Genomic DNA, 72,089 nt, shown 5'->3' on the forward strand with positions numbered 1-72,089 from the left:
AAATTTAAATTTTTTTCTGATTTTTCACATAAATCCAAAAATTATCTTTTTAAAAGGATTTTTGAATTTCTTTTAAAAAATTATTTTATAGTTGTGTAATCACATTTAACAAAAAAAAAATTGGATGAAACAAAATCTAGAGTGTAAAAATTAAATATCATATTCTTCTCAAATATCATCAAGCTAATTTCGTTCAAAAAATGGTTGAATGGCTTGGCAAATCCATTGAGAACATTTTTTAGAGGCAAGGCTAATGTTAATTAGGCGTTGTTCAATTTTTCGAATTTCTTGGTTCAATTAGCTATTTAATTATAATCCCTTCATTTTTTGAAATTACTTTATTTTTTACATGTTCTCATGCATTCATGCATGTTGTATACATATTTTCTTTAATTAGTATAATGCATGTTTATTTGTTATGTTATTTATTTCTCGAGTTTTAATTTTAATAAAATGTTTACGAGTTTCTCCTCACTCATTATTCACTTACATTTTACATAACATGTGCTCTATACTCGGACTCTTTCTATTTAAGTAAGAGTATAAAATAATACACCTTTGTGAGTAACCCTCGAAATGCTTTCGAAATACGTACGTTTTATGTTTTTTGTGAAACCCTTTGTGTAGACATAAAAAAATGTATCCCCTTAAATTATCTTTACTAGCATTAGTAAACATTCGTGAGGATAATTCAAGTACTCTTCTAGAAATTAAATTACATATAATCAACTATTTGATCCTACCCTACTAGAGCCATGCGGAAGCTATTAGTGGTAACCAAAATAAGTGCATAGGAGAAATGATCTTAACCTTTATCTGTTTACTTCATACTTAATTGGCTATTTTTATATCTTTATTATGAATCACTAGCTACTAACTTGGGTTTTTTTTCCTTTCTCTTTTGTGCATGCATAATTTAGGCTTTTTTACCTATATAATTTATAAAAATTAATAAATATTTGAAATAGTATTTCACCACCATTAATTACTGAAATGGTATATTGAATGTGGTGGAAGGTGGTAAAGAGGCGGCATCGCTACTCTTTTCTGACACATGTCAGTAATCAGTTAAAAAAATTAATTTTTTATTGAAAGAGGCTAGTTGGTAGGCGGCATTGAATAGAACCCACTGACCCGAGTACAACCTGAATACAACCCATACAGAACTCGAATACAACCCATAAAGAAACAAAACCCAAGAAAGCTGGTGAAGCCTACTTAACAGGTGGCACTAGCAGTGATGAAGCCTACCTGAGAGGTAGTACCACCGGTGTCTGCAATCTGCTGCTACTACGGTGTGATGGGACGAGACCCTTAAGGGTCTCGTGAAATTGGATTGTTAGGGACTTTATAACAATGGTCCCCCAATGTGAAAAAAAAAAGAGAAAGTAAAAAAAAATTATAGAAGAGAACTAGAAGGTAGAAAAGAAAGAAAAAGATACTAGCAGAATAGAGGAGAGAAGAGAAGAGAAGGAGAAGGAAAAAAAGAATAGGAGAGAAGATAGAAGAGAAAGAAAGGAGAAAGAAAAATACATTTGGGGTCGGTTAAGTTTGGGGTTTGAACAAAAAGAGGGATTTGTAGGTTTTATTTAGGGTTGGAAAAAATGATTAAGGAGTTTTATTTAGGGTTATAATCAAAAAGAGGGTTTAAAAAATTAAAAAAGGATTTTGTTTAGAAAATATCAAAAGATGTAATTTTTAGTATTTATAAATTATTTTTTGTTTAGTTTTTTAATTTATAGGTTATTAATGTTTTTTGTTATTTTTTATTTATTTTAGAAATGTTTTTGATTAATTGATATTCTGATTAATTGTATTTATTTATTGTTGTAAGGTATTATTTTTGTAACAAAGGAAGGTTGTTTTGAAAGAAAATGTGCAAGTATGTTTCTATTTTATTTTATGATTTGTATGGTTTTTTTAATGTTTTTTATTATATTCAAATAATAACATTAGTCCCACTAGGTATATTATGATGAGATAGTTTTTGTTGTTTTAACATAAATTTTTTTTATGTAGGTAAAAGATGGGACCATTGGGTTGGAATTTATGAATTTTTTTTTGTTATTTATTTACTTAAGTAGTATAAATAAGTTTATTATATACTAAAATAGTATGGCAAAAAAATGTGATATGTACCAAACTGTTTAGTATTTTTGTAATTATATTATTAGTGTACTATATTTATTGTATAATATTAATGGTTATGATAATTATTGAAAATGGACCCTTTTAGAAATTAATTAACGAAATGTGTTATTTTGAACAAATTGTTAGGGTGGCCCATTTTTGTATTTTAATATTGCTTCTCTTATTATTGAGATAAAAAGGCGCAAATAGAAATTATTTACCTACCGAAATGTGTTTTTTGCAATAAACTAATTGAACTCATTTTTCTTTTTAAATTGCAGATATCTAAATGAGTTTTTTGATTAACGACGATAATCACATATAAAAAAAGGTTAATTTGATGGTAATAAAATTGCTATTTGTTACTCACGGGTACCTTATAAAAATTTCCACGTCATTTACGGAATTAAATTAGGTTTTATTAACTATTTCGACAATTTAATATTGTCAAGGCCCATACCGCGCATTGAGGGGTCGTGTGAATGGTGTAGGCTTTCTGCTGGGTGAACGCCTTATGCCATACTTGGAGTCAGTAGGATTCAGATAAGTGACATTGATCCAAACATTTGATTTGCGGTATGACTTAATATCTTCTTTGGTCGAGTGGTGGCGCCCGGAGATCCACACATTTCATTTGTTGTGTTGGGAGTATGTTGCACTGCAACATCACATTAGAGGATGTTACACTGCAACTCGGGCTCCCAATCAACAAGAGTGTGGTTACGGGCATAAGTAAGATCTTTGAGCCAACTGCCCTTTGTTATAACTTACTAAGAGTTTCACCCGGTGATGCTGAGTCAAAATTTACTGGTTTGAGGTTTTCATAGTTAAAGGCCAATTTCAAGCAATTATCGAGTACTGCCACTGAGCGAGAGGTGATGTACGCCGCTCGAGCGTACATTATGCACATTATAGGAGGTGTACTTATGTCGGATTCAAACAATAACAAGGTCCACTTGATGTACTTGCCCCTGTTAACTGATTTGCATAGCGTCTATTCGTATAGTTGGGGTTCAGTAGTTCTAGCTATGTTGTATTGTAATCTTTGTCGAATGACAAAGCCTTCTGCCGTGGACATAGACAGCTGCTTCATATTGCTGCTGTCTTGGGCGCTTTACCGGATGCCTTTCTTGGCATCAGTTAGTCACCAAGCATATGTATTTTCTCTCATGAATATGTGATAAAATTTAAGCATTATAACAATTATTTGACATTTTTTTTAAAATTTATTCTAACAAGTTTTCTTATTTCATAGATGGAGTACCAATTCGGGTATCGAGAGGTCATACACAATTCCGATATACCATCAGATGATTGAGACATACGCCAGGGACGGGGTAAGTTATTTGTGACATGCAATTACTTTATTTATCTTATTAGACTTATGTTACCATAACCATGTTAATAATTGTGTAGTTCATCTGAATGCCCTATTCCTTCCGAGACATTGCGACTGTTATTCACGCATCTGCTCACATCTACTCACACCTGTGGTGATTAATGCACTTATTATCAATTTCCAAATAGTGGAGTGGTATCACAGGGATTGAGTAATGTGTGTAACGACCAAAAATTTACGGTTATTGGAAAATTACATTTCTAGGTCTTCATTTTCGTAAAACGGATTCTTAAATATTTAAAAATATTTACGAAGTTAGTTGTGTGGTTTATTAGGTTTTGGTTAGGTGAATTAGCTTGAATTAAGGGTAATTAGATGTAAGAATTAAATTGAATAAAGGGTGAAAGTTTAGTTATAGATTAAAAGAAAAGTGAAGGGACTAAATTAGTAAATAAACCATATGAAACACTTGTATAGTAAAAAGTAAATACAAGTGTATGGTAATTGTAAAATATATGTGTAATAAATATCTACATACATTTGTAATACATATATGTATTTGCTTATTATTTAAGTAATAATAATAATTATTATTATTATATAATATAATAATATAATAACATAAAATAAAACAAATAAAAGAATGAAAAAGAAATAATAAACATAATAGAAGAAAATGAAATAGGGAGAAAGAAAGGGGAAAGAAAAAGAAAAAGAAAAATTAGGGTTTTTGAGGTTCAAAGCTTAATTGGTAAGTCAATTTAGTCCCTTTTCTTGAAATTTTAATGTTTGTAGAATCCTAGAACAAAATACTACTTGATTTACGTTGAAATTTTAAAAGTTAGTGAATTTTTAGATGTTACTCATGTTGAGTAATTTGAAGTAGTAGGGTTTAAATTGATAGAATTTTAAGTTAGAAGTGGAAAGGGATTAAATTGTGAAATAAATTATAGGTTTTGAAGTAATAGGGACTAAATTGAGAGAATTTTAAAATTAGGGATTTATGGTGAAATTAGAGAGTTAAATTCTAATAGCCTGATTTAGACCCTATTTGGAACGGTAGTTTCAGGACCATGAATCCGAGTCAGAAAAATACTTTAATATTATTTTCTGTGTTTATAATGTTTGAATTTATATGTGTGAAATTTTCGTGTTTTAATTTTATTGTTTGAGTGCCCGATCTATTAAAAGGGCTTAATCGCGAAAAATAGAAAATTTATGGTTTAATTTGTAAGGGCCAAATTGTTGGTCTTTATTGCATGAGATATTTAAGTTGCAATATTACCATATGAATTAGTGATGGACGGTTGTGACCTTAATATATAAGTTTTAGTTATTAATTAATAAAGGTTAAAAATGTAAAATGTAAAATGTAAAATAATATATATGTTATAATAAAACATAAAATAAAGACATGCATTCATCTTTTCCACCATGACCGAATGTTAAAGAAAAGAGAAAGAAATAAGGTTTCCAAAGTTTCGGCCAAGGTTTTACTTGATTAAGGTATGTAACTAGTTCGGTTTTTGATAATTTTTACGTTTTTGAGATCGTTGCTATGAAATGTACAAAGCCCATGCTTGAATTTTTTATTTTGATGAATATTTTGAGTTATGCCATTGATGAATATTTTGGGTTATGCCATTGATGAATAATTGAGTTTTGTGATGTTAGATGAAGAATTATGAAAAATATGTTTTGGATTAATATGTTTTGTATTGAAATTTTTGATGATTTTGAGTAATTAGGGCTAAATTGCAACAACAATAAATTGTGGGACTAAAATGCAAAATAAATGAAATGTATGGACTTGTATGAGCATGGGTAACATTCGGCCTAAGCATGATGTGTGAAAATTTTGCATTTTTTGTGTTTTGTGCAAATTTGGACTAAATTGTAAAAAGTGTAAAATGTCAGGGGGCAAAATGGTAATTTTCCCATTTATGTGTTTTTGGACTAAATTGAATGAAATTAGTTTGAATGAGTTTAATTTGAATATGTTTAGATCAAGAACCAAAGAAATCGAATTTGGATCGGGGAAAAACCAAAGTTGTTGAATAGTCATCTCGTTCTGATTATCGTTGTTCGAGGTAAGTTTACAAGCAAATAGATGTTGTCAATTTTAAATAAATACAAGTTTTATATGCTGAAATGAACTATGGAAAAGTATATATGTGGTAGCAAAATATGAATATACTTGGAAGCTATGTTTACGAATTCGATTCGACCGAGTTACGACGTCCGAAAGCCTCTTACGAACCTTAGGAATAGTTAGGATACATATGTCATGACATAGGATTCCGAAATGTGTATTCGTGTAAGACCACGTCTGGGACGTAGGCATCGTTATGTGATTACATGTAAGACCCTGTCTGGGACAGTGGCATCGATATGTGATTACATGTAAGACCACATCTGGGACGTTGGCATCGTATGATATGTGCGACGGTCCGAGTATCCTATTTAATTCCGAATGGTTCAACGGAAATGATAAGTTATGATCGAATGTGTAATTGAGCTAAAATGATCAGGTATATGATAGCTAAATTGCCTATTTGAAAATAAGGTAAGTTGACTATTTGATATGTGATACTAATTATATATGATGTAACTGAAAATATATATGCATATGAAAAGTATATTCGGCCAAATGTTATGTATAAGTGATATCATATTTGTGATCTATGTGCAAACATATATGAATGATTATAGTCGGCCTTATGACTACAAATTATAAATATACATGAGATGATTCATGAGATACAATCTTGATTATGTATATTTGATTTAGTATAGGTTGTTTCGGCCTAATGATATATGTATGAAATAGTAAAAGTGTGAAATACATGTTTATACTAAAGGTTAATTGTGCATTCGATTATGTGATGATTAAATGCAAATGATATTTTAATGAAATACGAAATTATGTATAAGACATGTATAAATTAGTAATTTATTTTCTTATGACTTACTAAGCTATGATAGCTTACTGTGTGTGTTTGCTCTATGTTTTATAGATTATGGAAGCTAGTTACGGGCTCGGGAATCATCAGAGAAGTCTATCACACTATCGACTGTTTCGGTACTTTTATAAGTTTGAACTTGAACCTATGGCATGTATAGGCTAGTTTATATATTTGATTTTAGGGTATGAAAATATGAGCCATGCGAAAATGGCTTATTATTTTGTTAAGCTTGGATTTTATGCTTTGATCAAATGATGGTTATGTTTGGTTTTGGTGTTTCAGCTATGGCTTATGTTTATAAGTATATATATGTGTGTGTGAATGTTGTTTGATAAGCTTTGTTAAGGTTTTGTTATGTGAGTTGGTATTAAGGTAAATTCGATTATGGAATATAGAGGAAGTGAAGTTGATATGATTTATTAATATTTGAAGTTTAGTATGTTTGATTATGGATAAGTTTATTTTGGTAAAAATGTTAAAGATATACGTGTTGATGAATGTATTCGGCTAATGATCGATAAATTAAATACATATACATATGGCATATTTGTTTTTGGTTTGACATTGGTTAGTTTAATGTTTGATTTTTGTTATGTGCATAAAGTGTTAATGGAAAATTATAGAAGTAAAATGGCTACTTTGATTTAGTTACTTATTAGTAAATAATGACTATATATTAGGTATGTTTTTGTTAGCTAAATGGATAGTCATTAAGTGACAAGTTGACATTTGTATTCGGTTATGTAATGGTAAATTTAATTTAAGATTGAATGGTGGAATTGGTATAACTTTAGTGGTTACTTTTGATAGCCGAATAGGTGAGAAATGAATTGGTTGTGTACTTGTAATTTTGTCATGATGCTAGCATATAAATTTTGGTTTGATTTGGTAATTATGCTTAGAAATGGTTCATAGATTGGTTGAATATATGATGATTAGACATGTTATTTAGCTTGCAAATTAGGTATGATATGACTTGACATTTGTGTTCAAAATGGTCCATATTGATATGGTAATATGCACATGAATTTGCAATGTAAAAGAAGTATATTTGGCCATGTTGTAATGCTAGCTACTATCTTTTATGCTAATGAATGTTATGCCATGTGATATGGGGTGATATGGTATAATATGTGAATGTACATAGATATGTAAAATGGTATGTTTAGTATTTAGTCAAAAAAGTGAATTTGCACTAGTGGATGTCATATTGTAAGCTCGATTTATAAATTGAAATATGATTAATTATGGCTTAAGTATTTGAATGTTATAGAATTTATGACCATATAGTTCGAACTTTGTAATTATGAAACATATATAAATTTTGGTTTTGATGTATAATAGCTTGGTTCAAATACTTGAATAGGTTGACGATATTGATGTAATAGAATTATAAAGCATGATTAATTTTAATTGGTTAAATGGTTTGCATGTGCACATTTGATTTATATGAATTAGTAAATGGTTGCTATTCGAGTTTGAGAATTATTGGAAAGAAGTTGTTATATCTTTGTACATGTAATGTATTATATGAACGTACTGAGCTGTGTTTTGTCCAATAATGCCTTGTAACCCTAATCCAGCAATAGATTCTGGTTAGGGGTGTTACATAAATTTAGTTTTAAGTGTTAATGAATGAAAATAAAGAATAAATTGTGAAGAAAATAAAGTTAGTTTTGGTTAGGGATTAAATTGGAATTTAGGAAAAAGTTGTGTATAAATTGAAATATTCAATGTTAAATTGCGTTGTATTGATGATTTTTAAATTGTTTTAATTTCGTAGCTAACGTTGAGCTGGAGACATCATCTAAGGAAGGAAAAGACAAGATTAACGAGAAGTAGTTCGAAAATTACGGTTTGTATTTCTATAATCCAAAGCTAGTTATTAATTGTTATATTTATTATTTAATATGTATGGTAAGTGGAATTGAGGTGAGTATTGATATTGTAGTATCGAATTGAATTGAATTGAATTATGAATATATGTGATTATTTGAATTGAAATGTGTATTGATTGGAAACTGAAAAATGATTTGGAAACCTTATTAGCTGTATCGGGCTGAGTCGGATATAGTTGGCAAGCCATAGGATTGGAAGTGTTCAGGGATACTTCGACCATGAGTCGATGAGACACTAGGTGTCAAACTATTTCTTTGGACAAATTCGATGAGGTACTGGGTACCAACTTACTTCGGCATGACCGATGAGACACTGGGTGTCAACTTTTTGCTTCGAATTATCCGATGAGGCACTGGGTGCCATACTGGTGTGTTTTGGTTGGATCTGTGTATCCGCCAAAGTTAGATTCATGTTAATAGGGGTAAATAAATAAAATGGCAATAAGATTGGAATTGAATGATATTGATTGTGATTTGAAATTTGACATTGAATTGAATTGTACAAATGAAATGTATGAACCAAGGGTTCATGAAAAGAATATTGTTATTGCCAAATAATATGTGAAATCAAAGTGTGAAAGCTGTTGATGAGAATTGAAGGTAAAATGGATGAATTGAATTATTAATTAGTTAATATTTATATATGATTTAAAGTATATGATATTTAATGTTATTTATTTAAAGTATTCAGATTATAGAAATACCACTGATTGTATACTCAGCGTACGGTTTGTTTCCGTGCGCAGGTTAGGTTAAAGTCAAATCAGTAAATCAGCATCCAAAGCCGATCTCGAACTCATTGTGGTGAAGTACATTTCTTTTGGTAATGGCATGTACCTAGGTTGTTATATGTATGTCATTTTGAGAAATGGTTGTATAAAATGTTAAAGAATAGTATTAACCCTTTATATACTTAAATATAGATTATGTGTTATGTTAAGGTTATAAAATGACATATTTTGCTTAAAGTATGAATGAAGTTACTATATGAAAATTTTGATATTCAGTATTAAATTTGGTTGGGTTTAAATGAAGTTAAATTAATTGAGTTAGTGAATATTTGAGAAATACCTATGTTGATATGTTGGTTAGGTTATTAGTTTGATTATTTGGTATGATTTGGAAGTATTTGAATGTGTTTTGAATTGGTTTAATGATTGGTTTTTATGTTGCTTGAGGTTCAAGGTTTGCAAGGTTGGTAAACTTGATGTATAAGGCTCATTCTGAGTTTACACGGCTTGGCACACGGGCGTGTGACCAGACCGTGTGAGATACACGGCTTATACATGGGCATGTGATTAGGCCGTGTGTCCCTTGTATCTTTTAAATTTAAAACACAATGCTCAGATATTACCACACTGGCAGAGACATAGGTGTATGTCTCAGCCGTGTGAAGCGCACGGCCTAGCACACGGGCGTGTGGTTTGGCCTTGTGAGGTAAGTCAGGGAGTTACATGGGTTAGGACACGACCTGAAGCATGGGTATGTCATATGGTCACATGGGTGTGTCCTTTGACCACTCAGGTGTGTGAGCCCTGTATTTAAGCACAGGCTAAACAACATGCGCATAGGGATAGCGAAGTATTTGGATCCTCCTGCAATCGCACTATTTGGTTCAGAGATCAACTCCGTAGGACCTAGGTGAGATACTGGGTCGATGACTCATGGATTGATAACTTGAAACATTTCAAACTGTTGTGAATATATTTCTACATTCATTAACCTCGCCCTCTGACGGTTCGCATTTATTGCATTCTTGACATATTCGACAAAAAACGTGTCCCACCTCTATCTGGTTGACTTGTTTCAGCCCCATTCTTGGCATCAAGGTAGCAAGCCTGTAGAACGTAGTTGAGAACACAGATGAAATTAGAAGATGTCGTGTTTTCCTCAACACAGAGTTAACTGCATCTGGCAGGTTGGTGGTTATATGACCATATCAAAACCCGTCATTGAAACTTTGAGCCCATTTCCATGGCTCCATGGTACCTAACCATTGTCAGAAAGGAGTGTTCATTTCACCTTACATGTCACCCTCAAGTCTGGTCATCCTTTTCCGGAAAAGGTGTGGCTCTAGCTCGTACGCTGTGTATGTATAAAGAAAATTCAAGTTACAATCTCGATTTAGTGATTGCTAGTATTTATAACATTAAAATATATATTGAAACTAAAATTTACCCATTTTTACAACTTGTCTCTGCCAGTCTACATTATTGTACTCTAGTTGGAAGTTAGCCGCGATGTGTCGGATGCAGTAAACGGATCTCCATGGAACACCGAAACACCTAATGGCAATAATTATTCCCTTCCTTCTATCGGATATGATGTAAATATTATCATCCATAACAACATACCTTCGTAGGTTCGGGAGGAAGAATTACCATGATTCTATGTTCTCCTTGTCCACAATGACAAACACTATCGGGAACATATTCTTGTTCACGTATTGAGCAACCGAAATAAGTAAGATCTGTGTATATTCCTCGTATAGCCAGGTTTCATCTACCTATACAAGCAGCTTGCAGTGGGGAAATTCCTGCATGCATGGATAAAACATCTAGAACATCCGGTGGAAAATTCTTCTTCACGATTTTAGTTGGCCATCCGAGTCGTAATAAGACTGTGTCTCTAACTCAATGACAGTACCCAGCACATACTCCCGCATAACGACCGATCGTGTGGTTTCATGTATTTAGGGGATTTAGTTCATAACTAAATAAGAAAACATCTCAGAAAAATAAAGAATACAAAACATAAAGAAAACCCAAAACTCTTAAAGGGGAATTGAGGAGAGATCTTCAGTCTTGATGATGAATCCGGCTTCTGAGGTGAATCAATCGGCTTCCTTGGAGTAATTCCTTACTCCCTATTCTATGTGTCCTCTTTTCTCCTCTTCTAGGGTGTACTTATAGGCTTTGGAATACCTAGAAGCCCTCAAAATTATCCTTTTTCGAATTGGACTTAACTTGGGCTCTGCAGGGACACGCCCGTGGAGCACGCCCGTGTTCGATTACTTCAAGCCATGTTCGAGCCTGCCAAATTGACACGGCCGTGTGGTCTGCCCGTGTGAGGAGGTCCAGGCCGTGTTGATTTTGTACTTTGGCCCATTTTCTCCTTTTTTGGCCCATTTCTCGTTCCTTTCGCTCTCCTATGCTCTCGTAGTATAAAACATGAAATTAAAGCATTAGGAGCATCAAATTCACCAATTCTAATGAGAAATCATCCATAAAATGCATTTAAACATGGGGTAAAAATATGTATAATTTACAGTTTATCAAATACCCCCACACTTAATCATTTGCTTGTCCTCAAGCAAAATCCTCAACTCATAATCAAAATAAATTCTCTTCAACTTATAATTCTTATTGATAATATCTCAAAATAATCCATAGGTAATCATACATTGAGAATTCAACTAAAAGAATATAAAAGTTTCAAACATTCCAAGATGAGTATTTAATCATGCAAACATAGATGTCTCTCCGCATCTAAGTAATTACCTTTGATTCAGAATATCACAGAGTTTCACATCCTCACTAAAGATTCACTCAAATCACTCGAGGTGTTTAAGGACAATAAATGAAGCACTCAATAGCCAATAATGAAAAGTCATTACCATAAGCTTGCATGAAAATCAAATCTCCACCACTATAATTTAAGATTATCCATCAATCAAAAGGTCTTTAAAGGGTTGTAGTACGGCTTGGTTAGGGGGTGTAGTCACAAGCTGAAAGAAAGGGTTAGAATCGAGATTGAATTGAAGGATTGCCTAACTAGAAAAAGAGTTAATCTTCACTTGCGTACAACAGAGCGTCTTCTCAGAATATGGAATTATTGATATGTATACATTTTTTAATTTTTTTTAATTTTTTTAAGAACAAGTTAAATACATAGGCTAACTTATTACAAAAAGACATAGCTAAGCAATTTCTTCAACTCAAATCTTAACAAAAAATAGGGATCAAATTAATTTGAGGGATTTCAACAATAATGTGTTAAAAGTTAATATTAAGGGTAATACAAGAAATGACTTGTTAGGCTCAAGGAGGTTTACTAGGGGTTAATCGTGGAGGTAGGCTTTTTATGGCATGAGTGGGTTAATCCTAAGTGCCTTAATCATTTTGATATACCAAATCAAATGGTGTGGTCTTGACATGCATAATCAAGCAAATTCTAGAATAACAGTTCAATACTGACGCACTTAAAGCAATAATAAATGTAAGCATGAAAGAATTAATAGATGCTCAAAAGGCTCAAAAATCTCACAAAAAATTATGGGTTTTTGATGTTTAGACTCGTGAATTCCAATTCAAAGTAATACCTAGACTTGGGGAAACAACCTACACTTTTAAATTCTTAAAAATCAACTTATCATGCTTGATTCTCAAATGTCTTAAAGTTTAAACAATCAATGCATAAATCCCTATGTTTTAATTCAAGATATATCAATCAAAATCATAAATTAATTAAAATTTATCCTAAATATGATATGAGAGTTTTTCAAGAGAACAAGGTAATCATTCAGGGATTTTTCTGATAATGAAATGAATGCCCCCCACACTTAAGATGTACATTGCCCTCAATGTACAAATATAGGTATTATAGAATATAAAAAATAAGATAGGGAGAGAAGTGAAACTTCCTGTATGATGAATTCCTCTAACTGAAGTTTTGGAGAGTAATTGGTTCGAGAGTGGAGGAGGATACTCCGACGGTCGTAAAGGTTCATTAGTCCATAAATCCTGTGCCAAAAGAATATTATATCTAGTGGTAGCTATGGTCGTGGTCGACCAGGACATGGCAGTCGTGGAGAACCTTTCCCAGTGGAGTGTTAGTTCCTATGTGGCAATGATGAGCTTAAGAGCTCTTAATTAACTGTGATAAAATCAGGAACTTTTTAGGGGATATTAGGAGGAATAATTACTCGTAAAGAAATAACCAAATTTGATAATTAAAAATAAAATTCTAAAATCTAATAAAAATAAAAAGTAGTTTTAATAATAAAAAAATAAAATAAAATAATAAAATAATAAATAAGTATTCTTAAACATCTTCATCGCTGGATGGTTCACGAGGTGGGACTGGCGATGAGATGTGGAGGTGCTGACAAATCTGCTGTAGAGTAGCATCAATGTTGTCAAATCATTGAAAACACTGTTGCTCAAACTGGGTGAGGCGCTCAGAGATGTCAGCATATGAAGCCGCCACATGAACTGGACGAGAGGGTAGTGGTGGCTGAGTTATTGGGTCTTCGTGCTGTGAAGGGACATCATCAGGAATGTCCTCGTAGGCCTCCTCTTCTGTAGATTGGGTGAGACGATACTGGGGAGGGTGGGTTCCACGGTGCCTCTCGTTCATCCTCATGCTAAGCATGCTCGAGATGCCTTATGGAGACATCTGGTCGATGAGGGTGAGTAATGATTATTGGGCCACGGTGTTGAGGAGTCCGTAGTGTAGGGCCAGTCGAGACACGTAGGGGCCAATGGAGATGACCCCCTTTCGATGCTGCTCCGTCTGGTGCTGAATCGCAAGGGCGATGAAATAGGCAAGGTCGATGACGTGCCCTTGCGACAGGCACCATAAGAAGTAGACGTCATGGGTGTTGATGATGTCAGTGCTCTCTCGCCTCCCTGTAATCGTGTGAGCTAAACTAGTATGTAAATACCTCAGGGATGGTGGGAGAACTGATGCCTTGGAGCGGCTAGGATTGTAGGAGGCCGTGCTAAGGGCCAACGTGTGCCAGCATTTCAAGGGAGAGAAATGTATGTGGCGACTGAGAGCATGTAGTTCATTCTTCTCGTTGAACTCTTCCGTATATAAGCCTAGTGCAGCACCAAACTCTGGGATGCTTAGCTGGCGGACTAACCCACCAAAGTGAAACTGGACCGTACCGGGATCTCGTACCTTGTCATTACGGTCTGAAGATGGAACGTTGAGTAGAGTTCCATTGTGAGCTCGAGGTATGTCGGCTCGATAATCCCGAAGAACAGCTCCCAAGGGTCGATGGTTAGGAGAGCCAGAATCGCGTCAGCCATCTGAACTTGTTCTATGGCAGCCCAGTCGATGCAACGACTCGCAATTAAAGGTCGAGCCCGAAGTATTTGAAAAAGCTCTTCTTGGGGCCTCGGGGGAACTGTAGGAGAGGGTGATGAATTTCTGCGGTTGGACCCGCGGAAGATGATGCTCCCTTCCTCTTCTTCGAGGCTGGTACGACGATTTTCTTTCCTCTTGAAGATGACATTGTGTACCTACAAGTGGAAACATCAATTTGTCTTTTTGATGAGTGGACAATTTATAATATATAAAAGGAATGCGACTAAATTCGAAAATGAAAATGCATAAATATATTCAGCCACGATTACTAAATTAAAACAATAAGTTCAATGACCCATTTCGATGTGGCATGAGCATGGTAATATAAATAAAAATGGCAAGGAATGGAATGCAAAATACAATATGAATGAAAAAAGATGTCAACACAATATGGATGATTATTTCAACTATCCTAGCTATGAATATTTACTTCTAACTAATTACATGAAGTGTAGGAATCTTGTAATGAGTAAGATTTTAAACATGAGAAAGATGATAACTTGTTTGATAAATGAAATTTATGTGATTATCAATATGGAAATAACATGAAAAACATAGATTAATATGATAAATAGCATTATAAATCAGTGAAATAAAAGAAAAAGGAGTAAACAAACGCTAAGGAAAGAGAGTGGGCGTCGAGAATGGAGTTGTAGGCCTCACACGGATGTGGCAAGGGGGCCGTGTGGAGTTGCATCGGCTAAGGTTAGGGTTTTTGAATGGGGAAGAAAGTGAATAGTGCAGGGTATTTATAGATTTTGGGGCACACGCCCATGTTCCCCAATTTTAGCCCGTGTGATTCGTTAATTTCAAATTTGGGCGCATCTAACATTTAGTACACGCCCATGTTGCACAGTCGTGTCTAGCTTCGTTCGCTTCTCCTACGCCCGTGTTAATTTGACAGGTTCGACCACGGGTGTTAGACACGGGCGTGTCGCACGCCCGTGCTGTTTTAACAGGTTCGCCCATGGTTCTTCCATACGGGCATGTGGTACAACCGTGTTGTTTTGGCAGGCTTGACCACGGCCATATCGCACGGCCGTGGCGTTTAATCGTAGCCCATGTTGGGAAAATCTTTTGCCCTGTTTTCACACGGCCTTAAGCACGCCCGTGTGATTGGCCGTGTCTCTGTGGAAACACCTGTATCCAAGATTTCTATTAGTAAGTTAGGAGTTAAATACCAAAATTTAAAGAAATTAATATTGTTAGTGCTCTAGTTGCCTCTCTAGAAGCGCTTATTTACAGTCTAAGCTCGACTTACCTCTCCGTTGTATGATCATGGTGGTTTGAGGAGTTTATACTCCTCATTCCTGCTGTCAATCTCATCAAAATAAGGTTTTAATCGGGTGTTGTTAACCTTAAAAGTGCCGAACTTGGGATGACTCACCTCCACTGTATCGAATGGAAAAATACTGAGTACCGTAAGAGGGATTTCCTCATTCGGTGTGGTAGTGACAATGTGGGGATCTGCAGCATCTAATAAAACCTTACCACCAACCTTAAGTTAATTTTGAGAGGCATCGAGCTTGTTTTAGCATGGTTTCGGTTTGTCGAGTGTTCTTGGTTTGTCCGTCCGCCATTCATCGAGTTCCTCGATTTGTAGTCTTAGATCTTCATGAACAGGTCATTTACTTGAGAATGACTCGTGTACTTCCTTCAGACTTATCTTCTGCAAAGTGGTTTGTATCATGTGGTTAGTTTTAGTAGAATGATTTAAATGATCACCTTCAATTCCTGATGTGTTGCCAGAGTTGCGAGCTTGAAGGGTGATTGTTTCGTCTCCCACTCAGAGTGTAACATCCTGATTTTGGGCTTAGTCGGAACAGTGGTTTCAGGACCACAAATTCGACGAGGAAAATTTTATTTTTATTATATTTTTATGGTCTACGATTTCACGGAATGATTTTTTGAAAATTTCGTTCAAAAATTTCGACGTTTGGACACTCAATTTGGTCAAAAGGACTAAATTGTAAAAAGTGAAAAAGTTGAGTTTTACATGTTAGAAGTGTTTAATTGTTATGAGTTTTTAAATCAAAGGTCCTTAAATGGTAATTAGACCATTTTGAAGTTTGTGGACAAAAATTGGACATGGATGGAATTTTTTGAAAGTTTAGTAGTAAGGGCATTTTGGTCATTTGTATATTAAATGAAATAAAATGAGAAAAATAACACAAAATGGTCATCTTCTCCATATGGAGGCTGAAATTAGCATGGGGGAGCCATGGCTAGGGTTTTCAAGCTTTCCAAGCTCAATAGTAAGTCCGTTCTAGCCCCGTTTTTCAATTTCTTTACATTTTTGGAATCCCGGTAACTTAATTAAGCTTATGCTAGCAATAATTCAACCTAGGGATCGTATTTGGAAAAATACAAATAGGTGAAATTTGTGTATTTTGGTGTTTTATGATAGAATATGAGGTTTTAAATTATGTTAGACAACTTGTGCTACTCGGTTTTAAGTGAAAACGAGTAAAAGGGCTTAATCGGTAAAAATACCTAATAGTCATAAGTGCATGTTAGAGTGAGAATTTGATGTTGTCATAGAAGGGAAAAATGATCAGCAGGTCATAAAACATAAGAATAATGGATGAAGTTTAATTCCCGAGCCTAGGGGCAAAAGTGTAATTATGCAAAAGTTTAGGGGAAAAATGGTAATTTTGCCAAAGTTCGTATTAAAGGCTGTTTTGATGAATGTATGTATTAAATAAATTAATTTGGTATTATAGATCAAGAGAAATGAGATTCAAGTCGTGATCAAGGGAAAAACAAAGTTTACAAGGAATAAGCCCGATTGCTAATATTTTGTATCGAGGTAAGTTCGTATGATAATAATAATGCAATGTTATGTTTGAATTATATTTCTTACTATTATTGTATATATTGTATGATTTAATATATTGGAAAAGTTGATGGAATGGTGTTTATGATGTGGAAATATGACATGAAAGAATGTTACATGAAGTGCAAGAAAATGATGATACATGACAAGTGATATATGAAATATGTGATTTATGTTATGTAAATTCTTAAAAGCTGATTTTCTATTTGAGTTGTGTCTTATTATACTATGAATGGACAATTGGTACTATGGATAGTGAGATCGACACTTCGAGTAAGTTCGTATATAAATAATCTATCTATTCTTTTATGTTAATATATTTTGATATCATATGAAATGTGGCTGCCTATCAAATGATTATATGATGTAAATTATGAATTTAAATTGATTACGGACAATTTAGTAAAATGTTGAAAAGTGAGGAATTTCCCGGTTGAACCTTCGGAATAGAAACGATACCAATGAGCTATTGTGAGGTCACGTGTGTAGTACTAAATGCAGGCTACTACGTGTACCAGATAATTGGTCGCATGTGTAGTACTAAGTGCAGGCTACTATGCGTACCTGATAACTTCGATCACGTGTGTAGTACTAAGTGTAGGCTACTACGTGTATCAGATGGTTAGGTCACGTGTGTAGTACTAAGTGCAGGCTACTACGTGTACCGGATAATTGGTCGCATGTGTAGTACTAAGTGCAGGCTACTATGCGTACCAGATAGCTTCGCCTACAAGTGTGGAAATGAGAAAATGTGCAGGCAATTGTGTATCTGTTATTATTCCGATGAGTTCAACGGGAAATCAATTAAGTGAAAATAAATGTGAAAGTGATTATGTGATGAACAAGTGCAAGTATATGTTTATTTGAATTTATGAGCAATATGCTCGATATTTGAGCGAACCTCGGTAAAATGGAAGGGATTAAGTGAAATTGTGCAAAAGTGAACTTTAGTAGTAAAACAGTGCTGGACAGCAACAGTGAATGAATTTGAAAATTTACCAAAAATTGTGCAAGTTGAATTAAATTTCAAATAAAATATTTAATTAAATTTTATTGAGTCTATTTTCACATAAAAGAAACAGGGGAAGCAAAATAATTCTATATTATGTGATATTTGAATTCTTGTGAGACAGTGTCTGAATGAATTCGAGATCCCCTATTCTAACTTGGAAAAATTGTTAAAAATTATAGAAAAATAATTTGGGGGTATAATTTATATTCCTAGAATCTTGGATGAGTCTAATTTTAATAAAAACAAACTAAAACATCATCCAAGTTTTGTACTATGAGATAAATAAATTTTAGTGAAGAAAGGTCAAAGCTGTTAAACAGCAAAACAGGGGAGATTTCGAATAATAAACTGTACTTATTTGCTGGACTAAAAATTCTGAAAATTTTATGGTGGAAATATATGAGTCTAGTTTTTGATAAAATTTATGGATCTTAATTTGGAGTTCCGTAACTCTAAATATAAATGATTTAGTGACTATTACTCAAGAAAATAGCTTAACCAGAACATGTGTAAATGTACAAATGAGTTAGTTTTATTGTGGGAAGCATGTTAGTAAATTGCTTATTATTATTTCATGTGAGCTTACTAAGCATAAAGCTTACCCCCCTCCTTTCCATTTCTTTTAGTGTTTTCAGGTTAGCTCAGGGTTGGAGACCGTCGGAGGCAGCATCACACTTTCAAGCCAACACCTTGACAGTATAAACACATATGCTAGATTTATCAAGTGAGTGGCATGTATAGGGACCTAATTTTATAACATGTGTTATTATTATTTGGCCAAATATATTGGTCTTTACTGAGCTAATGATTTTGACTTATAAATCTAGCTATTTATGTTATGTTTGATATTGGTGATGTGCATATGCTTGGTTGTCATGCATGGTTGGTAATAAGTTGTTTAAGTTGTTTAATTGATGAATTAAGTTTAGTAACACTTCGTGCTTGACTCCGGCAATGGTCTCGGGTACGGGGGCGTTACACAGAGTGTAAGTTCACTTGTGCCAGTATCAATGATGGTTTTAGCAGTTGCTAAAAAGGGCCTTCCTAGAATTAAGGGAGTGTTTCTATCCTCTTCTATGTCTAGAACAATAAAATCAACAGGAAATATAAATTTATCGATTTTAACTAGCACATCTTCAATAATACCTCTAGGGAATCTTATAGTTTTATCTGCTAGTTGAATGCTCATCCTAGTCTGTTTGGGTTTCCCGAGACCTAGTTGCTTAAACATTTTGTAAGGCATGACGTTGATACTAGCCCCTAGATCAGCTAATGCATGATTAACATCTAAACTACCAATTAAGTAAGGAATAGTAAAGCTCCCTGGGTCTTTTAGTTTGTTGGGTAGTTTATTTTGGAGAAACGCCGAGCAAACTGCGTTCAGCTCCACATGTGACGCCTCGTCCAACTTCCGCTTATTTGCTAAAAGCTCCTTTAAAAATTTCATTGCATTTGGTATCTGTGATAAAGCTTCAATAAACGGTAAGTTAATATGTAATTTTTTAAGAGTTTAAGGAATTTACCAAATTGTTCATTTGAGCGGTCTTTCCTTGTAGCGTTGGGGTATGGCACACGAGGTTTATATTCGATAGTCACTGGTTTGTTTGTATTTTGATCTACCTCACCTTGACCCTTATTTACCACAGTTTCTTGCCTCGGTTCTGGTTCAGGCTCAACAACTCCTTCGTCATCTTGAATATTAATTGCGTTGAGTTGTTCCCTTGGGTTAGGTTCAGTATTACTTGGCAAACTACTTTGTGGTCATTCGGAGATCAGTTTAGAGAGTTGGCCTATCTGGGTTTCGAGCCCTTGGATCGACCCTTGTTGATTTTTAAGTGTTGTCTCAATGTTCTGAAAACGAGTTTTCGGCACCGAAATAAACTTTGAGAGCATCTCTTCAAGGTTTGACTTCTTTTCTTATTGGTAGGGTGGTTGTTGGTAGCCTGGAGTATGTTGTGGTCTTTGATTTCCTTGACCGCCCCACGAGAAATTTGGGTGGTTCCTCCAACCTGCATTATAAGTGTTACTATATGGATTGTTTTGAGGTCGAGGATTATTACCCATGTAATTTAATTGCTCGTTATCCATGTTGTGGCCATAAGGTTGGTATTCCGAATAGTTTGTTCCACCTCCACTTGCTTCGCACTGCATTACTGGGAGAACCTTTGAAGAATTAAGAAAACCATCAATCTTTTTATTTAAAAGTTCTACCTGATTAGAGAGCATGGTGACCGAATCGACATTATAAACGCCGGCTGTTTTCGTTGGCTTTGTCCTTATGACTTGACACTGATAGTTATTTAGTGACATCTCCTCTACAAACTCATAGATATCTTCCGGTGTTTTATTTTTGATGGTTCCGCCCGCCGCTACGTCAACCATTTGTCGAGTCGGAGGATTCAGACCATTGTGAAATGTTTGTACTTGGAGCCAAAGTGGTAACCCATGGTGGGGGCATCTTCTCAAAAGGTCATTGTATCCCTCCCATGCATCGTAGAGTGTTTCTAAATCCATCTGCACAAAAGAAGAGATATCATTACGTAATTTAGCCGTTTTAGCCGTCGAAAAATATTTTAGTAAAAATTTTTCGGTCATTTGTTCCCAAGTAGTAATTGACCCTCGTGGTAACGAGTTCAACCACTATTTAGCTTTGTTCCTCAATGAAAAGGGAAACAACCAAAGACGAATGGAATCATCAGAAACGCCATTGATTTTAAATGTATCGCATAGTTCTAAAAAGTTGGCTAAATGAGCGTTGGGATCCTCATCCTGCAAACCATCAAACTGAACAAATTGTTGTATCATTTGAATAGTGTTAGGTTTTAATTCAAAAGTATTTGCAGCTACAGCAGGTCTAACTATGCTCGATTCAGTTTCTGTTAAAGAGGGTTTAGCATAATCATACATAGTGCATGGAGTAGGATTGTGATTAACCGCAATTGCAGGAGGTAGCTGATTGCCTTGCTTTTCAGCCATCTCTTCGATTGGGGGTTGAGTATCGTCTTCTTACTCATTCTCCGTGTATCTTAAGCTTCGCCTTATTTTTCTTTAGTTTCTACGTACTGCGCAATCGATTTCTTCGTCAAAAAGTAATGGTCCCGACAGGTTTCTTCTAGTCATAAACTATGAAAACCTGCCAAGAGAAGGAAAAAGTAAGTTAATAAATAATAATTAAATTAAATTAAATTTCAAGAAAAATAAATGGCTAAAGTAATAAAAATTAAGCGTTCCTAATATCTTAGTTCCCCGGCAACAGCGCCAAAAACTTACTCGCATGGTTTCATGATAGGTTTTAAATATTTATAATTACTCGTTCTTAAACTAACTATTATCGCGATGTAGGCAAGTGTACCTATCGAATAGTAGTATAGTTTTAGCAAGACCGGATTGTCGAACCCAAAGGAACTAAAAGTACTAGTAATGACTGTCTTTTTATTATCTAGCCTAAGAATAAAGAGGTTTTTCTTTTAACTAACTAATTATCTAAACTAAGAACGCACAGAGAAAAGAATTGAGGAATTGCTTTTGGGAAAAATCGATTGACTTAAGACAATACCTAAGGAAAAATCCACCTAGACTTTACTTGTTATTCTGGCTCTGAATCAGACGATTTATTCATTCAACTTGTTCCGTAGAGATCCCTAAGTTATGTTATTATCCCTATTCAAGACTAATAACGTCTAATCCCTAGATTGAATAACCGAGACTTTTCTCTAATTAACACTCTAGGGTTGCATTAACTCGATCTATGAATCCCCTTATTAGGTTTCACCCTAATCCGGAAAAATCTTGTCACCCTATGTCTAGGCGTGCAATCAACTCCGCTTAATTATGATAAATGTACTCTTAGACAGGGTCTATTCCTCCTCTGAATAAGAGCTTATCTTGAATCAGTATCCTGGGATATCAAAACAAGAATTAAGAACACATAATTAAGAACAAGTTAAATATTTGTCATACAATTCAGAAAATAATAACAAGATTCGTCCTAGGTTTCATTCCCCTTAGGTATTTAGGGGCTTTAGTTCATAACTAAATAAGAAAACATCTTAGAAAAATAAAGAATACAAAACATAAAGAAAACCCAAAACTCCTGAAGGGGAATTGAGGAGAGATCTTCAGTCTTGATGATGAATCTGGCTTTTGAGATGAATCAATCAGCTTCCTTGGAGTAATTCCTTACTCCCTATTCTGTGTCTCCTCTTTTTTCCTCTTCTAGGGTGTATTTATAGGCTTTGGAATGCCTAGAAGCCCTCAAAATTAGCCTTTTCCGAATTGGACTCAACTTGGGCTCGACAGGGACACACCCGTGTTCGATTACTTCAGGCCGTGTTTGAGCTTGCCAAATTGACAAGGCCACGTGGCCTGCTCGTGTGAGGAGGTCCAGGCCGTGTTGATTTCGTACTTTAACCCATTTTCCCCGTTTTTGGCCCGTTTCTCATTCCTTTCTCTCTCCTATTCTCTCTTAAGTATAAAACATGAAATTAAAGCATTAGGAGCATCAAATTCACCAATTCTAATGAGAAATCATCTATAAAATGCATTTAAACATGGGGTAAAAATATGTATAATTTACGGTTTATCAACGACTATCCAGCCCTGTAGCTCATTGTACAACACATCCCAATCTCCGTACAACTGCTCTATTGCCATCTGTTTAGCTATCCATGCTTTCTGGTATGATACTCGAGACTAGAATTGTGCTTGCATTTCAGCAATCACTACCAAAACTTAAATGGTCGGCATGTCCTTCACCATTAACATGATGCATGTAGAGATAGTTTTAAAGTTAAGTTTTTGGTGATCTTACGTGTTGAAGTACATATGTGAGGCCTAAGAAATTTTTGTATCTCCCACATTTGTGACTTCTAGATAAATATGGCTCGTACCCGCCAATTGTAACCTTCTGTTGACCTCCAACACTCCCCAATATAAAATGTCAATTTAGACACGGCGACTTTGTAGTCTACTAACAAATTCATGACATACCGCTTAATGAAAAATACGCACTCTTTTTTGGTTGCAAATTTTTTTCCCATGAACAACTCATCAGGTTCAGAATCTACGGCCAGCCGGTGAGCTGGTAGTATATCTGAGTACTTTGAAAACTCGACTGCATACACCATATCAGGGTCTATGAGTGACATGTGTGCCCCAGGATCATTGCAAATCGCAATGCACCAAGTCAGGTTCCCAGCTGAAGACGCGTTATCATTTCCATCATCATTCATGCCTTCGTCATTGATATCATCCAAAACCTCGTCCAGATTGGGATCACTATAGACCTTATGATTAGAAGGATAACTATTATCATATCCATCATCACCATTCGCACCAGTCTCAAACACGACTGGATGTATCTGTAAATGGGAGCCCAAGTTCTGGTTCTTAGAAGCAGGTGCAGCATTAAGGTCGATGTCGATCCTACGTACAGTTGATTGACTATCAACATACGATATCGAAACCACGGCACACAGATCTTGAACTTCATGTTCTTCACCTAATGGAGTGGGATCTTCAACTGACTCCAAATCAGCTAACTCAGAAAATAACTGAATCGGTGCATTTTGGTGGCTCTGATTCCCACAATAAAGAGTAAAAATTGTCTCCACGACTTCATTGTCTACATGTTCCATCTCGATAAATTTGATGGATCTGTTGAAACTATAAACTTAGAGAAAAGTTTCGAGATCCTTCTCCCACAACGTCTAATAATTTTTGCACTAATCATTCCCTTCATACCATCAATCGAGACATTTCTATCAAATCTCATTGTTAATTAATGGCGACATTTAAATATACATCCAACTATTGTCAAAATTACTCCATCGAAATAAAAGCATAGGAAAAATTTATTATTCATATTCAATACTAAATATATTTAAAAAGAAATAAAAATTCTCAATACAATTTCAAGAAAAAATATTACTGTAAAAAAAGTGAATTTCATATCTACTAACCTTGTTAATTCTTTTTTGCTTGTTTACTATTCTTCTACAGAAAAGTTTTTTTCTATTCTCAAATTTTCAAAAAAAAAATTGCACAAAACACTGGTTAAATATTGGTATGGCTTGATTGGTGTCATCTTTAAGAAGGGCTTCATGCTATTGGTGCCGCCTATGAGATGGGCACCACTGATACCGCCTATAAGATGGGCACCACTAAACGTATTTGACTTAGACCCATATTTAACCTATATAAAAACCCATTTTGGTGTCACAATTTAATAAACCTTCACCCAATATAATTTTTTTTTGTTTAATGGTGGTTGACGTGTGTCAGAAAAGAGGGGCGGTGCCATCTCTTTGACATCATCCACCACTCCTACCATACCATTTTCATAATTAATTGATCTAGTATACCATTTTAGATATTTATTATTATTTTATATTATATATGTAAAAAAGCCCATAATTTACATGTTATGTACTGGGAAAGTGTTGATTTGCAACTGGTTGCCAACATAAGAAGCTTTCATTATCGATAAGTAAACTATTATTTAGATAAAGGTGAGCCCTATGGCAATGAGTGATAAGAATGTTAAAAAAAATTAGGAGGTTGTTTAATTGGGCCTACCGTTCTCTATGAACTTCAACATTTAATGTAATTAATGATAGTGTTAAATATAAAATTAGTACTCAAACTTGTTCGCTTCTCCCATGTTTAATGTAATTAATGATAGTGTTAAATATAAAATTAGTACTCAAATTTGTTCGTTTCTCCCATGTAACACCACATACCCGGCCTAGACATTTAGACCAAATCTAGAGGCTACATCAAAACGTTTAGGAAAAACCAACCTTAAAGTAATTTAAAGTTCATCATTTAGAAACACCAACCTAATCAAACCAACATGGAGTTTACAAACTGAAATGCAAAATAAAACATATATTAATCCAAATATAAACAAACAGTAGAATATCTAATAAGAGAGAGGACTGAGCTCCTGACACGCCGAGCCTCCTAATTCTGTGTGTTATCTATAATGCAGTCAACAAATAAAATGAGTTTATAACCCGATGAGTAACTAATATGTAGGTAAGATATCGATACAGATTTAACAGTAATTGTCCAAATTCATATACAAAATCAGAAACAGATAATACTCATTAATGTTGTAATAGTTCAGGTAAGATGTAGAACAGCTCAGATACAGATTCAGGATAGATCAGATACAAATGCATAACATATCAAAATTAGATGCAGTTTCCTACCCCCATCTGCTACACGCCATCTTTGACCATCCCAGCACACCATATAGGGTATTAACTACCCATCCAGCTCTACACACCAATTAGTGTCGGTATGACACATTTCAAAGTAATTACAGAATACTTGCTAGATCAGAATACAATAAATTGCCAGAATCAGATACAAAGTTGTGGCTTAGTCATTCAGTTTGGAAAATTATTAAACTGCTGGCACTTTCTTCTTAATACCATTCCCACCCAAGGCAGATGCAGATTACAGATATCAAATATAAAGAATGTACATACAGTTATTCAATTACATTCCACAATCAGTTAAAAATTATTACACCAATTATATGTACCAATAATTGATTATTCAGCCTTAGAATATCAAATATCAAGTTATACAGTCTAATTCAGATCTCAAACACATTAAACAAAATACTTAATCATAGATACAGAGACTTAATTATTGACAGAAATTAGCAAACAATAGTTTAAAAATTCGAGGCGTTACATCCCAAATTGATACTTATGTTTTTTTGTCCTAGATTGTACCCAAACTTCTTTTTCATCCACTATATTAATACCTGAGACTAACGATGTTAATTTTTGCTGATGTGGTAGCACTAACCAATCGCACGCCACCATGTGGCATCCTTTTATACCTCATTTTTCTTTTTCTTTTTTTCCTTTTCTTTTTATTTTCTTTTTTATTTTCTCTCTTTTTTTTCCTTTTTCTTTTCTTTTCTTATTTTTCATTTTTTCAGGTCTTCTTTTTCATCATTCTTCTTTTTGCTTCATCATCTTTCTTCTTCCTTTTTTCCTCCAAAACCCCCAAAATTTTCCCTCACTTTCTCACCATCCAATCACCACCAAAATATCATTTTTGCCTTTGTGTGCTCTATTTATATCCCCTAAATTAAATTCAATCATTCCAAAATTTTCACAAACTTTCGATGATTAACAAATACGAATAGAAAAATCAAAAGTGTGCAAAAAAGCTTACTTATCCAATGTTTCAATGTATTTCGAATTTGTAACACCCCAAAACCCGGCCTAGAAGTTTAGACCAAATCTAAGAGGTCACATTGACTACTGAAGTGATCGGAAAGCCATTCACAAACGACTTGTCAAAATCTCATTCAAACGCAGCTCCATTTAATATTTTAGGATTTAAAATAGAAAACTTCAAAATACATTAAAATGTTCCAAAATATAAATCCCAAAATCAAAAATTCATTCCAAGATAAAACTCAACTTATAGAATTTTCAAATTTTAATTTATACCACAATCCCTTTTTTGTAAGCATAGTCTAAACCAAATCGAAATTAAAAAGAGAAGACCAATTATTCTGTTTAAAACACTTCCGAGACCTCTGGCATGCCAAGTTCAGCTTCAAAAAACTAGAGTACCTAAAAATGGGAAAACTAAGGGGTGAGCTACATGAGCTCAATGTGAGTTCGAAACATAACAAATGACAAAGTTACAAAATAGAATTTCAATTAGTAGTTCAATAGCGAAACGTGCTTTTAAGGCTATTACAAATCCAGAATGTAAACACAGAACCAACGTCCCAACCATACGTATCAAACAAAGCACATCATATCATTGTGAACATATCTTTCCAACAAATAGATGTACGTACTAATGCAAAACAAATTAAAAGCAAACCCACCCCACCAACCGAACAGCACTCTGATCCCTATTCACACCATGAATGAGCCAATGGTAGCTCAACCAACCATGCACACCACATAGGACCTTGAAAGGCCCGTCCAGCCCTACACACCATATGTGGAACTAAGCCACGTAATTGACAATATGCAACCGAGCTGACATATGTATCATACTTTGCGCTAAACCGCTGTACAGATGTAATGCAATTGAACTGTAAAATTAGATCAGACTTATTTATCTTCGCAACCAATCCCAAAAACTTTATGCAAATGCATGTATGCAGAAAAACTTACAAAAATAGCGTACAGACAGTCAAACAGAATTAGAGATCCATACATCCAATCAACTAGGTTCAGAATCAGATATCATAATACACAATTATTAGGCAACATCACATTAACGAATCATTAAACTAGTGTAACAATTACATAGAAAACATATGTTCGAGCCAAAACAGAGTCTCAACTACCTTTACTAAGGCTTAGCCAAGGGTCGGAACACACAGGAAGACAATTAAGTCACAGTCCAACTCAGAACCAAAATTTGAAAAATAGGGCCACATGGTCATGTGCTCCAGCCGTGTGGAAGTGCCTAGTCCGTATGGGGTCAACACGCCCATGTGAAGGAGGCACACACTCATGTGACCTAGGAACATGGTCGCGTGGATAGCCCGTGTAACTCTTTGTCCATTTGTGCTAAAATGAGGTGCAGGACAAACATGGTCATGTGGAAGACTCACACACCCATGTGCCCACAGGACATGACTGTGTGTCTAGAACATACGTCCGTGTGAAAATCGACTAAAATCTCTAAATTCCCAAATATCGGCCACATGACTATGTGGCACAAAATTCATTCCAAAAGCCATAATTCCCAACTTCACACGCTCGCGTAAACCACCTATGTAGGGCACAAGCCCGTGTGGCCACCTGTGTGGTCACGAAACCACACCCAAACTGGCTATAGATCAGGCTTTTGTTGTCGAAACGATTCCCAACCCTCAATAACCCAAAAAAACACCATAATCTACCGATTTTCATGTAATTTTGACAACCAAACAACACTTCAATTAACTAATTTTAGAAACACACATATATTTCCGAATTTCACAATAACAAACCAACAATTCGTTATCAAAATTATAGGGCTCCTGAACATACACCAAATTACTGACTTCTACAGTAATTCTACCAACAATTCATTAATGAAATTGAAAAGTTTTGAAACCCACACCTAAATCGCAATCAAAATGCCCAAAAATCAATCGATACACGTCGACAACCACCCTACGAACTCGAAGCTTTTGTCGACAAAAATTTTAAATGAACTAGCAATAACCAAATAAATATTGAACAGCGCCAAAACACCAACCTGACGACAAGGAAACTCAAGCTTTACAAAACCAAAAACAAAAACAAATTTTCCCCAGCATAGAAAAGAAAAAGAAAAGAAAACAATGGTGAGGGAAGAGAGGGAAGAGATAGACGTGGGAGAGGGGAGAACGTGGAAAAACTAATTTTGGGTTATTTTCTCTCCCAATTCAATAAAAAAAGTAATATGTATTTTAATCACAAAATAAAAACTAAAATAAAATACAATACAATAATTCCTCAAAACACACACCTGAGGACTTGAACCCAGGACCCAAAGGTTCACTAACACACAACCAACTATCAGACCAACAGGTCCATTCTAACACTAAAACGTGGAAACTAACTAATTAACCAGAAATGTAACATATTTTAATTCCATGCTTGACAATTTTTTGGATGATTTATGATGAGAATTAGTGAATTTGATGCTCCTAATCCCTTAAATTCATGTTTTTAAACTTAGGAGAGCATTTGGGAGAAAAATGAGTGAAAAAGGGGCCAAAATTAGAGTTTTCAGGATCCACACGGGCTGGGCACACGCCCATGTGATCCACACGGGCAGGCCACACGCCCATGTGCCAGCCCATGTTGATATCGCTCCTTGTTTTCGAAACACGCGGAAAAAGCCAATTTTTAGGGTTTCTGAGCATTCTAAAGTCTATATAAACACACTAGAAGAAGACCTAAAGGGGACACGCAGAGTAGAACACAGGAGTTACTCGAAGAATGCCAACCGATTCAGCTCAAAAGCAAGATCTCCTTCAAGACTGAAGATCTCCCTCTAATTTCTCTTGAAGTTTTTGGGTTTCTTTATGTTTTTTTTTTTGTTTTCCTATTTTTGAAATGTTGTTCTATTACATTATGAACTAAACTCCCTAAATACCTAGGGAGGATGAAACCTACAATGGATCTTATTATTTAATTATTTGAATTACACGATAAATACTTATTCTTGTTCTTAATTATGTGTTCTTAATCCTTTTTTTAATATTTTTAAGATATTAATCCAAGTTTGATGTGCTTATTCAGCGGAGCAAAAGTCCCTGTTTAAGAGTAGATCTAGCATAATTATACGGAGTTGCATGCAATCCTAGAAATAGGACGACATAAATCTACAGGATTAGAGTCAAATCTAATAAGAAAATCCATAGATCGAGTTAATGCGATGATAAGGTTTTAATCAGAAAGAGATTTCAATTAATCAACCTAGAGTCAGTTGTTTTTAGTCTCAAAAGAGATATTAACATAATTTAGGGATTTCTACAAATCAATAAAAGTGAATAAATTGTTTGATTCAGAGTTAGAATAATAAGTGAAGTCTAGGTGGATTCTTCATTGGGTATTGTCTTTATCATTGGTTTTTTCGATTATTTTCTTCACTCGCTGTCACATTCATTAGTTAATTAGTTTAGTTAAATCTAGATTAAAACATATCCCTTTTATTCTAGGCTAAATAATACAAAAATAGTTAATACTAATACTTTTAGTCCTTATGGATACGATATTCTGGACTTATCATAGCTATACTACCATTCGATAGGTGCGCTTGCCTTTGTTGTGATCGTAATCTAGTTTAGTGAACCATAAAATGATCATCACTAATCCAATTGTTTGATCTAGATACTGCCCACAACTACAAATCTCAAAACTTTTAACCTCAAAATCTAGGGTGTTACATGCTTTCTAATGTCGAAAAAGATTTTCATTGAATACCAGTTATCATCAACCTAATAAGTATTTCTCAACTTCATCCCAATTTCCATTATGTACCTCATCCTCAAAATATTTCATATTAAAGAAAAACCCAGATTCATGTTCAAGCCTATTTAAATTTAAAATAATAATCATATTTTATATTTTATCTATTAACAATAAAATACTAATTAAAATCAAATCCATTTAAGTTTCAAAAAAATTTGTGAACAGTCTCTTTAAACTTTTCCTCATCTAGAAACTGTAAGATCAAAAGGACAAGCTCTCTACTAAGAGACGACATCTTATCCACCGTATCCACTTCCAACTTCAATTCCTAATGATGAAATAAAAATCTCCAAATAAAAACACTAGATTTTCAATAATATTCCCAGAAATTTAAAAAAAATCAGCTCAAAATACCTTAAAATCCAAATAAAAAACCCCCAAAAGATTGTTCAACTATCTTCAAATAAGGAAGAAAAACAAAGGTAAATTAGAGGATTTTTTTTTTGGATCAAAGTGGGGGAAAACAAACTTTATACCATAAAAATAAAGCAAAATACCAAAAAAAACCATACATATCGTAAAGTAAGAGATTCCTAAACACAAAAACAGGAAATATTTTTTAGAAGATAATGTCGTCATTTACAAAAAATAGAAAACCAAAGAGATAAAATAAAAGAAATCGAGAGAAGAAATATGAGAAAGACTAAATTTTCATTCCAAATTTTCCATACTGTTTTACTCAGCCATTGGGAAAAAATAGAAAACAGTAAACATATGTCGTTTTATTTACTACTTAGAGGATGACTTATATCAGAAGCTTATTATCTAAGATCGATTTTCATACAATAGAAAAAAGGGAATTTTAGTGGTGATTGGATGGTCAGAAAGTGAGGGAAATTTTTTGTGGTTTTTGGAGGAAACAAGAAAGAAGAAAGGTGAAGAAGTAGACCTAGAAAAAGAAAAATAAAAAAAGAGAAAAGAAATAGAAGAGGAGGGAAAATAAAAAGAAAAAGAAAAAAAAGATATAATGAGACACTACATTGCAGCGTGTGATTGGCCAGCGCTGCCATGTAGCAAAAAATTAACATCGTTAGTCTCAGGAACCAATATAGTGGATAAAAACAAGTTTGGGTACCAATCTGAAAGAAGTGGACATGTTCGGATACTAATTTTATATTTAACCCTTAGTGATAAGAATATTTCACGACTCTACACGACTTCAATCCTGTGAATTGAATCTCAGATTTGATTTAGAGAACATTTTATTCCAAGGAGAAGTTTTGTGGTACCAAAATTCAAGAAGTGAATGGCTAACTAGTGGAGATCGAAGCATGAAGTTCTTTCATAGCCGTACTCTTACTTGTAGAAAGCAAAATAGGATTGAAGCTCTTCAACTTACCGATATTGGGTGGTGTTTTGATGGTGAGTTTCTTTAACGACATGGAATTGATTTTTATAAACAACTCTACTTAGTGAAGCCTCAACCTGTTGGTTGCTTTCCTTGCAAAGGCTGATTTCCAATCTTCTTAGAGAATGAAAAGGTAAATCTAATTGCTTCATTCTCAATGGAAGAGGTTCGAAAGGCGATGTTTAGTATGTCACCCTTGAAGGCACCAGTTATTGATGGATTTCATACAAAATTTCATCAATCTCAATGGGATTTGGTGGGTAACAGTGTCTATCATTTTGTTTGACGTGATATGGAGGGGGCATGCTAGATCCTAGTACAAACAAGAAGCTTCTAGTTTTAACTTCAAAGACCATAGGTGTAGAGTCCCTTAACCAATTTCATCTTATTAGTCTTTGTACCATACTTTACAAGATCATCACTAAGAATTTGGTGAATCGTCTTTGTCCTCTCATTAAAAAAATTAAGACGAAAAAATCAAGCTAGTTTTATAGCAGGTCGTAGTATCTCGAACAATATTATCATTGCCCAAGAGGCAATGAACACAATTAAGACAACGAAGAGTAAAAAGTATTGAATGGATATAAAAATTGATCTTGAGAAGGCATTTAATAAAGCTTGTTGGGACTTTGTAATGCCCCAAATTTTTTATTTTCGGGTTTTTGCAATTTTTAGGCTTGAGAAGTGTCTGAATTGGTGGTTAATGTTATTTCTGGCTTAAATATGTGTTGGGTTAAGTAATTTTAAGCTCTAGGGTATGTCTGGGAGGTCCTAAGTTCAAGCTATAATTTGTGCTAAATTTGGGTTTTACTGGAATAAAGCCTGACTTGAGATCAGTGGGATTTTAAGGAGTTATTAGTAAAGACTTAAGAGAATGGGTCTACTGGTCTAGTGGTTAAGTGGCAAGGGATTATGCTTAGGGTCAGGGGTTCGATTCCCAGTAGTAGCGATGGGATTATTTTTTCTACAAGTTTCAGTAAGCAATAGGCTTTAGTAAATTCTGAGTTGTGGGCTTAAGGGAAAACCTAGGGTTTTCTTCTTTTCCTATTTTTTGTCAACAGTTGTTTTCTCTGCTGTTTTTCTCTTTCTTTTCCCAATTTCCCTTGTGCCGAAAATTCTCTACTTTCTTTCCTTTCTCCTTCGTTTTGCTTTTCTTTTTCGATAAGCCTAGGCGTGTTCAAGCGGTTCTGTCGATTCGGTAAGTAGCGTTTAAATTAAGTTAAGTTTTTTCTGTTAGAGATTGTTAAAAGTGACTTTAGTTACTATTTAAGGATTAATCAAGGCTTGGTAGATCAGTAATTGAGTTCTTAGCAAACGAGGAAATATCGTTCTTCATCGAAGGTACGTAAATCTCGCATTTCGAGATTTGTTCATTCTTAGGTAAAACAATTTAAGTTATTGATTTAGGCTCGATTTTGTCAATCTTAGGCTTTGGAGTGCTCGTAGCTGGATTAGCAGCAAAAGCGAATCAGTTGTGCACTCCGATTGCACAAAAAATGAGTTTCGGTGAAAGCCGAAAAACCAGTCTATCGATGCCACACGGGTGTGTGGTTTGCCTGTGTGGTAGCTTGCATCACGAGACACAGGCGTGTGATAGACGAGCCAGGCGTACGCTCGCCACACGGGCGTGACGGACATGGACGTGTGAGGTTGGCAAGGCCGTATGAGAGGCACGAGCTCGACCATTTGGGTCGTGTAGGCCGTACGGTCTTATAGGTCACACGAGTGAACCACACGGGCATGTGGATCTTGGGCCAGGCCTTGTGATCCACATGGTCAAGGCTAATTTGGGTTATGTAGGCCACACGAGTGTATAGGCCCACACGGGCAGGGCACACGGGCGTGTGAGGCCAATTTTCCTAAAATGTTCTGTAAGGTTGCACAGGTCACCTAAGTCGACTGTGACCTGCTTGTAGGGTCGGTAAGCGTTATTTAGACCCCATACTATGAATGATTACTGTGTTGCATGTAAAGCATGTTACAATAAGCATGTATATCTACCTGATTTCATATATTTGTTCTGCTATGATATGATCTGATTTCTTCTTACAAGCATGCCACGATATTTATGATGCATCGTATTGGTTGGGTTGTTGTAAAAAGAAGAAGTCTCAGAGGCGAATAGCCTATTATCGGGCAGCTATGCTGCATATATTTGTTATGTATTATTTTATAGTACCACTTGGTGTGTAGGGTTGGATGGGTCGATTTTATCCCCATACTTGGTATGTAGGGCTGGGAAGGTCGATTTTATCCCCACATGGTGTGCTGGGTTGGATGGAGATGGTGTGCAGGGTTTGTGGGCATGATTTTTGTTCTCTGATACCTGATCTGATCTGCATGCGATATCTGTATGGCTAAGGCCGAATATCTGTATTCTGTTATCTGTTTGTATGCCTGCTGTTTAGGGGGGAATGTACACACTGAGTTTGTGAAAACTCACCCCTTTTATTTATTTTTTGTCGGGAAATCCTCAGCAGTAGATGGATCGGTGCGATGGATGGCTCGATGTGACCACTGTTGGACACTTTATGGATTTTGAGTAACATTTATTTTATCTACTTTATTCTAAATATTAAATTTTTGGATTGTCATTATGTCTTTGGAATTGAACTATTTTTTTAAGATATTTTGGGATTTTAAACTGTTAAATTATCGTTATATGAATTAATGATGTTTTAGCTTCCGCGTAAAGGAACTGTTTTTAAATAATTAATGGAATAAAGATTTCACGATTTAAATAAAGGTAATAATTTGAATGATTTTGCCTTACTAAGCTTTTATTAAAGCACTCTCATGTGACACTGCCAGATTCGGCCATAACGTCTGGGCCGGGTTTGGGGTGTTATATTTAGTGGTATCAGAGTCAGCTTGCAAAAACTCAGCTTTGGTTTTGGGCGATGAAAAGGAATGGTTTTGGAAATCAGTGATAAAAATAATTGAAAATTACTTTTGATAAATAAGTGGTTCACCGAGTCTCCATCGCCGATCCTGTAAGTTCTCTGAAACTCTGATGTATATTGTCTGGAACATGCCTAAATTGAGTTTTATCTGTCTGAGATGCTATGCATGTATACTGAGACTACTGTAGGTAGTATTTTACTGAGACACCTTAGGTAGTGTAAACTGAAACCATAGTGAGACTTTCTATTCACGATAATTGACTCTGAAACTCTGATACTATTTTGCATAAAATATCTGCTAATAATTATCAAAATTGTAAACTAATATGCATAAAACTTCTAAATACAGATCAATTTGATAATTATGATGAGCACACGTAGTACTCGTAGAAGGGGTACTAGAGGCCGAGGTAGAGGCCTTAGAGGGATTCAAGCTGAGTCCTTCGCATCTGATACGATCCATAATTTGGACACTAGCGAGACATTGGTGTTACCTATTACTGAGACTGGTGTTGAGTCTCAGGACCGTGCAGCTAGGGACAACGCATTGTCCCAGGCCATGCTGCGACTCCTGGAGAGAGTTGCTGGGCTAATGTTGGAGCTGGAGGCCGTGGGTCAGTTATAAAACGACTCTGGTCCAATGGGGCTGAGGTATTTAGGGGTATCGCTGCGGTTGCTCCTAATATGGCTGAATACTGGATGGAAGCCACGGAGCGTATTATGGATGATCTAGATTTTACTGCCGAGCAGAAGCTCAATGGGGCTATTTCGTTGCTTCGCAATGAAGCGTATCAATGGTGGCTGACTGTTAGGGATGACACTCAGCCTGAAAATCTGACGTGGGATTTGTTTAAGATGACCTTCCAGAGCAAGTATCTGGGGGCCAGTTATATCGACGCTAGGAGGCGTGAGTTCCTAAATCTTACTTAGGGAGATCATTCAGTGGCCGAGTATGAGGCTGACTTTCTGAGGCTGAGCCGTTATGCACGAGGCATGGTGGCGATTGAGTATGAGCGTTGTGTTCATTTTGAGGACGGCCTTAGGGATAACTTAAGGGTCTTGATAGCTCCGCAGAGGGAGTGTGAGTTTGCCGTGTTGGTCGAGAAGGCCAAGATTACGGAGGAGGTCAAGCGCTTTGAGTGCCAAAACCTTGAGAAAGGAATGTTAAGAGGGATTCTGAGTCTGCTGGTATTGGGATGAGGCCTAGGAAAAAAGCCAGATCTGATGGGCCCATGAGAGTTGGGCCTATTATTGTACCTGGTGGGGTGGCGATTTGTCAGCTTTGCAATAGACACTATCCGGGCGAGTGTTGGAGGTCTATTGGAGCTTGTTTGAGGTGTAAGTTGACTGAGCATCAAGTTAAGGATTGTCCACTGAGGGGTAACTAGATGCAAGCTCTGGCTACTGAGATTGCACAGCTGTCGAGGGTAGTTTAGCAGCCACTTAGGGGCTGAGGCCAGGCTAGGGATGGTAACGGTATAGGTCGACGACAGAGAGCATCAGACCAAGATGCTGGGCTGACGGAGGCAAAGCAGCCTGTACTTGTCTATGTTGTATGTCATCGTGAAGATAGAGATGCTCCGAATGTTATCACAGGTATGTTCTTAATTCTTAACGTACCTTATGTTGCACTGTTAGACATAGGCTCTACACATTCCTACGTAAACTGTTTGAGACTTTGGGAATACGGTATGAGAGCACTTCTAGTGAGATTTCTGTGGTGAGTTCGTTGGGATAGTCTGTTAGGGTTAGTAAACTATTCAGAGACGTTCAGTTGGAAGTCCAAGACACGATATTTCTGGCTGATCTGATGAAACTTCCGTTTAGGGAGTTTGATTTAATTATGGGTATGGACTGGCTGGTGAAGCCTCGTGTAAGTCTGGATTATGGTAAAAGGAGGGTGCTTCTAAGGATCGGGGAGGATAATGAGATAGTTGTGATTGGAGAACGACGAAATTATCTAAGTAATGTGATATCTGCGATGGTAGCAGAGAAGCTGATGAGGAAAGGATGTGAGGCATTTTTGGCCTACATCAGTGTTTCGGATTCTAGGGACTCTTCGGTTAAAGACATCCAAACGGTGAGAGACTTCTAGATGTTTTCCTAGAGGAATTACCAGGATTGCCTCTGAGCCGTGAGGTAGAATTTGGGATTGAGTTGATTCTTGGGACAGCTCCGGTGTCTATCGCTCCTTATCGAATGGCACCGAAGGAGCTGCCAGAACTGAAGGCTCAAATTCAGGAGCTGTTGGATCGTGGGTTTATTCATCCCAGTGTGTCTCCGTAGGGAGCACCTGTTCTGTACGTAAAGAAGAAGGATGGTACAATAAGGATATGTATCGACTACCGTCAATTGAACAAGTTGATGATTAAGAATAAGTACCCACTTTCGAAGATTGACGACTTATTCGATCAGTTCAGAAGGGCTTCAGTGTTTTCTAAGATTGATCGCGGTCAGGTTACCAATAGTTAAGAGTAAATGAGGCCAATGTGCATAAGACAGCATTTAGGACTCGTTATAGACATTACAAGTTCCTAGTTATGCCTTTTGGGTTGACTAATGCACCAGCGGTGTTATGGATCTGATGAACCGTGTGTTCCAGCCCTACTTGGATCAGTTTGTGGTAGTGTTCATCGATGACATCTTGGTATACTCTAGGACTGAGGATGAGCACGATATGCATCTGCGAGTAGTTCTACAGATTCTTCATGAGAAACAGCTATATGCGAAGTTCAGTAAGTGTGAATTCTAGCTTCGAGAAGTGACATTTCTAGGACATGTAGTTTCTGCAAAGGGGATTAGATTGGATCCTCGTAAGGTTGAGGCTGTGTTGGATTGGAAATAGCCTAAGAGTGTGTTAGAGGTTTGTAATTTTCTGGGATTGACAGGATATTACCAATGTTTCGTAGAAGGGTTTTAGTTGATCGCAGTGCCGTTGACTAAGTTACTGCGTAAGGGAGTTCCCTTTGTTTGGAAAGACGCACAGTAGAAGAGCTTTGAGAAGCTCAAGACAGTCTTGACTCAGGCTCCAGTTCTGATACAACCTGAGTCTGGCAAGGATTTCGTGGTTTATAGTGATACTTCACATGTGGGTTTGGGTTGCGTCTTGATGCAAGATGGTAAATTGGTTGCATATACATCTCGTCAGCTCAAGACTCACGAGGCTAATTATCCAACGCACGATTTGGAGTTGGCAATGGTAGTTTTTGCTCTTAAGATTTGGAGGCATTATCTATATCTTGAGAAGTGTATCATCTACACCGATCACAAGAGCCTCAAGTATCTCCTCACTCAGAAGGAGTTAAATCTTAGGCAGCATCATTGGGTTGAGCTGCTTAAGGATTATGACTGTGTGATTGAGTATCATCCAAGAAAAGCTAATGTGGTGGCTGATGCGTTAAGTCGTAGGGTTATGACCGATTTGAGGGCGTTGCTCGCTAGATTGAGTCTTTATGATGATGGAAGTCTTCCGGCCGAGTTACAAGTTAGGCCGACGTGGTTGGATCAGATTAAGGATAAGCAGTTGGGAGATAAGTCTCTTGAGTTACGATTTCGTCATGTTGAAGCTGGTACAACTACGAATTTTGGGATTGATGGTGGTGGGATATTGCGTTTTCGAGATTGGATCTGTGTACCTAATAATGGGGATCTGAGGTTGTCGATTCTGAGGGAGGCGCATAGTAGTCCTTACGCTATGCATCCTGGTGGGAACAAAATGTATAAGGATCTTTGAGAGTTGTATTGGTGGCTAGGATTGAAACGTGAGGTGACTGACTTTGTTGCTCATTGTTTGACTTGTCAGCAGGTTAAGGCTTAGCAACAATTACCTTTGGGTTTGTTGCAGCTAGTAAAGATACTGATGTGGAAATGAGAGCGGGTGACGATAGACTTCGTTAGTGGGTTGCCTCTAACACCCACTTAGAAGGATTCTGTTTAGGTCACCGTGGATCGATTGACCAAGTCTACACACTTCATTCTGATTAGGACTGACTTTTCCTTGCAAAAGTTGGCTAAGCTCTATATTTTCGAGATAGTGAGATTGCATGGGATTCCTGTTTCGATCATCTCAGATAGGGATCCGTGTTTTACATCTTGGTTTTGGTAGAAGCTTCATGAGGCTTTGGGTTCATAAGTTATCTTCAGTACTGCTCTTCATCCTCAGACAGATGGTCAGTCAGAGAGGGTGATTCAGATATTGGAGGATATGTTGAGGGGTTGTGTCATGGATTTTTGAGGTAGTTGGGAGGAGTACTTGCCGTTGGTAGAGTTCGCTTACAATAACAACTATCAGTCTAGTATCCAGATGGCACCTTATGAGGCACTTTATGGTCGTAAGTGTCGCACTCCCTTATGCTAGACTAAGTTAGGTGAGCGACGTGTTCTGGGTCCAGAGTTAGTATCAGTGACTGAGGATAAGGTACACATGATTCGTGATCAATTGAAAGCGGTTACTGTTAGACAGAAATACTATGTAGATTTGAAAAGGAAGGACATCGAGTATTCTGTGGAGACATGGTTTTTCTTAAGGTCTCGCTATGGAAGAAGGTTCTGAGGTTCGGTCATAAGGGCAAGCTGAGTTCTCGATTTATTGGGTCGTATTGGATTCTGAAGCGAGTGGGGCCAGTCACATATCAGTTGGAGCTACCTCCAAAGTTGGATCGTATACATGACGTGTTCGACGTCTCGATGTTGAGACAGTATCACTCTGATCCTACTCACATTGTTCCTGTGGAGGAGATAGAGGTTAGACTAGATCTGACATTCGAGGAGGAGCCGGTTCAGATTTTGGATCGCGACGTTAAGGTACTGCATAGGAAGTCCATTCCCTTAGTGAAGGTGTTGTGGCGGAATCACATCACTGAGGAGGCTACTTGGAAGCCAGAGGATCCGATGCGTCAATAATATCCTCACCTTTTCTAATCAGGTAAACTTCGAGGACGAATTTTCCTTAAGGGGCTAGATTTGTAACGACTCAAATTTTTTATTTTTGGCTTTTTTTGATTTTTGGGCTTGAGAAGTGTCTGAATTGGTGGTTAATGTTATTTCTTGCTTAAATATGTGTTGGGTTAGGTAATTTTGAGCTCTAGGGTGTGTCTGGGAGGTCCTAAGTTCAAGTTGTAATTTGGGATAAATTTGGATTTTATTGGAATAAAGCCTGACTAGAGATCAGTGGGCTTTTAAAGAGTTGTTGGTAAAGACTTAAGAGAATGGGCATACTGGTCTAGTGGTTAAGTGGCAAGGGATTATTCTTAGGGTTAGGGGTTCGATTCCCTGTAGTAGCGATGGGATTATTTTTGCTGCCAGTTCCAGTAAGCGATGGGATTTGTAAATTCTGAGTTGTGGGCTTAAGGGAAAACCTAGGGTTTTCTTCTTTTCCTCTTTTCTGTCAACAGTTGCTTTCTCTGCCATTTTTCTTTTTTTTCCCAATTTCCCTTGTGCCAAAAATTCTTTGCTTCCTTTCCCTTCTCCTTCGCTTTGTTTTTCTTTTTCGATAAGCTTAGGCATGTTCAAGCGGTTCTGTCAATTCGGTAAGCAGCGCTTAAATTAAGTTAAGTGTTTTCTGTTAGATATTGTTAAGAGTGACTTTGGTTGCTATTTAGGGATTAATCAAGACTCGATAGATCAATAATTGAGTTCTTAGCAAATGAGGAAATACCATTCTTCGTCGAAGGTAAGTAGATCTCGCGTTTCAAGATTTGTTCATTCTTAGGGAAAACTATTTAAGTGATTGATTTGGGCTCGGTTTTGTCAATCTTAGGCTTTGGAGTGCTCGTGGCTGGATTAGCAGTGAAAATGAATCAGGTATGTACTCCGATTGCATAGAAAATGAGTTTCGGTAAAAGCTGAAAAACCAGTCGGTCGATGCCACATGGGCGTGTAGTCTGCCCGTGTAGTAGACTGCGTCACGAGACACGGGCGTGTGACAGAGTAGCCAGGCCGTGCACGTGCCACACGGGCACGACAGATACGGGCGTGTGAGGCTGGCGAGGCCATGTGCGAGGCACGGGCTCGACCATTAGGGCCGTGTAGGCCACACAGGCGTATGGGTCACACGGGTGAACCACACGGGCTTGTGGATCTTGGGCCAGGCCGTGTGATCATCACGGGCAAGGCTAATTTGGGCTATGTGGGCCACACGGGAGTGTGTAGGGCTGGATGGGTCGATTTTATCCCTACATGGTATGTTGGGTTGGACGGAGATGGTATGCAGGGTTGGTGGGCATGATTTCTGTTCTCTGATACCTGATCTGATCTGCATATGATATCTGTATGGCTAAGGCCGAATATCTGTATTCTGTTATCTGTTTGTATGCCTTCTGTTTAAAGGGAATATACACACTGAGTTTGTGAAAACTTACCCCTTTTATTTATTTTATGTCAAGAAATCCTCAGCAGTAGATGGATCGGTGCGACTGAGGGTCCGATGTGACCATTGTTGGACACTTTACGGATTTTGAGTAACATTTACTTTATCTATTTTATTCTAAATATTAAATTTTGGGATTATCATTATGTCTTTGGACTTGAACTATTTTTTTTAAAGATATTTTGGGATTTTAAACTGTTAAATTATCGTTATATGAATTAATGATGTTTTAGCTTCCGCGTAAAGGAACTGCTTTCAAATAATTAATGGAATAAAGATTTCACGATTTAAATAAAGGTAATAATCTGAAGGATTTTTAACTTACTAGGCTTTTATTAAAGCATTCTCATGTGACGCCGCCATATTCGGCCATAACGTCTGGGCCGGGTTTGGGGTGTTACAGACTTTTTGAAAGATACACTTATGGATGTAAGCTTTTCTAATACTATTATCAAGGTGATTATGCATTGTGTCAATTTGACGACCGTGCAAATTTTATAGAAGGGAACAATCACAGAACCCTTTTTTTTCTATCAACAAGGGTGAGAAAAGGAGATCCTTTATCTCTTTATCTATTTGTCTTAGGAATGGAGCATTTGGGGCACTTAATAGTTCGGGCGGTTGACAAAAATGACTGAGAACCACTTTTGCTTTCTTAACGAGGTCTGGGTGTTTCACACATTTTCTTTGTAAATGATTTGATCATGTTTTCTAAAGCCGATAGTTAAAGTATTGAGCAGATTAATGTTATTTTGAGTACTTTTTGCTCTTATTCTGGACACAAAGTAAATAGACAAAAAAAAACTCAAATTTTCTTTTCATCCAACACTCTTGAAGCAATGGCTGTAAATATGAGTGATAGATTCAGCTTCTCAATGGTGGATGATTTGGAAAAGTATCTAAGAATGCTTGTGTTCCACAAACAGGTTTCTACTAATACATTCCAATTTGTGGTTGATAAAGTCTGTGCCAAGCTTAATGGACAGGAGGCTCGAAGACTTTCGATGGCAAGAAGAATTACTCTTGCCAAATCGGTGCTTCTTGCTATACCAAATTATTTTATTAATATTATTCATATTCCCATTTCAGTGTACAAAGAAATTGAAAAAATTACACGTGATTTTATATGGGGATCAAGTGTGTCAAAAAGAAATCTTACTTTAGTTAACTGGAGGGATTGGTGCTTTCAAAGTCTAAATGACCAGAATAAGATTTTCCTTCTAAAATTGAGTTACAATATTGTTGCTAATACAAATACTCTTTGGGTTCAAGTTCTGAGGTTATTCCAACATCCATAGAATTTAGTAATTACTCATGTATTTAGCGATCCGCCATGAGTGTTTGGCATGAAGTTATTAATGGTGTCATATAGTCTATTGGTTGCGGACGACTAGCAAATTTCTAGAATGATCATTGGGTAAAAGATATCGGTCCTCTTTTAATGCATCATATAGGCAGAGTATACATAGATGAAACTTTCTGGGTTTGTTAATTGGTCATAGCTGGTGGAACTTGGAATTGGCATCAACTTGGATTGCTTCTTCCTTAACACATCCTAGCTTGTATTGAATCAATTTTGTAGCCTACACAAGCTGCAAGTCCTAATTAGCTTGTATAGAGATGGTCATCTTTTGGTCGTTTCTCTTCTTCTAAAATTTATAGATAACTAGTTGAGAGAAGAGATCCACTACTACAAAGTGATAACTCGATGATTTTGAAAGTTAATACTCCCCAATGAGTAAGGGTCTTCTTATGGTTGCTTCGACATACTCGAATGCTTACTAATGGGGAAAGAGTGAAACGTGGAATGGCTAATGATGCTCATTCTATGCAATATGGTAAACCTATGGAAACAACAATTCGCATTGTGTGAGACTACCAATTTGCTATCATGTTTTGGAAGACTACTGTACCTAGAAATGTTTGGACTTCTTTCTTTAATTGCTTACTGGAAACTTGGTTGAAATGGAACATCATGAATAAGGGAGGCATCATGGAAGTTGATGGCGAATAACCAACTTTCTTTTCAATCTTGTGTTCGCAACTTTGGAAGGGATGAAGTGAATTCATTTTCCAATAGTCAAGTAGTAATAGTAGCAATCTAATTTCAAAATGCATGATCTGGACAAGAATTATAATTAATTATAAATGTATGGATCGACTTATGTACAACACAATCACTCTTGATAATTGGTATCCACCTGAGGAATGATGGGTAAAGTTTAATACAGATGGCGTACTATTGTTATAGTACTCTAATGTTTCTATTGTTGGCGTTCTTCGAGATTCAAGAGGCTTACTATTTGGGTTTGCTATGAAGGTTGGTGTATCTAACATTTTTCAGATTAAAGCACGAGCTATATATGAAGGACTCACTCTAGCTTGGAAAAAAAGGTTTTGCAAGGTTGTGATCAAAAGCGACAAAGCATTGTTGATTGATATAATTGGGAATGGTTATGTGGCTAATAATAACCTTTTTGAAGTTCATTTAATATATGATTTATACAAGCAAGCCTAGCACACTTAAGTTTCGGCATGTCACGCGAGAGCATAATAGACTAGCAAATTGCAAGGTCAAAGTTGTTCCTAGTGATCTTAACAGGTTATCAACTTTTGAAGACCTACCTGATCGTGTTTGATCTTTGTTTGAAAAATATGCTCATTGAGCAATGGTTAATATAGGCTCCCATCAGCCTTATTGTAGTTAGTGCTTTGAACTTATTTCTTTTCTACCAAAAAAAAATTCAATGTATAAATTATTGAGTTATAGATAATTTTTTATTGGATGAGAAAACATTTTTTATTTATTTTAATGTTATAAATGAATTTTTTTGCTCATTAATGTCATAAGTGGTTTAATAATTTTCCTATTTGGTAGAATTATATTTAAAATAATTTATAATATGTTGTTTTAAATAATATCATTAATAAAATAATTATAATTATTCCTTTAGTTTTTAGTTTTTAGTTTAAGCATTATACTAAGAATCTTTTATCATATATATTTATAATCTATAATATGTAAAAAATCACGAGTTTAGAAAAAAACTGAGTTGACGAGAATATCATTTATTTTTAATTATATTATTAAATTGACATTAGAATAATAATTTATTAATATTATTATGTAATAATATTAAAAGTGATATTAATTAAATATTAATTAATATAATAGTATATTAATATGAAATTAATTAATTTGGGCATATCTTTTAAAAGTTCTACTTAAAAAATAACACAATATATTATTAATTAATAAATTTATAAATTTATAAAATAATTAAATATATTTGGATAAATTTAAAAATAATAAAAATTCAAAATTTTAAAGTAAACAAATATAATATATATATGATTTTATCTTAAATATGATCATAGTTAATAATGTTAAAATTGTTATGAATATCTTATTAAGTAGATGTCCATCATGATAAAGATAAAGTTTTGATATACTTTAAATTCTAGTAGTTATTAGAATTAGATCTCTACTTCTTTTATACTTCTTATGCCTATAAATAGAAACTCTGATGAAGCATTGTAATCATTCATTTTTATCAATAAAATATATTCTCTATTGCTTTCATATTTTCTTTGTTTTGTATTCTCTCCATCTTTCTTTATTTTTTAACATGTCATCAGCACGATTCTCAATTTTTTTCTAAACCGACCTTATTCTTATTTTTCATTTGATACCCTCAAAAAAATTTGAAACTCATACCTGAGTCAATAGTCAATTCACTTTGTATTCATTTTGCTTGCAACGTACTATCATTTTTCTAAGCTTTAGAGATCTGTTGCAAAAATGTCGATCTAACTTTTAACTCAACTATGATTGAACCATCATCAAATAAAGACAACTGGGTGTTCAATGCCCATAAGGCAAATAAGGATATTCAGCTCAAGGCATCCGCCACTACATTAGCTTTCCCCGGACAGTAATCAATAACGAGATCATAATCTTTTAATAATTCCAACCACCTACGTTGTCTCAAATTCAATTCTTTCTGTTTCATTAAATACTTCAGACTTTTGTGATCCATAAAGATGTGAAATTTTTCACCAAAAAGATAATGTCGCCATATTTTCAATGCAAAAACAGTAGCTATAATTCAAGATCTTGTACCGGGTAATTTCTTTCATGCTGTTTTAGCTGCTTAGATGCATAAGCCACTACTTTACCATCTTACATCAATACACATCCCAAACCATTCAATGAGGCATCGTTGTAGACTATAAATTCCTTACCCGATTCAGGTTGGACTAATACGGGCGCTTCCATCAATAAAGCTTTCAATCTATCAAAACTCTACTGGCACTTATCAGCCCACTCAAATTTCACCTCTTTTTGCAACAATCAAGTCATTGGAGAAGCTATCATTGAAAACCCTTTAAAAAATCTCCGATAATATCCTGCTAGTCCCAGAAAACTTCTGATTTTTGAAACATTCTTCGGTGGCTTCCAACTTACAATAGCTGAAATTTTGTTCGAATCCACCCAAATACCCTTTACAGATGCAACATGTCCAAGGAAACTAACTTTCCATAGCCAGAATTCACATTTACTGAATTTAGCATACAGCTGTTTCTCACGCAAAGTTTGCAATACAATTCTCAAATGCTCATCTTGCTCATTCACATCCCGAGAGTAAACCAAAATATCATCAATAAAAACAACCACGAACCTGTCTAGGTATGGTTTGAAAATTCTATTTATTAAATCCATAAATACCGCCGAGGCATTTGTTAATCGAAATGGCATCACCAAAAACTCATAATGCCCATATATGGTTCTGAAAGCTATCTTTGGCACATCTGATTCTTTTACCCATAGTTGATAGTAACTAGATCGTAGGTCAATTTTTGAAAATACTATGGCACCTTTTAATTGATCAAACAAGTCATCTATACGAGGCAACGGGTATTTGTTCGTTATTGTGACTTTATTAAGCTTCCTGTAATCAATGCACAATCTTAATGATCCATCTTTCTTCTTTACAAAAAATACCAGTCCACCCCATGGCGATAAGCTGGGTCGGGCAAACCCTTTATCAATCAACTCTTGCAACTGTACCTTTAGCTCTTTCAATTCCGTAAGAGCCATTCTATATGGTGTTATAGACATCTTGGTCGTCCCTGGTACAAGGTCTATGGAAAATTCCACCTCTCTAACTAGAGGTAAACCAGGTAGTTCTTCTGGAAATACCTCAAGAAACTCACAAACAACCGTCACCAGTTTTTAATTCTGATACTTTGGTATCCAATACAATAGCAAGATAAGCCTCATGCCCCTTTTTAATATATCTCTATGCTGATATTGCTGAAATCACATTAGACAACCCATCCAGTTTCTCAGATTCAACCCGGAGTAACTCATCATTCTAACACTTCAATACAATGTATTTATGCTTACAATTTACCACTTCATCACGTTGGGTTAACCAATCCATTCCCAATATTACATCAAATTCATTAAAGGGCAACAATATTAAATTAGCCGGAAAACTGTAACCCTTTATCATTAATGGGCAATTTTTACAAATTTTATCCACTATAACATGCTGACCCAAGGGATTTGAAACTTTAACCACAAATTCGGTGAATTCAACAATCATATTTTTAACAGACACAAATTTTGTGCATATATATGAATGCATGGAACCAGGATCAATTAAAGTAATAATGTGATTATCAAGTAAAGAGAAGGTACCAATGATAACATCTGGTGCCGAAGCATCTTCCCTTACACGTATTGCATATGTTCTTGCCAGAGCCTGAGCCTCAGATTTAGCTATTGAATCTTTTACAGCACTACGACTACCATCGACATTTCTAAAATACTGTGGTGGTCTACCCCTCGAGACAGGATTACTCGGCTTCAGGGTCTATTTAATGTCTTTCTCAACCCTTTCCGGGCAATCTTTAAGAAAATGGTTGAGAGAACCACACTTAAAGCAAGCCCTACTTCTCATCCGACACTCTTCGAAATGCAATTTATTACAGGCATTGCATCGTGGTTTGGGGTTTCCAACACTCCCAACATTGGTTGTTAAGGGAGACGAAGACCTCGGGTTAGTGCGTTTAGAACCTCGTTCCTTTCCCGAATACTCCATTAATGTAGCAAATGCTCATGACAATTCTTTAATTTCTTTGAATCAGATGATTGCGTCTTGTTTATAAATCTTTTACTCATAACCCGAGTTTCCCTTTTCGCTTGCCTCTTTTCTTTGCTTAATTCTTCTGCGTTGTGTGCTCGTTCAGCCAATGCCACAAATTCTCTTAATTCTAGAATTCCAATCAACAGCTTGATATCTTCGTTTAGCCCTTCTTCAAATACTTTGCACATTTTAGCTTCAATTTGAACCCATTCACTAGCATACTTGCTCAATCTAACAAATTCTCATTCATATTTGGACACTGTTATATTTCCCTGTTTGAGCTCTAGAAATTCCTTCTTTTTCTATTCTAGGAATCTCTGACTAAGATACTTCTTTTTAACTCTGTTTGGAAAAATTCTCATGCAATATTTTCCCTTGGTACCATAGAAGATATGGTTTTCCACCAATGGTAGGCTGTGTCTTTCAACAAGGATACCACACATTTCAGACATTCAGCTAGTGTACATGATAACTAATCTAGAACCCGAATATGTATTTTCCAACTAGAACTTAGCCCTCTCTAGATCGTCATTGGCCATAGCCCTAAATTCTTCAGCCCCATGTTTTCTGATTTTATCTACTAGAGCCTTACCATTTCTAACATGTCTAACATCCTATGGCGTTTCATCATGTTGTGAAACAGGTGGGGGAGGTCGTTGAATAGTAGGGATTGTTCTCATATATTCACTAAACTATTCATTCATCAATTCAAAGAAGGTTGTTTTTGCCGCCTTACTTCGACCCTCAGATACGAGCCTTCTACTACCACTAGATGCAACTCATTGCACGAAAGCTTGAGCAGCGCTCTCAACCTCCTTAGTCTCGACTCTAGCTTGGTTGGAAGATATTACTATATGAAAATACATTTAAATGTGGTCAAGAGATATCACACTATCATATTTTATATAATGGCATGTATAGCTAGACTCGTACTTCCTACGTCTATCCGAGAATCGGCTAAATTGTAGCTCTAATACCACTAAATGTAACACCCCTAACCCATATCAATCTTCGAAACAAGGTTTCAGAGTATTACCGAAACATTCAGCACATTTTGCAAGTAATTTACTTAGATTACTATTCATTTATCGAGATCATTCAAAACTTCCCCTAATTAGACCCTCGAGGTCCAATACGAGCATTAGAATCAAGTTAGGACTTCGGAAACTCATAAAATTTTTTGCGACATTTCAAAAATTTTCCAAGGTGCAGGGCTCACATGCCTGTGTGGACTAGGGACATGCCCGTGTGGTCGAGCCGTGTGACTACACACACCCGTGTACCTAACTCGTGTAACTCCCTGACTTATGAGTCATGAAGAAATTAAAGTCACACGCCCGTGTGCTACGCCGTGTGGCGAATTTTATTTTCAAAATTTAGGTGGAGTTTTCACATGGCCGTGCAACCCCCTTATGTCCAAGGCCATGTTAACCACATGGCTGAGACACACGCCCATGTCTCTGACCGTGTGCCCAATTCTGTGCCTTCTGTTTCTCATTTTTAAGATACAAGGGACACACGGCTGGACCACATGCCTATGGGACAAGCCGTGTGCCACAAATGGCAAAGACACACTCCCGTGTGTCTACCCGTGTGGACAAAATAAAGCCATCTCCTAGCCTCATTTGTCACCCAAAACTTACCATTTTCCTGCACCAAAACTCACAAGTATATATCCACCAATCCATCATCATATTCACATAAAATTTGCCATCAATCATGTGGTATTATCTCATGCATCAAAGGTTATAAACTTACTATTATCATAAACTTATAAGCTAACATAATTCCAACAAACTAACACACAATAAGCATTTATCTCATGCATCAAAGGATATAAACTTACTATTATCAAAAACTTATATGCTAACATAATTCCAACAAACTAACACATAATAAACACTTATGTGATTACCAAAATATTACTTCAAAAATAGCCAAACTTAGACCATCACTAGCCACTCCAATGGCTAGATTACAAAACAACAATTACAAGCCATCATTGGCCAAATAAGCTTATACATGCCATTATACCAAAATGAGATTTCTATTTATACCAAAATGAGATAGTGGATAGTGTGATGACTGCTCTAATTGACTTCCAACCTTCGCGAGCTTTTGTGCACTATAAAATAGGGAAAAATTAAACGGAGTAAGCATTTTATGCTTAGTAAGTTCATATAATGGAAAATAAACTTACCGGTCATATTTATTTACAAGCATACATAAATATACATTCCATCAATTTTGGGTAAGTTACCTAAACACATACACTTATTCAAACAAGTTAGTCATATAATCTCATATGAATATCAAGTAAACATAGATGAGCTCCTCACATTACAAGCTTCCAATAAATTTCACCTTTCCACGTTACAAGTGTAACAACCCGATTTTGGTCCTAGCCGGAACAGTGATTTCGGGACTACAAATTCGACGTAAGAAAATTTTTTATTATTATATTTTTATGGTCTATAATTTCAAAAAATGATTTCTTGAAAATTTCGTTTGAAAATTTTAGCATTTGGCCACTCAATTTAGTCAAAAGGACTAAATTGTAAAAAGTGCAAAAGTTGAGTTCTACATGCTAGAGGTATCCAATTGTTATTAAATTTTAAATTGGAGGTCCTCAAATGGTAATTAGACCATTGGATAATTTTTTGGACAAAAATGGACATGAAATAGGTGAAATAGAATATTTTTAAGTTTGGGGCATTTTGGTCCTTTAGTAATTAAAAGAATTAAAAAGCCAAAATCAAAGCAAAATTGTGTCCATCTTCAAGCTAAGGCCGAATTTCACAAGGGAAAACCATGTCTAGGGTTTTTCAAGCTTCCAAGCTCGAGTGTAAGTCTATTCTAGCCCCGTTTTTAATGTTCTTTACATTTTTGAGATCCTCGTAGCTCGGTTTAGCTATTTCCACCATTATTTTGAGCTAGGATTTGTGTTTAAAAATTTACCCATGGATGAAATGCATGTTTTTTTATATTTAATGGTAGAATATGAATGTTCGATCTATAATAAATGACTTTTACTAAGTGATTTTCGGTGAAATTGTCAAAAACGACTAGTTTGTAAAAAGTTGTAAAATGTGTGTAAGTGTGTGAATAAATGGAAATTTTGGACTGCTATAGTTATGAAAATGGTTTGGCTAGGCTTAAAATACAAGGAAATTGAATAAAAATTATTTTACGAGCCTAAGGGCAAAAGTGAAAATATGACAAAGTTTAGGGGCAAAAATGTAAATTTTGAAAAAATTTGAATTTAGGCTAATTTGAGTAGCATGATGAATAAATGAGTTAAATGTGATGTTATAGATGAAGAAAAACGAGATTCGTATTTAGAACAGGAGGAAAACAAAGAATATGACGAATAAGTCCTTTTCACCGATTGTGCTACCGAGGTAAGTTTGTATGTAAATAATATATCATTTTTACTTATGTTATAATATTTTGTTATTATACGAGAGGTGATTGCATATTGAATGATCACTTTATGTAAATTATGAATTGAAATTGATTATGGATGAATTGGTAAAATATTGAATAGTGAGGAATTTCCCGGTTGGACCTTTGGAATAGAAAAGATACGAATGATCCGTTGTGAGAACACATGTGTAGTACTATGTGTAGGCTACTGTGTGTTTAAAATGGTTTTAGGTCACGTGTGTAGTACTAAGTGCAGGCTACTACGTGTACCAAATGGTTAGGTCGCATGTGTAGTACTAAGTACTGGCTACTATACGTACCTGATAGCTTCGATCACATGTGTGGTACTAAGTGCAGGCCACTATGTGTAAAAGATATCTTTGGTCACAAGTTTGGAACTATGTGAAGGCCACTTTGTGAAGAAGGTAGTTTTGACTACAAGGGTGGTATTATGTGCAGGCCACCGGGCATCCATTATTATTTCGATGTGTTCAACGGGAAATGACTAGGTGTAATTGACTATGACTATGTGATGAATAAATGAAGGTTTGTGTGTGTAAACTTATGAGCAATGTGCTTGATATATGATCGAACTTTGGTAAGATTGATATGGAGTAAGTGTTACAATGAAAGTTACTACAAAGAAAACATGAAAGAGTGAAATTTAGTAATAAAACAGTTTTGGACAGCAGCAGTTGTGTGACTTTGAAAAATCACCAAAAATGGTGGAAATTGAATTAGAATTTGAATAAGATATCAAATAAAATCTTATTGAGTCTATTTTCACATAAAGGAAATGGTGTAAGCAAAAGAATTTTATATTATGAGATATTTGAATTTTTGTGAGACAAAGTCAGAATGATTTTGGAATCCCTTATTCTGATTTGGGAAAATCATTAAAAATTGTACAAAAATAATTATGGTTATAATTTATATGCTTAAAATCCAAACGGGAACATTATCCAAATCTTGTACGAAGAGATAATTCATTTTTAGTGCAGAGGTGTCGGAACTGTCAGCGAAACAGGGGCGACTTTAAAGAATAAACTATACTTATTGGTTAAACCAAAAATTATGGAAATTTTATGGTAAGAATATATATGAGCCTAGTTTCAGGGAAAATTATCATATCTTAATTTGGAGTTCCGTAGCTCAAGATATAAATAATTTAGTGACTGTGACTCGAGTAGACAGCTTGAGATGAACATGAATAAATAGTGGAACTATGTGCAATTATGATTGTCTTATCTTGAGAACATATTGTGAAGATTTATAAAAGCATGTTAATAGATTACTTATCATTTACATACCTACTTACTAAGCTATAATGCTTACCCCCCTTCCTTTCCTTTTTCCTATAGTGTCACAGATGCTAGCTCGAGTTGGAGGTCGTCGGAGATTCTATCACACTAACAAGTTATTGATTGGTATAGTATTAACGACCTTCAAGTATTTTTAAGTCTATGGCATGTATAGGTGTAACACCCCTAGCCCGAATCCGATCGCCGGATTAAGGCTAAGAGGTATTACCGAACTAAACATTTAATTATCTCATTCACATTACCAATAAACATAAACAAAAATCGAGCTGAAATACATACTGATATTTAAGTTATACGCCATTTTCATATGGCCAAAATATTTACAATTTCCAAACATCGTTATCATCAGCCTAACCTATACATGCCATATCGAGTCCAAAATATAATTGTACCAAAAAGATCGGTAGTGTGATGAACTACTGACAATCCCCGAGTCGGTAGCTAAGATCAACAATCTATAAAACAGAGAAATAAAGAACAGAGTAAGCTTTCAAAGCTTAGTAAGTTTTAAGCATAGCAAACAATTAAGACTTACCGAACATCGAAACATTTATTTAAACAAACCTAATCTCAATTCAAATTTGTTTCATGACCGAATACACATGAACATAAACATAGATTCTCAGCACATATTTTTCTTTTACTTAAAGTTATACGATGCATTTAAATCAAATAATCTCATATATTAACAACATTTGACCGAATAGGTCATTGTTTTACTCGTAGATATAACAATCATTCACACTTAAGTATCATTCTTTAATACTAATAATTTTCAAAATCATTGACTGAATGTACATGTGTCATAAAGTAATTTTAACATATAATTCATATACAAATATACCATGACCAATTAAATCATTCTCATATTCGAAAATATAACCATCAATCACATTTATATATATATACATATTCTTCTTTGATGCTAATGATTCACTTCGAAATCAATTCACCGATGTGTAAGTAATGCATACCTGAACATCTTAAATGTATAGTACTTACTCAACAATGGTTTACTGCAAACATTCAATATCGTAATCTTACTTAATTTACTGGCATTAAGCCTGTCAGATCTTAGAACTTGAAACTAATTACCAGCACAAACCTGCGGGAATTTAAACCCGGTATAATACCAGCTCGAAGCCTGTGGGACTTTAGCCCGGACATATTTCTAGCACGTAGCCTACGAACCTTAAGTCCGGTTATAATTCCAGCACATAGCCTACGGACTTTAAGTCCGGATATAATTCCAGCACATAGCCTGCAGACCTTAAGTCCGGATATACTTCATCACTGAGTGTCATGCATACTTATTTGCAAGAGAATTTGTAACGCCCCGTACCCGAGACCGTTGCCGGAGTCGGACACGAGGGGTTCACAGACTAAATTCGCTTACTATCGCAGTCCATTTTAAAAATTTCCAGACAGCTGGCTCACTGTGTCACTGTCACCTTAAAAAACATATCTTGAGTTTCACAACTCGAAAATCAGTTTCGTGATTTTTCCCTGAAACTATACTCATATGTCCATCTACATATTGTTTTCTAGAATTTTTGGTTGGGCCAATTAGTACAGTTTATTAGTTAAAGTCTCCCCTGTTACAGGGTGAGACTACACTGACCTTCATGCATTACAATTTGGATATCTCCCTGTACAGGGCTTCAATACTGATTCCGTTTGTTTCTATAGAAACTAGACTCAGATAGGAATCTATACATATATTGCATGACTCCTAATTATCTCTGGTTAATTTATAATGAATTTAAAAAGTTGGAACATGGAATCCAGAAACTATTCTGGCCCTGTTTCACGAAAACCTAATTATCTCTTAACATACCACTCATATGACCGTTTCGTTTCTTCCATATGAAAGTGGATTCATCAAGGTTCATTTAAATAATTTATTCACTATTTAATTCCATTCCTACTATTTTTAGTGATTTTCCAAATCTACATCACTGCTGCTGTCAGCATCTGCCTTTAAGGTAGACTTTACCTATTTCATAGTTTCCATGATTCAACTAGCCCTTTTAGCATAAATAGCAGAAATTATGATAATGATTAACCATTCCCATGGCCAATCCTTGTTAAGCATATCCACACCTCTCAATAACCATATCCATACCAAATGATTATAACATTATGCTCAAACATATATAAGCCATTTTCGCATGGCTATCCAAAATTATACAAAACCGAAGGGTACATGACCAACAACAAAAGGGTAGTCCTATACATGCCATTTTCAGAGTTAAACCAAAAGTGTACCAAAAGGGTTTTGATAGTGTGGGCGACTTCGACTTCAATAATCCCGAGTCCGATAGCTGACGAACCAAAATCTATAAAATAGAGATTCAAAGAACGGAGTAAGCATTTAATGCTTAGTAAGTTTTAAGCAAAACAAAGTGTTCTCAATCACTATCATTGGTCATTCATTTCAACTGTTCGATGAAGTTAATCTAGTGCTTCATCTCGATCTATAATATCATTAAACGCAACACTTGGCTGCCACATATATACTTTCGAATAATAATGACCTAGATGGTCAAATATTTCCAAAGCACATTCTTCATCGATTTTCAGCTTTCAATAATCCTTTCCACTTGTTCATAATCACATCCATACTTTTAAGTATTTCAACATGACAAGTACTAAATTACCATAGGCACATAAAGAACCAACATATTCCTTATCACATATATGTAAGCTTACAGATCATAATCCTTACCTTGTACTGGCACATCTAGCTCAACCCAACCCATACTCAGATCATAAGGCTTTTGGGCAGAATATGCACTAATACATAAGAATATTTCATCGCATACTTTATTATACAAACATACCATTACCAATTAGATCATTCTCACATTTGGAGTTATAATATTAATCACATTTACCTACCTCTTTGATACTGATAATTCACCTCGAAATCACTCCACCGATGAGTAAGTAATACGTACCTGAACATCTTGAATACATAATACTTATTTGATGGTAACTTAATGCAGATACTCAATATCAAAGTCTTACTTGAATCCTAGCATTTAGCCGTCGGGTCTTTAAAGCTCGGATATAGTACGAGCACGAAGCCTACGGACATTAATCAGGATAATATTCTCGCATAAAGCCTGCGGGGTTTTAACCCAGATATAGTGCTGACACAATTGCCCTTCGGGACTTATCGCATTTATACACTTCCACATCCATCACATTGGCCATTCGGCCTTATCACATATATACACTTTCACATTCATCACATTGGCCATTCGGCCTTATCTCATATATGCATGTTCACATTCATCACATTGGCCATTCGGCCTTATCACACATACACATGTTCACATTCATCACATTGGCCATTCAGCCTTATCACACATACACATGTTCACATTCATCACATTGGCCATTCGGCCTTATCTCATATATGCATGTTCACATTCATCACATTGGCCATTCGGCCTTATCACACATACACATGTTCACATTCATCACATTGGCCATTCGGCCTTATCACATATATATACACTTTCACATTCATCACATTGGCCATTCGGCCTTATCACATATATACACTTTCACATTCATCACATCGGCCATTAGGCCTTATCACATATATATACACTTTCACATTCATCACATCGGCCATTAGGCCTTATCACATATATACACTTTCACATTCATCACATCGGCCATTAGGCCTTATCACATATATACACTTTCACATTCATCACATCGGCCATTAGGCCTTATCACATATATATACACTTTCACATTCATCACATTGGCCATTAGGCCTTATCACATATATACACTTTCACATTTATTCAAATATACTTCACATACCACATATACTATCATGTACAGACTTGGTCTTGGCCGAATCTACATCCATCACTTTCCAATGAATAATTCAATTTTACGCCATACTATCATTTCATATTCGAATACTCATAAGCTTACAATATCACGATTTAGAATTCAAGTATGGGTTTAATCAATAGCTTATGAGCAACTAAAACAAGTTTTATCCATGTTTACAACAAAATCACATATTCACTACGAGCTGTTTTCCTGCGCAATGGTCACTAAATTATTTATAACCGGAGCTACAAAACTCCAAATCACTTGCCGTTAATTTTTCCTGAATATAGACTCGTATATCTTCCATCCATAAAATTTCCAGAATTTTAGGTCTGGCCAATCAATACCAGATTTTTCTTAAAGTTTCCCCTGTTTCACTGTTTGACTAATCTAACCACTCTTCACTACGAATAAAATTTCTCATTTTACAGAATTCAAAATGTGTTGTATTTGATTTCATTTGAAACTAGACTCATTAAGTAGTCTAAGAATATAAGTTTTATCTTATAACCATTTTTGTACAATTTATAATGATTTTCTAAAAACAGAACAGGGGATTTCAGAGTCATTCTGACACCGTCTCACACAACTTTAAATATCTCTTTATAGGAAATTTCTTTGCTCACAAGGTCTCTTTTATAAGAAACTAGACTAATTAAGCCTTGATTACATATTTTATTCAGCCTATAATTCCACACCAACAATTTATAGTGATTTTCTAAAATCAAGTTACTGCTGGTGTCCAAAGCAAATTATTACAATTTGCTCTTAAATTTCCAAGTCCAAACACATATGAACTTACCATTTGAGTTTAAGACATATCATAGCCACATCATATCTTACTAAATCAACTCATTATGTCCTATTATGATTGAATTTACTCAACGTTTAATCACTTAAAACTTACCTCGGATGTTGTCGAACGATTTCGGCGGCTATTCAACCACTTTTTCCTTCCCTTTATCGAATTTAGTTCCCCTTTGCTCTTGAGCTTAATTCAAACAAATTTAACTCATTAAAGTCTCATTTTGCTAGCTTATGGCCGAATATGACAAGGATTTTGATAGGTCATATGGCCACCTTTTAGCATGCAAATGATATCAACACCAATCCACCTTGGCCGAATATCCTCTCCATGACATAGTAAAGATTTGAACCATGGGCTATTTAGAACTCAAGCTAACTACTAAAACATGCATGCATCTCATGGAACATCATCAAACATACCTTAGTCTATCAAACCACCATAGCTGATTTCCTCAAAGCTCTTTTTCCTTCTTTTTCTTTCTCCTATTCGGCCAAGAACAACATGAGAGCTTTTCTTTTTCTTTTTTTTTTTGGTCATGCATGAGAATGATGAACACATTTTTTTCTCTTTGTTTTCTTCCTTCAATTTCTTATTAGTTTATTGCCCATGCTTCTTATTTTATTCTTCCATTAACACAACATGTTTCATGACATGTTTTGCCCATGCTTCTTATTTTATTTTTCCATTAACACAACATGTTTCATGACATGTTTTGCCCATCATCCCTTGTCATGGCCGGCCACTAGTACTTAAATGGGGGGAAATTGACATGCAAGTCCACCCCTTTGATTACATGCACTATTAGGCCACTTGCATTTGCCTAGCACATTTCTAAATTTTCTCACATAAGTCCTATCAACTAAATTCACATGCTATTAACTAAATCGAAGCTTAAAACTTTCACACATTTATATTCACATATTTTAGGCAATAATTATCACATTCAAATAATTTGGTGACTCGGTCTAGCGGTCCCGAGACCGCTTTCCGACTAGGGTCACTTTAGGGGTGTCACAGAATTCAATTCACATAACATCTCACAATCATAGTTCATTTATTCCATTCAAATAATATCGTAACATAGGCACCATTCATATAACCTTTGGTTCAATAACATACATGAGAATAAATGTCCGTTTTACTTTCCAAACTTATCTTCTAATGTCTATTCGGCTTTAAGCCTTAAACATAAGTTATTTGACACACAACTATATTCGAATAGCCTCAATAGATCTCAGTACAGTTATCATACATATATCAAGATATTATCAATTACGTACTAAATATGACTATTCAAAACTTACCTCAGATATACTTAAACGGTTGCGGAATAGCTACTCTATTACTTTCTCTTTTCCCTTATCTGATTTTAATCCTCTTTGCTCTTGAGCTTAATTAAAACAAATAGATTTGTTTAATAACTTACTCAACTTTATTTCTTAATAATCACATTTGACAATCATATATAACTTCAATATGTATTATGTTTTATAAAATATGCCATGACTCGATTTCATGCTTATATAATCTATATCTAATTCGCATACCAAGCAAAGATTCACATAACTTATCATGCTTCCTTATACATGAATTTAACCATATTCCGGAATGTCTCTATAAGCACAAGGTACATATATAAGGCATATATATATACTTATATATGACTATCACAATTTAATCATTTACTCATATTTATGCACAACCGCGTATACACATGCATATATATAATGCATGCTTTAATATCATATACTTTTATTATTTCAAATTACACTATGGCTCCAAGACATATAGCTAACTCCGAATGTCAACTTATTAAACATTTACCACATTACCAATTGCCATTTATCATCAATGCCGCACACACAAATACATACATACTCATATGCATAAAATCCATTTATGTTTAATCTATAACCCATTCGGCCTTAACTACTCAAACTTAGCTTTCATATTTAATTCCATTTTATGACCGAATGTAACAAATTCATATAGGTTTCACCTATGCCAAACAATGACCGAACCATTTAATCAAGCTTATGGCCGATATTATATTAACACGAGACACACAAACATCAATATCCAAGTATGCTAATATATCACACCATCAACTAAATCATACATATAGAAACATAAAATTCATTTGACCTGTTATACTTTCATGTGCACATTTTTAACCATATAGCCAACACCTTAATAAACAATTTAAATACATATCACCTACCAATTCACATCTCTAAAATCCCCGATACAATCATTTTTTTTTATCATAGCCGAATGTCACAAAACAAGGCATCCAAAATCTCAAATCACTTTATATAATCCATTCGGCCATTTCAAATTAGATACATATATTTTTTTTAAACTTAACATACTTTTATAATTTCAACCGAATGGAGTACTTTTTATTAATTCAAAACAAAACATCAAAGTATCATTTCTAAATGAAAAATCATCTCATGACCGATTGCTCCCATAGCTACCAAAATGAAAATTTGCACATGGGTTATGGAGGAACTAAGAAACTATCCTAAAATACACAAGTAATTTCTTTCAAAACACTTCAAACATACTAATGACACCAAAACATCTACTAAGAATTTCAAACTCCTTGGCCGAATTTCAATCCTCCCAAATAACAAAAATTCGAACCATGAAATAGGTAGAATTCAAACTAACCATCCAAATTATGCATAAATTTCCAAGAGTGGCATTGTACATACCTTATTCTAGCAATCTCCTTAGCCGAAATTTTAACAAGAATTTTCTTCTTCCTCTCTTCTAGCTACGGCAATGGAGGAACAAAGATGAACCAATTTTGGTTTCTCCTCCCACTAACCCATTATTTTATTACCCTTTATTCTTTTATTCATTCTTTAATTCATTTAGTTGAAAATAATGTTAATGGAAAATATATATAATATATTAATCAACAACATGGCCGGCCACTATCAAAAAAAATGGATAATTTGACATGCAAGTCCACTTTTTTATAACATGCATTAGTAGACCATTTTAATTTAACCTATCACATTTCAAAGGTGTCCCACATAAATCCCATTTACTAAATTTCACATACATTTGACAAAATCAAAGCACGAAACTTTCACACATGCATTTACACATATAATAAGCATAAAATATAACAGTTAATTATTTAATGACTCGGTTTTGTGGTTCCGAAACCACTTTTCGACTAGGGTCAAATTAGGGCTGTCATAATAGGGACTTGATTATGTGTATATTTTATTATGAGTTGGCCTAAAATGTTGGCCTATAATATTTGACAGTTCATTTTATATAAATGCATTGAGGATGGCTAATATTAGTTAAGTTATATGTTTATGATGTTGTATTTTGTGGATGTGCAAGCTTGCATGACTTGGTTGAATGAGTGTGTGATGATTAATTATGGAAAGTGAAGCATGTGGATGGTTGTGTGAAGAACACGGCCTTGGACATGGGCGTATACGCCTATTTTCAAGAAATTTTCTAATGTTTTCCAAAGTTCACGGTTTAGTCTCGAACCACTTCCAAAGTATGTATTGGGCCTCGTAGGCCCGTATAAGGGACAATATGCATGTGTATGAATGATTTTAAATTGAATGAAATTTTATGACTCAATTTAATACGTATACAAGCGTATGTGTTCTGGTAATGCCTCGTACCCTATTCCGGCATCGAATACGGGTAAGGGGTGTTACAACAAGAGTCTTTCCCGTTGAACTATTGAAATTTCGATAGATGTTCGGGTAGTATACTCATGTGCAAAAGTACCCATTAGGGTACATAATAAAAAGGCACACTCTTGAGCCACACATTTTACAACAGGATTACCAGTCCAGGCTAAATCCTATCCGTAGCATATGCTCTAGAGAGCGTAATTTGGATTACCCGTCTGGGCTATATCCAATCTATAACAGAAGCTTAAGAGTGTTTACGTTAGAATTACCCGTCTGGGCAAAATTCTATTTGCAACACATGCAGCATTATTCTTATTCAAGAATTCACCTTAATCCATCGAAAATCAACATTCAACCCGAACATAACAATTTGTCCATATTTCACAACTTATGACTAATTCATTATGTATATCACCTCACACATATCAACACAATCATACAATTCAATTCAAGCATATTAACAAGCATATTTAAGTTACACGAACTTACCTTGAAAATAGTTCGTATTTGAATTTCAACTAATTCGAAACCCTTTGCTTTCCTCGATCTAGTTCCGTGGTTGGTTTTTACAGATCTATATAGGTAAATTTAACTATTAATCTATCACATTTTATATACATTTGCATCCTATTACATCTTAGGAAAAATTACCATTTTGCCCCTATCTTTTTCAAAAATTCTGATTTCATCCCTAGGCTCGAAAAATGAAATTCATGAAATTTAACCCTCTTTCCAAGCCTATCAAAAATTTATATACTACATTTAAAGCACATAAATTTCACAATTTTTAGAATTTTCGATGGGTTTTACCACTTTTTTCATTTTAGTCCCTAAATCAAGTTTTCATCAAAAATTGCTTTATAAAAGTGGTTTATCTATGAATAACTTTTCATTTTCTACCATAAATTTCTAATTTTCAGCACATTCATCCATGACCCTAATTTCATACCTTGATAACTTTTCAAATAAATCCCCTAAATAGAAATTTTAGACTATGCCGATTCCAAAAATATAGAAATTACTAAAAATTAGACTTGATTTCATACCTTATTAAGCTTGAAAAGCTTTCTTCCTCTCTCCTAGGGTTTCCATAGAAAAATTGGGGAAGATGATATGAAATTGATGATTTTTTTCTTTTTAATTAATTATCATTTATTAATTTTATTGATTTCCAATTTAGTCCTTACCCTTTATAATTTTTCCATGGATGAGTCATTAAAATATCTACTAACTAATCTTCAATGGCCTAATTACCATATAAGGACCTTAAGTTTTTGAATTTCATAGCTATTTGATACATATAGCTACTAGAACCAAACTTTGGCATTTTATGCAATTTAGTCCTTTCCCTAATTAAACTCACAATCGGTAAAATTTTCGTATCAAAATTTTCATGTGACCTTCTTATCATGATCCAAATATAAAATAAAATAAAATAAATTTTTATTTTTGGCTCGGACTAGTGGTCCCGAAACCACTGTTCCGATCTCACTGAAAATGGGTTGTTACACAGGCTAAGTCATATTGAGCGTGTGGGCCCACTCAGTCATGTTTGCCCATAATTTTTAAATTTTCCCTAGGGACGGATGGTTCGTTTCGATCGACTATGGGCCTACCGTAGGGTTAGTAAGGGCTAACCAAACCCTAAATTATGTGATATGATATTCTGATAGTCTGCCTTGTGTAGGGTACCGATATATATATATGTTTTGTTTAAGTAATTATATACTATCTGAATATGAGCATGTTATGCATGATACTATTGTATCTGTGACTGGGATGGGTTTCGTATATGTGGAGGAAGTGATCTGTACGGTGATATTTCACCTATATTCTAGCAGCTTGACTGCATATTATCTGTAATGTGTCGCTTCGACACTATATGGTGTGCAAGGATGGGTGGTGTGTAGAGTATGGGGTAGGATTCTGCATATCTGTAATGCTTATCTGATTTTGTTATCTATATCTGAAATGGACATAAGTCCGAATCTGTATCTGACTGTATATGAGATTTCTGTTTGTATTGCATGCCTATTTCTGTTGGGTTACACACTAAGTTCACGAAAACTCATATCTGTTTGTCTGGTCTGTTCAGGTAATCCACAGACTTAGGCAAATCGGTGTGACGGAGCCTCATGGTGACCACGAGTTTGTAAATTGTTTAAGATTATGGTTTTTATTTTAATTTAAGGATTATTTCTGAGAGTTTTGTAATAATTGGACTCTCTGGACTATTTGACTTTTATTTTGGTTTAAGAGGCGTTTTAACTTTTATGATCACGTTTGACTAAAATCACCGTTTTACAAAAATAAGGGATTTTCCAAACACATGAACGAGATTTCCAAAATACAATGTTTTCAAAAAACTTTTGTTGTAGATTATGTTTTGGAAAATGAATTAATTAAATAATTCTTCAACTAACTATTATAAAACTTGGATGATTTATCAAACGACAAAACAAAGCTTTATCAAAATAACGTTACTTTTAAAACCCTTCCATGTAACACTCTTGGATTCGACCATAATGTCTAGGCCAAGTTTGAGGTGTTACAAATTAAGCATTTAAAAGATGGAATTCATGTTCATCAATCAACTTATACGAAAAAGATATTAAATAAATTTTACATGGATAAAGCACACCCATTAAGTACTCCAATGGTTGTACGATTGTTAAATATGAATAAAGATCAATTTTGTCCTTGCGAAGATGGTGAAGAGTTTCTTGGTCCTGAAGTTCCATATTTAAGTGCCATAGAGGCATTGATGTATCTTGCAAACAACACAAGACCTGATATAGCTTTCACTATAAACTTGTTAGCAAGATTTAGTTCTTCTCCAACACGTAGATATTGGAATGGAATTAAACATGTATTTAGATATCTCAGAAGGACTATTAATATGGGGTTATTTTATTCCAATGATTCAAAATCCCTATTAGTCAGCTATGCTAATGCTGAATACTTATCGGATCCACATAAAGGTCAATCTCAAATAGGATATTTATTTACATGTGGGGGTACTACCATATCATGGCATTCAACAAAGAAAACATTAGTTGCTGCTTCTTCAAATCATGAAGAAATAATTGCAATGTATGAGGCAAGTCGAGAGTGTGCTTGGCTAAGGTTATTGGCCCAACATATCCAAAAGATATGTAATTTGCCTTTACAGGAAAAGATGCTAACTATCTTATACGAAGATAATGTAGCATGTATAACTCAATTGAAAGGTGGTTATATCAAAAGTGACAAAACGAAACATATTTCACCAAAATTATTCTTCACCCATGATCTTGAGAAAAGAGGTGATATAAATGTTCAACAAATTCGTTCTAGTGAGAATTTAGCAGATCTTTTTACTAAGGCATTGCTAACTTCAACATTTGAAAGACTACTACAGAAGATTGGAATGCATCGACTCAAAGATGTAATGTAATGTTGCCATCAGAGGGAGTCTAAAACAAGTTGTTATCTTTTCCTTTAACCAAGGTTTTGTCCCATTGTGTTTTCTTGGTAAAGGTTTTTAACGAGGCAACTTGTAATAGAAGATTGTGTACTATTTTTTCTTTATTAGGTTTTTTATCCCACAGGGTTTTTCCTAATAAGGTTTTAACGAGGCACATTATCTACCAATGGACATCTAAGGGGGAGTGTTATGAATATCTTATTAAGTGGATGTCCATCATGATAAAGATAAAATTTTGATGTACGTTAAATTCTAGTAGTTATTAGAATTAAATATCTACTTCTTTTTTGCTTCTTATTCCTATAAATAGAGACTTTGATGAAGTATTATAATCATCTCTTTTTATCAATAAAGTACATTCTCTATTGCTTTCATATTTTCTTTGTTCTTTATTCTCTCTATCTTTCTTTATTTTATAACAAAAATTAATTTTTTATTATTAGTAAAATTTAAATGTGTGAGATAACATTATATATAATGTTAATGTATTATTTACCCCCAAAGTTTCATGCAATTATCACTTTGGTACCTAAGGAATTTTTTGTATCAATTTGGTACCTAAAGTTTCCAACCGTGTATCACATTGCCCAGTCATTAACAATGCTAAAAATTGTTTTTTGTTGTGTTGTGAAATATTATGTCAAAGGTAATAAAGTATGAAAATAATGGTTCTTCATAGGTGAATTTTTTACTCATATTCGAATAACAAGTTGTTTTATTTAATTACTAAATATTTTACTATTGGTTATTTCTCATTTTTTATTTTCTTTACTTTTAAAATATTATTTTATTCTCTCAATTATTTATCAAAATTAATGGAATTTTATATGAGTTACACTGATTTTCATTTAATATTTAATAAATTTAATAAATAAATATGTAAACGTGACATGGAAACTAGTATATATAAAAGTATAAGTTTGAAAAAACATTTGAACTGATGAAAATACCCTTTATTTTCAAGCATAGTACTAAATTGACATTTAAAAATATTTAGAATTCAATTTAGAATTATTACTTTAAAATAGAATTATAACTTAAATAAAAAATCTAAACTTACCGGTCAAAATAACTAATAATTAATATTATAACAATTTTATAGTATTGTTTAATTACATTTAGTTTAGTCCATGCATATTTATTGATTTTTTTACAAAGATTTAATGATTTATTATTTGCAAGAGATGGAAAAGAGTCTATTTCATTAATTAAGGTTTAAATAAAGATTGATTTTATTTTTTAATTATCACTTAGTTAGTGTTTAAGTTGTATATAAATTGTCAAATATAAGTATTAAATTACACCAACGCTAAAAAATTGCTCTCATCTTCTTCGGTTGATTTTGCTAACGGGAATGGAGATGATGCCTCTATTCCTGATGACTCCAACAGTAAGAAGGTTCGCTTCAAGAATTCAGACGTGTCTTCTGATGATGTGATGGTTGTGGATCCTATACCAGAGCCTTCATTGTAATAGAAGGATACGTTAGTGGGAAAGGAATCTTTAGATCAGAATAATAAAAAGGATGGCCAGCACTTTGCTGATAGTTTCGCCTTTACGTAGCAGGATGTCAAGAAATCTTTTGTTGATGGGGTTTCTTCCATTGGTTTTTCGGAGAGAGTTTATCAACTCTTGGAAAAAGAAATGTCAACCTCGATGGTACTTAAGATGCTGGGAAGAAATATTCGAATCTCGACCTTGCAAAATATGTTATATGGGATTTGGAGACCGTCTAAGCCTTTTCAATTAATGGATATTGAAAATGGCTATTTTCTTGCAAAGTTTCAGAATACTGAAGACTATGACAAAATCCTTTCTCAGGGACCATGGGTTATTTTTGGTCACTACCTTACTGTCCAACCTTGGACCATCGACTTCAACCCTAAACTACCCTATCCAAATTCGGTTCTCACATGGATTCGGTTTCCCGGTCTACCCAGCCATTTTTATAAGAAATAGATTCTCATGGAGATTGAGGGTATGATAGGCAAAGTCACTAAGTTGGATTTGAACACAGACAATAGAGCAAGGGGACGGTATGCTCGTATGGTAGTTTTTTGTCAATTTAGGGCAGCCGTTGGTCTCTAAAATTCTTATTAATGGCAACCTACAGAGGATTAAATATGAAAACTTACCCGTGGTATGTTTTAAATGTGGCTATTACGGCTACACTAAAGAAACCTATTCATCGGACATACGGACCTCAGGGGAGATTGAGAAGGGTGAGTCATCGAGGCGTGTTCCTACCACTGTTGCGACGATCGGAGAAGAGGAGTATGGATCTTGGACGCTGGTGGAGAGGAGGTCTAAGCGCGACAATCTGGAAGGAAACAAAAAAGGACATAATTTGAAATGAGAGAAAATTCAGGGATCGCAGTTCCCTTTCCTAGCTGATTTAGCTTATTTAGAGGCGGTTTCATCAAGAACGGGTGTGATTAATAGTGAACAGGTGGCTATGAAGAATAAAGGGAAAGCCCATTTAATTAGCTCTCAAATCAAGGCTGCAACGAGTAAGAAACCGGGTAATGGTTCTAAGAAATCTGTCAGTGGTGAATTTGACTAAGGGTCAGGCCCGTGAGCTAATGATCTTTTGCCCTCAAGTTGGTCAGTCCATGGTTCAACCTAAGACGGGCCTAGGTCAACAATTGGATCCGGCTGATAATAACTTGGCCCCTTTATTCAACAGCAAACAGGCCTCCAATAAAGATTACGGTGGGCCACAGTAGGAAGTCCGGGATTTGGAAGCACATGCAGGCGAACCTTTGAAAGACTCAATTACCTCGTTTATTTCTTTGCCAAATGTTGAAGAAAATAATAGGCCTTTAATTTCAAGTATTTCTAATGCGGTTTTTCCTTCAATTTTAAATTCACATAATGTTGATGGTACAGGTCAAATACAAATGGAACCTCAATTATCTCTTCATAAACAAGTGGACCATGTTGTGCATTTTAATCTTGCTTTTGAAGAAAACTCTTTTATTAATGTGGAGGTGAAGGAAGGTGTTTTAGAGGCCAAAATCATTCGGCAGTCGTGTTTTATAACAAAAGTATGCTGGAGAATGTGACTAGAGAATCGGGGGGTAGTCAATCGGTTGGAATTAATTTATCTAAAGAGGCTCCTAAGGGTCAAAATTCCAAAGGGTCTGGTTCTAAAGGAGGTTGGAAGCCCAATAAAACCATAGAAGGATTAGGAAGTCATTTTAAAAATTCTGAAAATATTCATGTTCCATTTGTTGATTCTACGAAGAGAGCAACAAAACTTATTACTTCGAAATTTAATGGAAAATCTGCCAAGGATCTGCAAAGGCAACTTCGGGAGGATGTGGAAATTTCTTCTTTCGTTCCTCAATGAGATAAGTTTTCTATCCTTTTATTTTTTATTTTATTAATATGAATTTGTCTATTTTATCTTGGAATGTATAGGGATGTGCGTCTAATAAGTTTCTGCGAGCTTTTTGTGAGTATAATAATCAGTATAAGCCTGATATTTTTAGTTTACTTAAAAATTAGTGGGAATAAAGCTGACACAATCATTGCTAAGTTGGGTTGGGATAAGTCTTGCCGTGTTGAAGCAGTAGGATTTCCTAGAGGTATTTGGATCGGATAGAAAAATTCGATTGACTTAAAGGTTGTTGGTAACCATTCTCAATTCATTTTGGCTCATATCTGTTCTTTTTTAACTCCTAAGTCGATCCTTGTTGCTTTTGTGTATGGAAGTCTTGATAAAATGAATAAGAAGGTTTTGTGGCATGATTTAAGTCGCTCAATTCCAATTGGGGATGTTTCTTGGATGGCAATTAGAGATTTCAATTCCATCCTCTCTTCTGATGATAAAAAATAAAACAAAGGAAAGTAACTACATAAGCAATGAGGGCTTAATAAGCTTGTATAAACTTAAACATAACTTACCATTTCATTTATACAATTCATAGATCAAGAATAAATCATTTCCAATGCCATAAGCTTAGTAAAAGCCTATACAACATCATCAAACTCACAAGTTAGTACACTTGTCCATGATACAAATGAAATCAACCATAAGATATGTAGTTTACCATATATAAACACATCATTTAACTCCTCAATGTTATTATAAGATCATGATTCATTCCATTTGCATACTTACCATTTCATTTCCTTTTCTTACCCGTTGAACCATCTAGAATTACATCAGATACTCGGGAATGTTCACACATAGTGTGCCTTTCCATATAATTGTAACCTTTCCTTTACACCAATACTCACACGAGCTGTGAAATAAGCCTGCTCACATGAGCTATGGGTTGAAATGTAAGCTACACGATGCTGCTCACACGAGCTGTGGAGAACCTACAACAAATACAGGACCTCAGCCATCGGTAGGACATTCAAGTCATATCAAAGGTCGCAGATGTCAGTTCTTTGGTGACTTTATAGATAAAGCCCTTTTGCATGATCTGGGTTTTCAGGGACCACCTTTTACATGGCATCGTGGTAATCTCTCTAAGAGACTTAACAGGGCTGTGGGTAACGACATTTAGATGGATTCATTTCCTAATTGTTCGTTGTCCCATTTACCCAGAATTAAGTCTAATCATCGTCCCCTCTTTTTTAAATTTTGCCATAAAGAAAAGCTTGCTCCTAATTGTCCCTCCATTTTTTAGCTGGTTGGTTACACCATCAAAATTTTCCTGACTTTGTCAAGAAGAATTGGAGCTTCAACGGTGATTTGTTTAGTACGATTGCTATTTTTATGGATAAACTTAGAAGCTGGAACAAATGTGTTTATGGACATATCAACCAAATAAAGAGACATTTAATGCATAAGCTTTCTAGAACTCAACATGCGTTGGACCTTTCAAGGTCTAAATATCTTATACATCAGGAAATTTCAATTCGTGAAAAGCTTGAAAATATTTTTCATCATGAGAAGATGCTTTGGAAACAAAAATCAAGGTGTGAATGGCTGAATTTGGGAGACCGCAACCCGAGTTATTTTCATAGGCGTACTATTCAGAGGAGAAATTTTAATAAAATCACTGCTCTACGTAACACTGATGGGGATTGGGTTTTTTATCCTGAGGTTCTCAAAACTGAAGAGGTTAAGTTTTTCTAGAATCTTTATAGGGAGAATCTAGGCTCGTCAGGAAGTATGCCTCTGAGTGCTTATCCTAGCCTTAGCAATGAAGATGTTGACTTTCTCGGAAGGAATGTTACGAATGAAGAAATAAAGGCTGCTCTCTTTCATATGGCACCCCTGAAAGCTCTAGGTAGCAATGGGTTTCAAGCTACGTTCTTTCAAAACCAATGGGATATTATTGGAGATACCATTTGTGTGTGGGTCAAGAAAGTTTTTGGAAGAGGTATCATCGACCCAGAGTTTAATAACACACTTATTGTGTTAATTCCCAAAGTCTAGAATCCAGAGAATTTCTCTCAGTTTCGGCTCATTATCCTATGTTCAGTGTTGTACAAGTTGGTTATGAAGGTTATCGCTAACAGATTTAAGAGTATTTTTTCGAAGATCTTTGGTCAAGAATAAGCAGGCTTCATTGCTGGAAGAAGTATTATTGATAACATTATTATCACTCAGGAAGTTTTACACTCTATGTGGACTAAGAGGAGTCTCCAATGGATGGCAGTTAATATTGATTTGGAAAAGACTTATGATAAAGTCAGATGGGATTTTGTTGAAGCATCTCTTAACACAGCAGGTATTCCTTCTCATTTGGTTAAAGTTATTATGAATGATATCTCCTTATCTTCTTGGATTTCTTGGTGGAAAAAGTTCGCAGTCATCTTTCTAGTTGGGATGCTAAGAGACTCTTGTTTGCAGGAAAGGTTACTTTAGCCCAGTCAGTTCTGTTGACTACACTAAGCTACCTTATGCAGTCGACCCTTATCCCTAAAGGAATATGTGACTCTATTGAAGAATTAGCAAGACAATTCATTTGGGGAGCTGCAGACAGCAAAAGGAAGATGGCCTTAGTAGGGTGGGATGATATATGTCAGCCTAGGATTCATGTAGGCATTGGTTTCCGTCGCCTGGAGGATCAGAATAAAACTTTCATGATGAAAATGGGGTATTCTCTTATTACTAAGTCTGAAGCGCTTTGGGTTAAGGTCCTTAGAGCTAAGTATAGTTTGTGTGAAAGAATGTCGGACCCTATCATAAGGAATAATTGTTCCTATATGTGGAAAGTTGTTGCCAAAGCTTGGCCTCTGTTGCGCAGTAATATGATCTAGTCCATTGGTAATGGGAAGTCTGTTCAATGTTGGAAGGATAATTGGGTTCCCAATATGGGACCACTTAGTCAGTATGTCCTAGGCCTTGGCAACATTGATCCTGATACCAAAGTTAATGAGATGGTTTTGGGTAATAGTGATTGGAATCTTAATCTTTTCAGATTATGGTTGCCAGAAGAAGTGGTTAACTGCATCATCAGTATCCCTTCTCTTTTAGACCAAGCTGGACCTAACATTCTTTCTTGGTCTAGAACCACTAATGGGATCTTTTCTGTGAAGAGTGCTTACTTTTTGTTGAAAGAAGAGTTTTGGTACCTGAAGGAGGTGAATTGAAACATGCTTTGGAAAATTCCAGGACCCCAACATGTGAAACATTTTATATGGCTAATTCTTAAACAGAGGCTTTTAACTAACTCTGAAAGAGTTAGAAGGGGTATTGCGCAATACGCGCTGTGTCTTCTTTGTGGCCATTTTAAGGAGGACATTCTTCATATTCTTAGATACTGTTCTTTTATGAAGGGGATTTGGCACAATATCATTCCTTCTAACCAACTTAGAAATTTATTTTCCGACAATATTTCGAAGTGGTTATCCTCAAATTTGCAATTGATTTCTACAAACAAGTTGAGCGATTCATCTTGGGCTTGTCTGTTTGGAATCATTCTTTGGCGCATCTAGAAGAACTGAAATTTGATCATCTTTCAAGGAAACACCATGACTCCGAAGGAAACTATTAGTGTTTCCTACAGTTGGGCGAAGCACTTTCTCTCTACCCATAATGAAGTGGTGGCATCTCAGACGAAGCAGTCTTCAAACCACCATAACTCAGGTACGTGCGTATTCCTTAATACTGGTGGTGCTGTTAATTCTGTGTCTAGTTTCTCTACAGCAAGTGGTATGGTACGTAATAGCAATGGGGAGTGGATCCTAGGCTATAATCACTTTTTAGGGGAATGCTCAGTTGTGACTGCTGAATTATAGGGCTTATTGGATGGACTATTTTTCCTTCAAAAACAAGGTTATGATAAGGTCATTATTCACACGGATAATCTTGAGAATGTAATTTTTATCAGTGACAGTAAGCATGGTGGTCCAAAAAACTCTCTAATAAGGAGGATTCAACAAATTCTAGCCTTTGAAGAGAATTTGTCCTTGAATTATGTTCCCAGAGAGACAAATCGAGTAGCAGATGCTTTGGCTAAAATGGCTCTGTCAAGTGCTGAATCGTTGAATTTATTCGAGGATCCCCCTTTAGAGATTAAAGAGATCTTCAAGAATGATAACTCTCTTGATAATTTGCTTATGATATTATCTATGTAAATTTCTTAGTTTATTTTACCAAAAAAAAAGTTGTATATAAATTAAAATTTAAATTTAGTTCTATAAATAGCATGCATTAGTAGTATCTAAGAAAATCATGGATATAAAGAATGAAAGTTGTTAGTATTAATAAGTTAGAAGTATCTAAAAAAGTATGGAGTATAAAGTAAGGGTAAATTACCTATTTAATCACCCGAGTTCACTCACGTTCTTATTTTGGTCACCCATTTCAAAAATTTGTTATTTTAGTCGCTCCTGATAGATAAGTCGTCAATTTTAGTTACTCTAAAATGGGTTTGATCACCAAACATAATGTTGACGTGGTGTGGTATAATAACAAAATTAGCATTCAATGTTAACCAATTTTATTAATTTAATCCTGATTTTAAAAAAATAACTCTTAATATTTACAATTTATACCAATTTGGTCATGATTCAAAAAATTAAGAAAATTTGAATTAAAATTAAAAATATATAAAAATTCAAAAATTACTAAAATTTATAAAATAATATAAAATCCTCAAAAAAAAAGTATAATATTTAAAAATTGTTAAAATTTAATATATTTTCACACCTTTGTTCCCCCAAAGTCCACACTTTTCTTTCTCACCTTCCTTAATCAAAACCAGTTTTTTTCTCATTCTCTAAAATATTTTTGGTACTTATCATTTTGAGCTTATATAAGTTTGACTTTAATTTTTCACTGTAAAAAATGGATTAATTTTTCATTTAAGTTTTCATTTTCAATTTGGATTATTTATTCGAATCAAAATAATAATAAGGAAGATTTGTGAATTTTTAGAATTTAAAAGGCAATTAATTAAATAATGCTACTAAAGAGGAAATCAAATTCCATTGCAAACCACTTAAAATAAATGCACACCAAGTGATTGTTAAAATAATAGACAAATATTCGATTTTCCAGATCT

The 72,089-nt window shown here is 35.1% G+C and overlaps 1 protein-coding gene, 1 long non-coding RNA gene and 1 other non-coding gene across 3 annotated transcripts in view; 2 read left to right on the forward strand and 1 right to left on the reverse strand.

Annotated features, from left to right (window-relative positions):
- Positions 1–20,714: 20,714 nt before the first annotated feature.
- LOC121213437 (small nucleolar RNA R71) lies at positions 20,715–20,821 on the forward strand. The gene has a single exon (XR_005908819.1). It is a non-coding gene; the product is annotated as a small nucleolar RNA R71 (small nucleolar RNA).
- An 18,221-nt stretch (positions 20,822–39,042) lies between these two features.
- LOC121212315 (uncharacterized) lies at positions 39,043–39,432 on the forward strand. The gene has a single exon (XM_041084777.1). The coding sequence runs from the start codon at positions 39,043–39,045 to the stop codon at positions 39,430–39,432; it is 390 nt and encodes a 129-aa protein (XP_040940711.1).
- Positions 39,433–72,043: 32,611 nt separating this feature from the next.
- The window catches only part of LOC121212413 (uncharacterized), a 2,645-nt gene continuing 2,599 nt past the window's right edge, over positions 72,044–72,089 (reverse strand). Inside the window, exon 3 of the long non-coding RNA XR_005907537.1 lies at positions 72,044–72,089. This exon is cut by the window's right edge and continues 177 nt beyond it. This is a non-coding gene — a long non-coding RNA (uncharacterized lncRNA).

Source organism: Gossypium hirsutum, chromosome A13, assembly GCF_007990345.1.
Source record: "Gossypium hirsutum isolate 1008001.06 chromosome A13, Gossypium_hirsutum_v2.1, whole genome shotgun sequence".
Classification (NCBI taxonomy): Eukaryota; Viridiplantae; Streptophyta; class Magnoliopsida; order Malvales; family Malvaceae; genus Gossypium; species Gossypium hirsutum.

Excerpts from the sequence above, each read along its gene's own strand:
- LOC121212315 (XM_041084777.1), top strand. The coding sequence starts at position 39,043 with ATGGTTTTTCTTAAGGTCTCGCTATGGAAGAAGGTTCTGAGGTTCGGT.